At 33.0% G+C, this 72089-nt stretch overlaps 4 protein-coding genes and 4 non-coding genes across 8 annotated transcripts in view; 3 read left to right on the forward strand and 5 right to left on the reverse strand.

Moving 5' to 3' along the window:
* The first annotated feature begins 2743 nt into the window (after window positions 1–2743).
* LOC107644520 (NAD(P)-binding Rossmann-fold superfamily protein) lies at window positions 2744–9613 on the forward strand. The gene is made up of 5 exons (XM_088488812.1): window positions 2744–3212; window positions 5881–6053; window positions 7522–7722; window positions 8133–8286; window positions 9055–9613. The coding sequence occupies exons 1-5, from the start codon at window positions 2951–2953 to the stop codon at window positions 9366–9368; spliced, it is 1104 nt and encodes a 367-aa protein (XP_088344938.1). The 5' UTR covers window positions 2744–2950; the 3' UTR covers window positions 9369–9613.
* A 4696-nt stretch (window positions 9614–14309) lies between these two features.
* Window positions 14310–14393, reverse strand: LOC148566242 (small nucleolar RNA SNORD25). The gene has a single exon (XR_015884982.1). It is a non-coding gene; the product is annotated as a small nucleolar RNA SNORD25 (small nucleolar RNA).
* A 344-nt stretch (window positions 14394–14737) lies between these two features.
* LOC148566243 (small nucleolar RNA SNORD24) lies at window positions 14738–14826 on the reverse strand. Its single transcript, XR_015885367.1, has one exon. It is a non-coding gene; the product is annotated as a small nucleolar RNA SNORD24 (small nucleolar RNA).
* Window positions 14827–14889: 63 nt separating this feature from the next.
* On the reverse strand, window positions 14890–14966 carry LOC148566244 (small nucleolar RNA R12). The gene has a single exon (XR_015883820.1). It is a non-coding gene; the product is annotated as a small nucleolar RNA R12 (small nucleolar RNA).
* Window positions 14967–15227: 261 nt separating this feature from the next.
* Window positions 15228–15329, reverse strand: LOC148566245 (small nucleolar RNA snoR1). The gene has a single exon (XR_015885271.1). It is a non-coding gene; the product is annotated as a small nucleolar RNA snoR1 (small nucleolar RNA).
* Window positions 15330–17758: 2429 nt separating this feature from the next.
* On the forward strand, window positions 17759–25828 carry LOC107642157 (uncharacterized). Its single transcript, XM_016345461.3, has 2 exons — window positions 17759–17865; window positions 24896–25828. The coding sequence occupies exon 2, from the start codon at window positions 24942–24944 to the stop codon at window positions 25527–25529; it is 588 nt and encodes a 195-aa protein (XP_016200947.1). The 5' UTR covers window positions 17759–17865; window positions 24896–24941; the 3' UTR covers window positions 25530–25828.
* A 7813-nt stretch (window positions 25829–33641) lies between these two features.
* On the reverse strand, window positions 33642–34630 carry LOC148566246 (uncharacterized). The gene is made up of 2 exons (XM_088487468.1): window positions 34288–34630; window positions 33642–34183 (listed from the first exon to the last, which is right to left on the reverse strand). Exons 1-2 carry the CDS (start codon window positions 34628–34630, stop codon window positions 33642–33644), a joined length of 885 nt encoding a protein of 294 aa, XP_088343594.1.
* Window positions 34631–70292: 35662 nt separating this feature from the next.
* The window catches only part of LOC107644521 (Adenine nucleotide alpha hydrolases-like superfamily protein), a 1812-nt gene continuing 15 nt past the window's right edge, over window positions 70293–72089 (forward strand). Inside the window, exons 1-4 of the mRNA XM_016348392.3 lie at window positions 70293–70633; window positions 71254–71375; window positions 71475–71593; window positions 71730–72089. The exon at window positions 71730–72089 is cut by the window's right edge and continues 15 nt beyond it. Of these exons, the coding sequence (XP_016203878.1) occupies window positions 70459–70633; window positions 71254–71375; window positions 71475–71593; window positions 71730–71838 (525 nt within the window). The 5' untranslated portion in view covers window positions 70293–70458 and the 3' untranslated portion in view covers window positions 71839–72089. The remainder of the gene's footprint in view (window positions 70634–71253; window positions 71376–71474; window positions 71594–71729) is intronic.

The raw sequence follows: 72089 nt of genomic DNA on the forward strand, positions 1-72089 counted from the left end.
AGGTTAGCACCACTTATCCCGCTTAACTTACAGATATTGGTGGATCTTGCTTAATTTTTTTCGTCAAAATCCCAATCCAATTCTTATTTAAAAAAAAAAATTATCGACCTAGTTTAATAATATTTGTTTGATAAAATTATAAAGACTTTATAGTTTATACTAAGATTTATAAAATTATAAAGTTTTTTAATATTAAATAAATTTAGGAGTTATTTAAAAAAAAGTAAAAAAAGAAAAAAGAAAAACAGTATTGTGTGGTCCAATCCAACAGTCTGCCGTTCCACGGGTTAAGATGGGCTAGCCATTTGCCAACCCTAAAATAAATCACCAAAATTTAGTAAAAATTATCACTGTTCATCTAATTTTATTATTCGTTAAAAAATTATATATATTCCACTTAATGTAAACCAAAATTTATCAGTTTATTTAATCAGTTGTCTGAAATTTTCCCTTTAAATAAGACAAATAGATTTATAAAAATAGGTTAAAATAGCACTCAATTCTAAAATGAATCGCTGTAATGCGAGAATAATTAAGAGAAATGCTAGGGGTCAGTAATTTTTGTGATTTTTAGCCATCAAATAGTCATCAATGATCATTTTAATGGTGTAAGATTGATATGAGATTTCATCTAATAGCTCACTTTTATTTGTTGGTTATATGCTAGCCAAAATTTAACAAAGTTGCTGTCCCTAGACTTTTTCAATAATTAATTAGTTGACATTAAAGAAAACACATGAAATTATGTGAGGAATATGAACTATCATTTTGGGATACCCTTCATTGGTTATATTTTAATTGTGTTTACATTGATATGAATATATGATCATGCAAGCTTTGGCTATTGTAGAGTGAGAAAGAAATCTATTGAATGATTACAAAGAAAAAGAAGTTGCCGGTGTAATAAAGAAAAGGGAAGGCGATCACATGGCGGATATAAAGGCAAAATTTAATACAAAAAAAGAAGGAGAAAAAGATCATGTGTACATATTGCTATATATATATATATTGTGTTTTTTATGTGTATTTTGCCTTTCCTTTTATTAGCCATTGAAATAAATCTGGATTTAGTTAAAGAATGATCTAATAAGGAAGTTGGTTAATAAGAATTATATATAAAAAAAAAAACCTAAAATAGTCCTGACAATTATTTCGAAAGACAACGAGATCCTTAACAAAAAAAATTTCAATCCAACTCCTAACAATTACCTCGAAAGAACAACGAGATCCGTGCCAAAAAAAATTAGTGTTTTTTTTTTGGTACAAAAGCTAATTAGTCCAAAAAAAAAAATATCAGGAGCCGAATTGAGTATTTTTTTTTTTTTGGAGCCTCGTTCTTTTGAAATAATTGTCAAGAATCGAATGAGATATTCACTCTTAACAAAAACTGGTTGTTGCAATGCATTAAATTCTTTTATTTGATTTAATTTATATTTTCTATTCAAATATTCCACTTTTAATGCTTTTAAAAAGTATTTCTAATATACTTGTTACCTAGATCACATCAACATTTCTTATAAAATGCATTAAATTCCGTCTCACTCAAATTCACACTTTTGTTGCAGTGATTATTATGGATAGTTGTGTGGTTATCATAAAGCCATAAAATGATATGTGTTCTGGCCGAAATCTTATGCTCTCTATGGTAGCCCAATAAATAATAAATAATATCAGAACTCATGATTAATCAATCTGGTAGTTTTAAAGGGTATTTAAGACGAAGAATCAAAAGTCTTTTTGGCAAAGGTGATTCGGGCAGCATATCCTGTTGTGTTTTACGACGATGTGATGGACGAATACTTGTGGTGGAAGAACTAAAAAGAGAAGGAGTTGATATTTGATGTGAAAACTCACACTTAAGGGAGAGATTGTTAATGTTGCAACTTGCAAGTGTGAGGTGTATGAAATTAGTCTCACATTGAAAAAAGAAAGGAAGAATGACGAGTTTATAAGATAAGAGACCCATTAATTTACTATTTTAAGAGTTTTTGAGTTGGATGTGGTGTTTTTTTATCTTATATTTAAATTAGTTGCCAACGAACTATAACTCAAACGACATAATTTTTCCGAGTTTTCTTATCTTTAGTTAAAAAAAAAAATTAAAATTAGCTATTTTTACTGGCGTATATAACAATCTAGAATTGATTGTTTGTGTAAAATTTTTTTATATTGATAATAAATTAAAATTAATAGCTTTATTTTTTTATATGAGATAGGAACCAACAAAAAAGTATTGGCATAGTACTTAGAGATGCACTACAAGAAACAATGTTTAGATGCAATTGAATAAAGAAATATGACTTTATTCGAAAGGGGATTAATCTAATAATCCACTCAAAATACTAATATAGGGAGGCTCACGTTAAAAAGAAATAAAAAAAAAAAAAGAGAAATGAGATTCCACAAGAAAAATATATTTTTGCTACTTTTAGGATTTGAACTTAAAAGAGTTTTTAGTTGAGTTATATAAAACATACTATTTCAACTAATTTTATTTTTATTATTTTTATATACATTTAATAAATAATAAATTAAATAAATTAATCAGTTTTGTCGTTTCCCTTTGTAGTTTATGAGATCTGGCATCCTATAACACAAACACGCCAAGCTGGACTTTTGATTTTTGACTGTGAAAACATAAATAAATATATTTTTAATTTATGAATTATTGTGAAATAAATAATGGATCTTTTACTACTCGAACACATGACATAAGACATACTTGACTAGTTAGCCTCCACACTTTGACTCTTTCTTTCTTCTCTTATATATATTCTCATCTCTCATTACAACCATTTTGCCTTCTCACAAACACATACCTAATAACCCTACTCTCTCTTCAAGTCTCTCTATATTTGGTTAAGAGTTCATAATTTAGGTTTTATTTCCATCATCATATAATCTCCCTAGCCATATTTATTTATTATTATTTTATTCAAATTTTATTATAATGGGTGTGGTGCGGTCGTGGGAGAGTAGGCAGGCGGAGCTAGAGTCCTTCTGTCGAAGACTGGTGGCCGATACGACCACCATTCATCGGCGAAAGGACCTAGAGCCGCAGCCGAAAAACAACCTCTTTGGAGATTATGATGAAGAAGAAGAGAGGAATACCCTAGTTTGTGTGACAAGTGGTGTTTCTTATTTGGGACTTGCTTTGGTCAACAAGCTTTTGCAAAAAGGTTACTCAGTGAGAATCACTATTGAAAATCCAGGTATTTTTTCTTTCTTTCTTCTTTAATTTCTCTTACCTACTATTGTTTTCTTCTCTTTGGGTTAGTTGGTTCAAATAATCCTGGTTTTAATGAGTGTTTGTTGTTAGCTTTGTCATTTATATAAAAAAAAAATTTCACTCTTAAGTTGTTTAATTAATCTATGCCTTAATTAATATTATTTTGAAAAAATTATATGAACAACTCAACGTGTATAATATATAAATATTTTTTATCTGTGTATTATTGTTATTGGTCGTCATGTGGTTGGTTGACTATGTTATTGTAAGATATAATTTTTTATTTCTAAAAAAAGGTGTATACTTTTTAGAAACTTGTTTTTGCTTCTGTTTTCAGTTTGAATAATTATTATGTCTCTTTTCTTCGGTGAATTATCGGGAAAAAATGTATGTAATGCTTTTTTTTTCAAATAATAATTTATGCAAAATTAAATATATAACGTAATATTTGTTACCTCAAAGTAGTTAAAATTTTTATATGTATAATATTAGGATACTAATAATAATATTGTAGTAGGTACCAACTATATATGAGTATTTGAGACCTTGAATATTCATAAAGTTGTTGAACATTATAATTAGCTGGGTAGGTAGGAGAGAAACGTGGAACTTATTCAGCTATACAACGATTTCAAGGAACTAAGAATTTAGTTGAATCATAAGATATAATTTAAGAAAGAGAATGATGATTAAATTAAATTTATAATAGAAACAATGAAATAAAAACTTTAGCTTATTAAAGGAAAAAAAAAAAAGGAGAATATTTTGAGTGTACGGCAAAACATGTGAGCTTTTAGAGCCGTCCATGTGAGCTTTTATTTAAGTTTGTTTGTTTTCATGATTGAAGCCAACTTGATGGCCATGCTTATTTTATGATCAATTTATTTATAATATTATATATACGATAGAAAAAATTTTAAATATTGTTGTTATAGTGATTTCAATAGTTAATTTTAATTAATATATTATATATTTTTATAAAAATTTAATTTTAATATATTGTCAATATAAAATAATTTTACACATGCATTCAGTTACATAATGTTATATTAATAAAAATAACTATATTTTATATTGACTGCGTGAATAATCATTTAAAAGAACGAATATGATTGTATGATTATAAAAAAAAATAATATTAAAATTAAAATTTTTTTATAATTAAAATCAACAAGTAAAACTATTAAAATGTCGATATTTTTAAAATACTTAAAATTCTTGAGGCAAATGTATATTAAATTTATCAAATTTTATCTGCTAGAATAATACAATTACCTGGAAAGTGCCATATATATCATTCATATTATTGATGATATAAAACTATTTTAATTGTACTATGAAAATTGTCTAGTGTACAATTTTGAATGTGGACTCCGTCTCCTCCACGGCATATATTTTATTTATTGATTGATGCAAGGAAACTTTATTAGAATTTTATTTTGCTTGTATTATGTTTGGTTTATTTGAAACATATAATATAATAATATATATTTATGCTATTAGTTTTTTATCACCGGCTTAATTAAGTATTCTTCTTTTTTGTTTCATTTAATTAAAGGGGGATTAATTTAATTAATTTAGGTATTTTATGACCATCTCTCTAATCTATATGCTCATCAATTATTGCTCACTAGAACCAAAGGCTCACATCTGGCCACAAGCCCACCGCTACTCTTTAATTTCTTTCTTTTGAATTAGAGTAAAGTATCGATTTTGTCCTTAACGTTTAGGGTAAATTTTATTTGTGTTCCTAACATTTAAATCGTCTTAGTTGTATTTTTAATGTTTGTAAAAGTAATTTAATATTATTCTGCCGTCAGTTACACATCATGAACGCTTTAGTTTGAGTTTTAAAAATCTCTTCTTGAAGTTAGAATACAAATATCTGGGATAGAATTGATGGTCCACTCCAAAAAATAGCTCATCAAAAGTTGAAACTAATTCCTACAATATTTACATAATTCACTTTTCTAGGGACATAATTGAATCTAAACACAAATAGTGGGTATAATATTAAAATCGAACACATCAAAGTGAGACCTAATTGAGAATGAATACATTCAAGTGAGAATAATTGAAAAATATAATCTGATTTGTTAGTATAATTGATAGTAGAATAACATTGAATCACTTTTATAAACGTCAGGAACACAAATAGAACTTACCACAAACGTTGAGAACAAAAATGATACTTTACTCTTTAAAATTATTCAATATAGTTAAGGTTAAAGTTATTTTTTATTATTTGACAATATACAAAAAATAAAAAATGTGATAAAATTGAAAAAGTATTATTAAATAATAAAAAATATAACATTAATATTAGTTACACATTTTGTTAATATTATTACAATTTTATAACCGCTATAGTCAATAACTCAATACAAAATATTTAGTAACATAAAGAATTAACTAAAAATAATCAAAATTTATTTTATTTAATATTTATTAATTATTATTATAATTAATAAATACCAAATAAAATAAGTTTAGATTTTTTTTATCACCCTGATATTACCGAATTCAAAAATCACACGATCATATAATTCACCATTTCATATTTTGGGCCCTCATATTTTTCAAATATTATCATTATCATATTTTTTGAATAATAATCTGAAGGGAAGATTTGATTGAATTGTGGGATGCAGAGGACATAGAAAAAGTGAGGGAAATGAAGGAAAGTAGAGAAGGAAATGGAAAATTGGAAGTAGTAATGGGAAAGTTAAGTGATGTTGATAGCTTATTAAATGCATTTGAAGGTTGCCATGGCGTTTTTCACACCTCTGCTTTTACCGATCCTGCTGGTCTCTCTGGCTACACTGTCAGTCTTCTACTCTTCTCTCTTTTCTTTTCTATGATAATTTACCATTTTTATTGTATAATGTTTATACTTTCATAATTCTAACTTTAAAAAATAGAAATTAATTTAATAGTCATTAAAGATAAACTTAATTTAATAAAATTATTTAAAATATACAATGTGTTAAGTAATTTTATCGAATTAATTTAATTTTTAAAAGTTATAAAATTAATTTTTATTTTTTAATTTAATTTAAAAATATTTTACGTAAATATATAATCATATATTGTTTTTGAGGCCGTCAAAATGGGTCAAATCCATCGGGTCAGCCTGTTTACCCATTTAAATAGACGGGATTTGCTTCCAAAATTAAGCCCGTTTAAATTTTGGGCTAAACGGGCTAAGTCCGATTAACCCGAAAAAAATGATGGGTTAAACGGGCTAGCTCGCGAGCTAAACGGATGGCCCATTTAATTTTTGTTATATTTTTAAAAAAAAGTAGCATTTTTAGTCTATATTTTTTTCGATCCGACCCAAAAATTCGATCCATCAACTAAAAAAATATTATTTTTTAAAAGTTTTTGACCTAAAAATAATATTTTTTGTCAAAATATTCTTTAAAAATAAAATAAAAAAATAAATGGGCTGACCATAAACGGTCTGGGCTGAAAAATTATGGCCCGCGAATAAAGCGGGCTTAAACGGTCCAGCCCATTTAACCCACGGATTTAATGGGCCGGGCCTAAATGGGTCGAACTAGCCCGTTTGACATTTTTTAAATTAATTATTAAAAATTATTTAAATTTATAAATTTAATAAATAATTATGTAAAAATTTTTGTAGTATAAATATATCAAAATTATTTTTTTATAAATAAAATAATTAGTATTTATACTTTTTATTATTAGAATTAATAATTTACTCATTAATTATTTTTTCCTTTAACTAGTTAAACACACTATATATATTGAGAAAATGTTTTGTGCCACCTAAATAATTTCTTGTACTCCAGTAAAATAGCTAAAACTTTATTTTATTAATAAATAGATTGAATTCAAGTTAAATTAGTTAAAGCTGATTAAACTTGTTACTGTTTTCACCCTAATAAAACAACTAAGCAAGCTTAATTTTTAGAAATATATGTCATTCTCTAATAAATTCGACTTGTTTATTTACATCATCTAACTTTTGGCTACCCTTAGGGAATATTAATTTAATTTTTATTTTTTTTTTAAAAAATACATGTCTTTTGTTTATTACATTTACTTTTACTTTTTTATAAGGGTGTATTCCATAATTATTGATTCTTAATACCACCTTAACTAATAGCTTCAATATGAAACATTGCTAATTAATCAAATTAAAAGGCAATTAGTTTTTATGTATAAAGCAGAAGCTATCTTGTTCACATTTCTATCATCATAATCTTTGGTTTTTATAGGTTTTAACATGCAACTTCTAATCAATAGATTGTGTCTCATGTAAATAGAAATCTATGGCTGAGATTGAAGCGAGGGTGAGTGAGAATGTGATGGAAGCATGTGCAAGAACAACAACTATTAAAAGATGTGTCTTCACATCATCACTCTTAGCTTGTGTGTGGCAACAACAAAATCCAGAGTCACAAGATGCTCCAATTACTATTAACCATACCTCATGGACAAATGAATCACTATGCAAAGAAAAGAAGGTATACTACTAATTTTACTTGATTAATTATTATGACATTAATTAGGAATTCTTTTTAAATAAATAATTTAAATATTTAATTCACAGATATAGATAATTTATAATATATTTATTAATTTTCATTTCGTTACAATAAACGAAATATATGTATTTTTTAAATTTTATATATCTCGTTTGCAAACAAAATAAAGCCAAATAAAATTGTGTTTTATTTCGTTTACAGTGTAAACAAGATGAAATATAAACAATCTTAATTCGTTTACACTGTAAATAAAATATGTAAAAGAATATAAATTAACAAATATGTTATAAATTATTTATATCCGTAAATAAAATGTTTAAATTATTTATTTAAAAAATCTCTATTAATTAATGGATATTTATTTATTTATTTATTATTATATATGGCAGTTATGGTATGCATTGGGAAAAGTGAGAGCTGAGAAGGCTGCATGGAGAATAGCAAACGAAAGGGGTTTGAAGCTCACTACCATATGTCCAGCACTCATTACAGGCCCTGATTTTTGTCGTAGTAATCCAACATCTACTATTGCATATCTCAAAGGTACACACTTCAATTTCTAATCAAACTTTCTTGTCCAATTTATTATTATTGTTTTTTTGGTTACATTTGATATTGGTGTAAGCTAATTTACAAAAAGTTTAAAGCCTATCGAAGATAGAAAAATGGATAAATGATTATACTTTTAACATATTATTTCACATCCGATCTTCTTTTTGAGTTTGTATAAATATTTTTTAGAGAAATTCTAATAGACTAATAATTTTTAACATTTTTTATTATTATTTGACCAGTATAAAATACTAAATTATTTTTAACAAATAAATTTTATTAATTTATATATACAAAACTCAAATAAGTGCAAAAGGTCAAAAATAATAATATTTATTAGTCATATAATATTACTTTTTATTTATAGGTTTTTTCTTTCTTTTAGTTTGTATTAAACTGAATTTTTTTGTCAACAATGATCGAATTTTAGCCTTTTAGATCATAAAATTTTTTATATTATATATCATAAAACTACATGTCTCAAAAATTTAATCGAATAGAAAAAAAAATATATGAATAATTATATCTTTAGTAGATATTTTCTAATTTCAATAAATTGTTATGTTTAATATTACATCATATAAAATATAAGAGTATTGAGTATCATATAATAATTATTTAAATGACATATATATCATCTAATCTCAAAGATTGTTAACTATATTCTTCGGATACCTTAATTAGTAGTCACTCTAGAACATTCTATTCCTATAACGCCTAATAGAATCTAAGAATTTTAAAATATATACGAAAATGCAGGTGCCCAAGAAATGTATTGTCATGGTTTGATAGCAACAGTTGACGTAACAAAATTGGCTGAAGCTCATGCAATTGTTTTCAAGGCAATGAATAGCACTGCTTCTGGCAGATACATTTGTTTTGATAAATTAATTGATAACCAAACTGAGGCAGAAATTTTGGCCAAAGAAATTGGGATGCCCAAACATAAGATTTGTGGGGATTCATCATCTATCAATTGTTCCTCATTGCATAGATTTATGAAAATCTCAAATGACAAGTTAAACAGACTCATGTCAGGTCCAATTAGGTGTTACAATCAACATTATTGTTAGGAATGGAATCATGCTTACTATCTATGATATGCTATGTTTTAAATTTTAATCATAGCTTATGTTTATGGCTTAAGAGATTAGAAGAGGGGAAAAAATAGACGAGCCATATTTTTTAGTTTTTCTTTTTAGTAATTAATGCCTTAATACCTGTATTCATTTATAACTTTTTTATGTAATAATATGTAATCCTATTCAATTTTGTGCCAATAATAATTGTTAGCTAGCTAAGCATGAGGATATATATAGTTTCAAATAATTGAATTTAGCTATAATCTTAGAGATGTAATTTTGGAGAAGAATTTACTTGACCAACATTTTGTTTTGAGTGAATACCTTACCCAGCCCTGATAATAATATCGAAAGAACAACGAAGCCCCCAAGAAAAAAAAAACACCTAATCTGGTCCCTGATCTTTTTTTTTGGGACTGATTAGTCCCTGTGCCAAAAAAACAACATTGACTGTTTTTTGGCACAGGAGCCTCGTTGTCCTTTTGAGGTAATTGTCAGGAGTCGAGTTGATTTTTTTTTTGTCAAGGACCTCGTTGTCTTTCGAGATAATTGTCAGGGGCTGTTTTGAGTTTTTTCTTTTGTTTTTCGTTGACAAGAGGATAAAACAAAATCCAATGAGAAAGAAGAGTACATATGGAAAGTATCCATATTTTTTAAATTTAATTTTAATATATTGTTTGTATAAAAAATTGAGTAAAGGATAAATTCGTCTCAAACTTTTTTTTTCGCGGACATTTTCGTCTCCGAGAATTGAAAAATACTTTCATGTCCCTGACCCTCTGAAAAAGTGGTCATATTTACCCCTCCGTTAGAGTTGCTCCGTTTGGCCTGACGGAAAACGGTGAGTGGCTCCCGTGGTGCTGACCTGGCCGTTACGGGCTGCCACGTGGGATGGGCTTTTGAAAAGAGGACGTATTAGTCCTCAGGAACCAAAACGTCGTCGTTTCTCTCCCACCCCCAATCTATGAAATCCTTGAACCCTAATCAAGAGGATTATGTGCATGGATCATTCCCTTTCCACAATTCCGCAAACCGACTCGGATACCCAAAACCCTCAGCAACCTTAAGCAAAACCATCACCTTATCATCACAAGGTCCAGGAGTATCTCAACAAAAATTATTTATCCCATCAAGAGTAACCTGCACACTCTTACCGAACACTGGCACAGGACCCTGCAACTCATTGTTGTCCAAAGATACGTTCTTCAAGCTTGGAAGCGCCATCAATGAGGCTATCGCATTTGGACAAATCAGGGATCCCACCGGTGAACTGGTTCTTGTGGAGCCACAACTGAGACAACTGTGTCATGTTGGAGTGAACCTCAATTGTCCCGGATAAACCATTTTGTTGGTTGTTAAGCCACAGGTTGATAATCGAGGAGGAGGCAAGGGACTTGGGCAAGGCTTCGGTGAGGTTGTTGTAGGAGAGGCGAAGGTTCTGGAGACTGGGGAAGGAGTCAAAAATGTCCGGAAGGTCGCCGATGATTCCGGCGGAACCGAAATCGAGGTCGCTGAGGGTTGATGATTGAGTTAAGTCGGTGGAGAAGGGGCAGGGGGATAGGGAAGGGTTGTTGAAGAGGCTGAGTTTCTGGAGGCTGGTGAGGCCGGAGAATACGGCAGAGGGGACGGAGGTGAAGTTGTTGCGGCCGAAGTAGGCAGTTTGGAGGTTAGAGAGGTCGGACAGAGAAGAGAGTAGGCCGGAGAGGGAGTTTTCTTGAAGATATAGGTCAGTGAGCTGAGAGTAGGGATGGCAAAAATTTCCAGCGGGGCGGGTATCCGCAGGGATTTACCCGCTGGGGAGCAGATATGGGGACAGTTTTGTACCTGCAGGGACGAGAGACGGGGACCCGTTTATTATACGGGGCGGAGGCAGGGATAAATATATATATATATGAGTTTCAGAATTTCAAAACCCTAATGACCTAATCCCTCACTTCCGCCGTTCTCTCTCACTGTTCTCTTTTCTCCCCTCTCTGAAATTCAAACCCTCTCCTCTCACCAGTCACCACCGCCGTCGCGACCTCCTATCTCCTCACCACCGCCTTCCGCAACCTCCTCTCCTCACCGCTCAGCACACCTCTTCTCAGTCGAAGAGAAAGTCGTCCTCGCTGCCTGACACTCAACCAAAGACAGCGTCGTCGTTGCTGCCTCACCTAGCCGAAGAGAAGTCGTCGTCGCTGCCCCCACCCAACCGAAGAGAAGTCATCGCCGTCGCCAGATCCAGCCGAGGCAGAAGTGTCGCCGTCTCCGCCGCGTCAGAGCCTCTTTGCCGGTAAATCAGCCTCTGATTTATTGATTCCTTGGACTTTCTGTGATTTACGCTTCTTTTATTTATGTGATTTTTGGAATTTTATGTGATTTTTGAGATTTTATTTCTCTGAGTTATATGATTCTTGTGATTTTCTTATTTCTATTATTCTATTTATGTGATTTCTAATTTTTGTCATTCTTGGGATTTTCTGTGATTTCTGCTAATTTATTTCTGTGATTTCTGATATTCTATTTAACTAATTTAGGCGATTTTTGTGATTTCTGCTATTCTATTTCTGTATTTTATGTGATTTTCTGATTTATGTGATTCTATTTATGTGATTTGTAAATATGATTTCTGAGAATTTATTTCATGATTCTTGAGATTTTTTGTGATTGTTACGATTTTATTTCTGTGATTCTTGGGATTTTCTGTGATTGCTGGAATTTTATTTTTGTGATTCTTGGAATTTTATGTGATTCTTGGGATATTATTGTTGATTTATTATATGATTTTAACTTTTCTTTTCTTTTTGATGTAGGAGGTAAACAAATTGGAATCTACTATGCATGATGAAAGACTTCTCTTAAGATGTGATAAATATGTTTAGTATTTGGATATGTTTAGTTATGTTATTAATGTTTAGTTGTTTGAATGGGGATTTTCTGTGGTTTCTGTAATTTATTTAAGTCTTTTGAAGACTGAAAATTATATTTGTAATAACAATTAAGGTTTTTTTATTTTTTCAATTTTTTTTATTTTATTTAAAAAATCCGCGGATATCCACGGATACTCAAATCCCCGGTGGATACGGGGTCCCCGTTACCTGTGACGGAGATGAGGCAAGGACGGAAACAGGTAATGGAGGCGGGGAGTGGGGGGCATGTCCCTGCCCCCATGGGAACCCGTTGCCATCCCTAGCTGAGAGAGGGAGTTTAGATCGGAGGGGAGAGTTCCGGTGAGGGACTTAGAGGAGAGTGTTATTTTGGTGACGTGGTTGGAGAAGTCGCAGGTAATGCCGATCCATTAGCAGTAAGGGGGTATCAGGGCTCAAGGATTTCATAGATTGGGGGTGGGGGAGAAACGGCAACGTTTTGGTTCCTGGGGACTAATACGACCTCTTTTCAAAAGCCCATCCCACGTGACAGCACGTAACGGCCAGCGCCACAGGAGGCAAGTCACCATTTTCCGTCAGGCCAAACGGAACAATTCTAACGAAGAAGTAAATATGTCCACTTTTTAAGAAGGTCAGAGACATAAAAATATTTTCCAATCCTCAAGGACGAAAATGTCCGCAAAAAAAAAGGGTCAGAGACGAATTTATCCTTTATTCTAAAAAATTTTACACATTCTTTATATAGTTAATTATTCACTTCAAATATGTTAAATAATAAATTAAATTTTTTATTTAATAATGTAACAATACATTATTAGTTATTTGTATAAAATCTTTTTGTATTAAAAATTTAAACTAATAGAAAAACCCAAATAAATTATTAATTCTCCAACACGCTCTTTCAAATATAATTTTTTTGGTTTCTCACATGTAAGGATGTTCGCGGTGCAATTTGGATTGGTTTTGAGTTAAAAACTCATCCGATCCGAACACTAATTTTGTTTGCGGTACAGTTTGGATTGTATGATTTTTAAAAAAAAAATTCGATCCGATTCGATCTAATTTCAAACGATTTGAATTGGATTGAATTTACGGTTTTGTAAATTAAAAAAATTAAATACATATAACAAGTCTTAACATCAAATTTTAAATAATCAATAACATATCAAGTCTCAAGAATATTTTTAAAAACCAACGATAACATAACAATAAAAATAAAATTATAGGTTAGTTAAAATAAATAAATAAATAAATAATATTTTGAACATAAAATATTTATTAAATAATAATAATACTGAATAATATAAAAATATATAACAAATTGAACATGTTATAAGTATAATTATAAATATAATAATAAAATAATAATATTATAGTACATTGTGCAGTTTGAATTGGATCGATTATGAAAAATAGATCCTAAATCCGTTTCGATCCAACAGTTTGTAAAAAATAGAATCTAATCAAATCCGAATTAATGCGATTTTAATCGATTTTCGGTTTAAATTGAATTAGATGAACAATTTAATTTAAATCGGTTTGAATTTAAACAACCCTACTCTCGTGACCTCTCAACTCAACTTCCTGCATATCCTAGGCAGAATTCAAAGTCAGGACATTTACATAATCAACCATATCCTAGGCAGAATTCAAAGTCAGGACATTTACATAATCAACCAGGCGGATAGGCGTATTCAAAAATATCCTTTTTCATATATATATATATATATATATCACAATTACAATTACCATGTAATTACCATTAATAAGGCACCCGTAATTGCATTACTGCATTCACTTCTTTCCTTATTTCATTTTTCTTAGTTCATATGTTCCCATCGTGGGGAATTGACCTCCAATTCCACTCAAACAAAATAAACTGTATGATTGAGCAAGTTTGGTTTTAAAACAGTAATTTTTGGACGGTCACTGCCACAACAAAATTCTCTCGCCGCACCTCTCAATAATAATAATAATTTATCCAAAATAAGTAATAAAAAAGACATTTTTATTTTCTCAAACTACTTACTTGATACTAAGGAAAATGCACATATAAGTATAAGAGTATAACTCAGTCCCTTAGATGTTCATTAATGTTTGCGATCATTTCCGCAAATCATTACAGGTCTGTAGACTCATCACCGTTATACTCTGAATACAATTGGCTCTATCCCAATTAGTAAAACACAACATACACTACAACGTATAATAGCCTTTGAAAATCCTAATACTACTACTACTATTATATTATTTATTTTATTGGATTTAATTTGCAATATTTACATATCTAGTTGATCCAGAGTACCCAAAAACAACATGACAAGATAATTGGGGGAAATAAGTACTGAAAGCAACACAATCAATATTGCTTCAAGGGAACGAGTTCAATGGGAATTGAAAAGTTCCACATTGACCAGATGATGAAGCTTCTCAATCTAAAACTATAATTCTCAAAAAAAAAAATCATGTATGCAAAATTCAATAATTTGAGGCGGCCTCAGAGATCTTGGTGGTTAATAATTCATCAAATAGGGTGTTTTTCCCCTATCAAGAGTAGCAAATATTTTCTAACATCACAGGCACCCTCACATACAACAACAAAAAAATTGAAAAAAAAAAATTAAATTGAAGAATATGATAATTGATGTTGTCAGAAGTAGCTGGTTGTGATCTCATGTATAAAATCAATGGGAATCCGTCTGATTTTTATCATCACCCAACATCAAAAACCCTAGATCCACATAATCAAAACAAAATAAATAAATAAAATGTATCAACCTTGTCACCGAAGACCCTAAGCAATGAAGGATATTCGGAGCTAAAGGCAGATTACAAGCACATATCAATCTAAATAAATGCGTGTATAACATAAAGTTTTTAATATAGCCTAACGATAGATTCCATGGCCTAGCATATACGTGACCAAAGAATTGCAAATTAGGCTCAATCAAATCAAATAACGGGAATGAATCGAAAAAAGGAGGACTCAGAGTGTTGCTATCTGTGCTCAAAGAAAAAAGAGTCTTTCGACTCAAATTTCTCATACAAGAGGTGTCAGAAATTCCAAGCAATGCTCATCTTCGTCCCCTCTTTTAAGAATCACGGTTGCGTTGTCTTATATAAAAGAAGAGAGAAAGAGTGAAAGAAGGGATTGAGGCTATGGCTGCGATGCCAATAAACTCGGATTAGGGTTTTGGTGGTGGAACGAGTCAAGGGAATGTTTATAAGGGCTTTTTTATTTCTATTTTGGGCTTCCTATTTCTATGGGCTTTTTGGGATCTTGAACACCGTTAAGTAATATTTTTGTGGAGGATTGGGCTAGCTAAGGGTATTTCAACCTTGAGTACTGTCTGTCTGTCTTTTGGGTGTTACTTTTCCTGGACTTAGACCCCTCTACGATAACTAAAAACAAAAAAAAAAAATCAGCCTTTCAATTATCTCTTGAAAAAAGGATTCAATTCTTGACCAAAAAAAAAAAAAAAGATTCAATTCTAATAACTATGGTTTCAATTATCTACTTTCACTATATGTATATCTAATTCAAAAACGTTATTCACACATTAAAATTAATTATTAAAATAAGTCATTCTACTATAACTAAAAAAAAGCAAAAAGACATTATTTTATCCGTTTCAACCTTTTAATCATCTCTAGACCAAAAAAAAAAAAAAAACACACCTTTCAATTATCTACCATATAACTGGGTCATATGGTTTATCGATTTTTTTGTCGAACCAACCAATCGGTTTCAGTTCTAATAATCCTTTGACCAAAAAAAAAAAAAAAGTTCTAATAATCCTGGTTTCAATTATCTACTTTAATTCATTATATATATCTAATTTTAAAATATTATTTATATATTTAAATTATTTATTAAAATTAATCATCAATATATTTGTATATAAATATATGTATTATTTAATTTATTTTTAATATATATTTATATTTTAATAAATATTTCATACTAATGACTAATTTTAGTGGTTAATTTTAGTGTACTGTATATCTAACATAATTGATCTATATTTTATATACAATGAGGATATAAAAAAGAGTTGGTGCACAACTTTTTTGTTTAAAGTATATTTTTCATTATATATAATTTATAAATATTTTTTTGTTATTTTTAATATTTGACTTCAAAACCTTTTTAGTTAAGTTATAATAAATAATTTATCTTCTTAACTAATTTTATTTTTATTATTTTTACACACATTTAATAAATAAAAAATAAATCAACAAGTACATAAGTACATTATTAGTATATATAACGGAGATATTCTACTTTGTGTCCAATTATTATTATTATTATTATTATTATTATTATTATTATTATTATTATTATTATTATTATTATTTACTTCTTTCTTTCTTTTTCTTTTTAATAACTTCTAGGTCAAGTGGTTAGAATAACATGAATTAAGGAGCAGGTTTGGCTTCAGTTTTAAAAGGGACGACTTTGTTTTTCATGTACTCATATATACCTTATCAATTAAAGTGTAACATTTGGTATCATCATGAACATTCAAATAGTAAGATTGTAGTATAAATGTATAATTAAATTACAACTTTAAGATTGCATCCAGTTCTAAAAATAAGATAAGACAAAACACTTAAAATAAGATATAAAGAATAAAGATATAAAAATTAGTGTTTTTATAATTTATTTAATAATAAACTAGAATAAATTATTAAAGTCTAATTTATTTTTATTTTTTTATTTAAAAATTTAAAAAAATATAATAATAAAAATATAATTATAAAAAATTAATAAAAAAATAAAAAAATAAAAAGTAAATTAAATTTTTTGTTAATATTTTTGTATCTTTTTTATTAAGATAGATATAAAATATATTAATTTACAGTCTTTTAACACATATTTTAGTACATGTCTCATTTGTCAAACACAATTTTATATGTTTGTATTCTTATTTTAATATCTCGGTGCCTTTAAACAATCCTAAGAGATGAAGGCTTTACATATTAACTTTGAAACCGCCCAAATCCTTCTACTTTTAAGTTTCTTTACCCTCATCCACATTATTTTTTCTCCTAAGATTCGTCAATATCAATATCAATTGAGATGCCCCTTTTACCAGCAAACAAGAAATAAAGGGTGCACGTGCAGGCTGGGTGTCACGTGCCTGAACACATTGGTCAGGTTGAAGTGAAAGAAATCAAAACAACTGATATCATATACATATACATATGTTATTGGAACTCTACTACTCTGATCTTCTTCACTCTCTCACTCCATCAGAGACAGAATTTCTACACTCTCAGAATTTCTACTTTCATCGTTAATATAAAATTGGGTTTGCCTTTTTAATTCTTAAAGTTTTACAGACTACGATGAAATTAATTAATTAATTAATTAATTACGAATCAGTCAGATAGAGCGTGAGTGAGAGAAAGAGATTCTTGTTCCTTACATAATAAAACTATATCTTATTTAGTTTGCTTCCTTATTATATATATATCAGATCAAGAAAACAATTTTCACTAAGATAGATCGTAATCATCATAATCATATCAGAGCCACTTCTCTGAAGTTGAAGCAACTCAGAATTTATACACTTCTAGTTCTTATTATCAGAGGATACAACTCATAATTGATTTAGGTAATAAACTCTCTTAAACTCTTATTCTTCATTTGTCTTTTCATTGAATTATTAGCAGTTTATATAAATTAAATGCATGCAACTCAGGTTCATGATAGTTTCAGTAATGTATGCTTTGAATGTGGATCTTATTGGATATATAGCATTGCCTTAGCTTGTTTTTTATTATTTGAGTTCGTTAGTTATGTTTAAATCTCAATTTTCCTCACTCTTATGCTTTAACTATGTTTAACATGCATCAACCAACTAATAACATTCATTTTTGTCATCTATATATACATCAAGTTGAATCAAAACATATACTCTTTTATGATTTTAGGTGAGGTTTGAAACATCCATATATAAAATAGAAAATAATAAATATAAATAATGACACGTTTTATCAAAGCATATGCTACTTGTTATGCATTGATCAACTTAGAACTAAATTACTACAATGTAATTACTTGAATTAATTATAATAGTACTACAAGTATATATATGTTACTTATAATCTATGTATAAAAAAATGTCATGCTACAAAATAAGTCTTTATATAGGTCATCTCAGGACATATTGTCTTTTAAAAAAATATTTATTTTTTCATCTTTTTAAACAAGATTTTTTTTATCAATAAAAATTATTTTATATTTGAATAGGCTTTTTAAAAATAATTTTTAAATATTAAAAACGTATTTTGTTTTTACTTTTTTTAAAAACAATGTATTATTAACTTTTAACAAAAAGATATTGTTAGCTTTTAGAACAAATAAATAATTTAATTTTTTAAATAATTTTTTTTTAAAAGACATATTCAAATAGATTTTAAATTAAATAAAAATACTTTATTAAAAAATATTTTTTAACTAAAAAAACTAATCCAAATTAACACATAATATGTTGCAAAATAATCTACATTTTAGGCAAAAGGGACTTTAATGTCAATTTCCTCATTTAGACATTTAGTGACTATATATATATAGAAAAGCACTACTACTCCTATTATTGATTTTATTAGATTTTATTTTTTTCATTTACTCTAATGATTTACTATAGTTAGGTTATTAGCATTTTAAACGTCAAAGATAAATAAAGCTGTTTCGAAGAATGGGACATCTATAAAATTTGTTTATGTGACATAATTGGATATTAAAAAATATTGTATACCTATAAAAAATTAATCGTTAAATTATTATATATAAATATATATTTTATTTTTAATTCTTTTTAATATATATTTTTAAAAAGTTTTTAAATATTTCTGAAACATCAATGTTTCAATCATTTTAACCATTAATTTTAATTAATATATATTATATATTTTTTATATTTTTTGAATCACAACTAATTAAAATTATTAGAACACTAAGAATTTTTTTTATATTTTATATAAATAATTAAATTAATGATTATTAATTTTTTTATTTACTACTGTATGCAAATAGCACCTAGAGAAAGTTTCATTACCTAGTTCATTATTAGTATAGCTGCTACAATACCCTGCCATAATAGTATATCACTGTTATATAGTCCTATAGGTTGTAGAGTAGCCCTAATAGCATGTCATTTTGTGTGAGTTTACATTGACGGAAACATAGGCATAGTTATAAAATATTTGAAAATATAATTAGTTAACGGTAAAAATAGTTTTTTATGAAGATTCCACTTTTTTATACGTTAATTTAGTTTTCAAAAAATCGAATATCGTCTCAAACCAGGTTTTAAAAAATATATAATTGCGAATTAAATTGATTCTTACAACAGTTAAATAATATAGTACGAAAATAATAATTTTATAACATATCATTATTTAATTAATAGAAAGTTCAATTTAATTTATTATTATATTTTTTTAGGACACTAGTATAAGATATTATTATGTTTGGTAACAAAAAAAATCAGCCAAAAACACCCATAACTTACCTTATTTAGTATTTATTAATTGTTGCGATAATTAATTAATGTTAAATAAGACAAATTCTTACTGTTTTTTTTGTCTACCTAACATTACCCATCATTTAAATACCACTTTCACTGTTAACCCAAATAAAGGTCAAGAAGTTAAACTACTACAGATATTTAATTAACCGCCAATGTAAAAGAATGTATTGTAATGTGCGACAAATCTTTTTGGGTTAAAAAAAAATTTTAATTATTCTGTTAGGTTTTATAGTTGTATTATATTTTTAATTAAATTTTTATATTATTTTTAATTTTGTATTTAGATTATTTTATGTTAAAAATATTAAAATTAATATAATATTTTTTTAAAAATATATATGATCAAAGATTTATTTAAATTTTTAATTATGAATATCTTTAATTTATAAAAAAATATTTAATTATAAAATTAAAAACAGTATAAAAATTTAATTAATATATATATATATATATATAACTTAATTACAATTTTGATGGAATTATAAAAATTCTAAAATAATTAAAAAATATTCATAATCCCATCTAAAGATCTTGGACTTGACTGTAGTAAAATTAACTTATTAACTTATAGCTGTATAGTATAGTCAATACTTAACTTTAGAAATTGAAGAAGAATTAATAGTTATTAATTTGGCAGCCTTGGCAGCCTTGGTTGCCAGATCTGTTTTCTCTTTCAACATCCTCTTCATTTTATTTTAATCGGGCACACATGATCTCTTGGAGTACTACCTTATTACAATATTATATATATCTTTTTTTTTAATGCACTAAACTTTATAAACAATATATTTTTTTTTCTCCAAAAGTAAAACTTATAAACATATCATTGGGAAATTCAAAGAGGAGTCTTAAAATACCTACATTCCATTTTATTATCTCTCTTCTTCTTTTTTTTTTCCCCTTTGTTTCAAAAAAAGAATGCACGTGAAGAGCATCTTTTTTTCCGATTACAATGTTATGTCATGTTTGGTAACACTAGTATTAAATTATAAAATTTCACTGTTCCCCTTTTTTTTTATATGAAAAAAATCAATACATTATCTTTCTTTACTATTTTACCCGTAATATATTAATCCCTTGTAGCATTCCATTTATATAGAACATGACCTGTTCTTACTCTTAAGATTCCTACATCAAATTGAAGTGAAAAAATATTGAGTGATGTTTCAAGAGTTTGGTAATTGATGTGGTATTCTACCTTTCTCTCTGTCATTCCTATTCACATTAAATTTCAATTTTTTACATTGAAAAATCATTTTATTTGTATTTGTTTATGCATATATTTCAATTCATGCTTTTGATAATGTTTGGCTTTGGTCATCTATGTATATATTATATAATAATAATTCACATCCATCACATTTTCTTTCTCTGGATTTTCTCATAATTATTTTATGATCTCTAATAAAAATATATCTTTTTCCAACTAAATTACATTTTTTTTTCATATTGTCATACACAGTTACCGTTATAATACAACTAATTATATTCATGAGGATAAAACTTCATTGATGATACAAAAAAAGGATTTATATATTTATCAATGAAAATCAAAATTAAACTCTTGAAAAATTAAATTAAATTATTAAATCATATATATTCCAATATAATTTTTGTTATCTCAAATCATGAGTTGAACTTTAGACCAAGCTATATAATTTACTTAATATCTACATACTATATATAATTAAAACAAAAATAACAAAGTAAAATGTTTTTAAGAGAATAAAATAAGTATAAGAAAGTAGCTATAAAATAACCAATTTAGATTGGTCGAATAGTTAGCTCACTTGTCCGTTTAAATAAATATCAATGGTTTAAATTTCACTTTAATTTATACGTGTAGTAACTTATTGACCAATAAAAAATCTTTAAATAAAATTTTAATCTACGATAAATTAGTCATTGACCTGTCGAAATAGAGAATAATGGAAAAAAGCAAAAAGAAAAATAAAAGAAAGGGTAGCTAAAAGGTATCTAACCGTCATAAATGACATATAGGAGAAGAAGAGGCTGCAATGTGCACATAGAGATGGCAGTAGAATAGTATAGTTGCGAATTGCAATGCAAACCATAAAAGGCATAGCAAGGGATCAAGTTACCATTATATTTTGCCAATAATAAAATATATTGGGTTGAAGTTGAAGAAGTTAATGAAAGCCTCTATTTTCATAAATTTGGCACCCTACATACCCTTCTCTATTTATTCTCTGTTATTCATTTTCACTCGCACGTAGTAATAATTCCAAGTTCTGCATATAGCTTTTTATTTTAGGTAAAAACATGTTAATGCCACTCTATATAAATGTACCACTCACCACTTGGTTTTTAGGGACTACCTTACCTTACACCTATACTACTAGAAAAAATTATATTTAGTGATTATTTTTTTTTTTTAGCAACAATAAAAATAATTACTAATATATTAAATATTAGTAATTTTATGCTTTATCGCTAAATAATTTTAGTTGTAATTATATAATTATCAATAAATTTTTTTAATAATTACAAAAATATATATAGTAATAATAATAAATATATAATTATCGCAAAAATCTATATTAACAAGATATAGAATAATCAATATATTATTGCTACTAAAAATTGTTCACTAAAAATAATTTTTGTTAGTGTTAACTCTCTACTATATTGCATACTTAACTTCATTTCATGACCAATATTGCCATCATTAGCAATCTATTAATCTACTTTTTTATAAATTAAATTAGAATAATGAAAAAAATAATTAAAAATAAAATAAAATCATGTTTTTATAGTTTTAGTTTAGATAAAATATTATTTTAACCCCTAACATTTGGACTAGAACTCAATTTTATTGCTGACGTTTAAAATGTTATACTTTTTATCTCAAACATATTAATTTGATTTATTTTAGCTTTTTTGTCAAAATTAACACTTTTTTTTTCAAAAATACCTTTTTTGTTTATTATTATCTTATGATTTCTCTTATTCTTCTGTTATTTTCACTCTCAAATTATTAGAACAACTATACTATGATTAGTATAATTACAATTTTTGGAAGAAAAAAATTTGAATTTTGACTAGAAGATTAGAATAAGACAAAATAAAACATTTAAGATAAAAATAGAACGTTGAAATAATGTTAGAGACGAAATTAAAATTTAATGAAAACAACAGAGATTAAAATAATAATTTACCTTTTTATGTTTGATTTACATTTTTTAAAAAACACAGCTAAAAATGAAAAAAAAAAAAAAGCTTTCCCCAAGTCAAACAGACACTGAATTTTGATCTAATTCGTTTTGAAAAGTTATTGAAGGCACTTAACTGAAGTTTTTACGAATATTGAATACTGAATAAATGAATAGCAATAACTCAGCTTCAGGAATGGTCATTGGTCAAATGGGGAGTCCTCCAAGAGAGAAAGTGTTGAGTGCCACACATTCATTCTTTCAAAACACAAACAAGTACACAAACTCACCTTTTCTCTATAAATATTTGTATTGTTATAAAAAAATATTTAATATAAATTTTAAAAAAATTATGAAGATTTTTACTTTTTAAGAATACATGTTAATATTAAATATTAAATATATTCTAAAACATAGTACAAATATTTTTCTCCCTGAATTTCTGAATTCAATAACAAAAGTCAAAGTGCTAGCTTGCTTTTTTTTTTTTTTTTTTTTTTTTTACTCCTCACCACTCTTTGCTATTGGACCTAAACTTGAATGCATTTCAACCTATGAGTAAAGCGCGTGAATGTAAAAATTTCTCTGTTATTTTTTTTTACCAAGTTTTTACCCCTTTAATTTTGATCTCACTTTTGTTACTTTTACCACATTCACCATTGCACCCTTTTGATGTTACTTAAATGCATGAACATCGCATCATATATCAATATATGACATATATAGAAAGACATGAATGCATTGATTATTTTGAATACAATTTGAGTTAAGGTGTCAATTTCTTGGGGAAAAAATAATTAAAATAAATAAATTTTATTATCAGTGTTATATATATAATAAGTTTGGTTTTATCTAAATCTTTAGCATACATTAAAAGTTTACTAAATTCAATAAAACTAATTTTAGTAACAAGAATGAAGGATGGTGAACAACGCACTAAGCAGAACATAATAAAGAAATGGACTGAAAATTTTATGAGTAATTTATATCTTAAAAAATTTTCATATTGGAGAGGACTTCACTCAACCACCAATGTAACTGAAATAATTGGAATTCTGTCAATTTATTATGAGACAACTATTTCTAGAACGATTTCCTTATTTGCAACAATTATAGTAAATAGTACTTAATTTTGAGAAAAAAAAATATTTCTTTAATAATACCAAAATTTATGTAGTATTAACATCCATTTTACCTTCATAGATAATTAGTGTATTTTTTTACCGTCCAAATTAAATTTCATTTATATTTTTAAAGTTATTGTATAATCTTTAGATAATTAAATATTATATAAAAATAATAATAATGTTTTTATTTGTATATGAGGTAATCTTCTTTTCTTAATTTCATCAACATTTTTTTTTGAAATTTAATGTTCTATGCATTTTAGTCTCATAGTATTTATGATGAGTTAACATTTTAATCAAGATTTTTTTGCTGTTTTCGGTCAATAGAACTATAATAATAATAATAATAATAATAATAATAATAATAATAATAATAATAATAATAATAATAATAATAATAATAATAATAATATATTTTCTAACTTTTTAATATAAGGACCGGATAAACTTTAATAAATTGACAATTATTTTTATACATGACTATTATAATTGTATATATACATATAAAATGCTACAAAACCATACAATATGAAAGTCATATAAATTGTTATTATTTATTACTAGAGGTAGTATATATTTTAAAGAAGAAAAAAAATGGAGTGAGGAAGAGTAAGAGGGGGGTAAAAGGGGAGAAAGAGAGAGAGAAGAAAGATCCTATTGAATTCATAAATAAAGGGGGGTGAGTAAGTAACATTGGAAAGGAAGTAACAGTGAAGAGAAGAAGAAGAAGAATGATAGAATGAGCGTTATTGAAATTTTATGATTTAATAATTTAATTAATTCATATTAATAGTGTATATATATGTAAAGGTTTTTGCAGGTGCCATTCATTCATAAATATTAAGACTCCATTCACATGGAATACAACAAGAAAAATCACCATCTTCCTCCTCCTCCTCTTCCACCTGTTTCCGAGACGGAAGAAGGAGGAGGAGGAGGAGAGAGCACAATGGAGTGCTCGGCGAAGCTGTGCAAGTCGTGCACGGCTGGCCTCATAGCCGACTGTGTCGCGCTATGCTGCTGTCCGTGCGCGGTCTTGCACTGCTTCGCCTTAGCATTTGTAAAGGCTCCATGGGTTGTCGGAAGAAGGTGCTTCCGCTTAGGCAAGAAATCATGGTCGTCGTCGTCGTCTTCCTCCTCCTCATCTAACAACAAGAAGAAGAAAACACTGATCAAACACAACAAGAGAAGATGCAAATGTTCTTCTTCTACTATTACAACAACTAGTAGTAGTAGTACTACTACTACTAATGATTTTGATGCTGTCGCTGTCGTGCAATCAACATCATCGGAAACCAATGATGTTGTTGTTGGGAGGGACGATGAACTGGAGAGTGTCACTGTCAATGCTGGATTTGAGGCTGACGAGGTTTGGTTAGAGCTTTATCAAATTGCTCATTTGGATTTTGGAAGGATTTCTTTCTCAGACCAACATAATGAGTGAATTATTATTATTATTATTATGATTATTATTGTTATTGTTATTGCAATTAAGTTGTTAATTATTCGTTTTTCAATTGCATGGTCATTTGGGATGACCCAAAGGACCATTTTGCCCCAATTCATTGTTGTATATAATGGGACCTTCTTTGGAGCAATGCAATACTGACAATATCATTGTTTTTAGTAGTTTTTTTTAGTACCCTCATGAGTCTTTTTGAGACACTTGTTTTGTGTCTCCAATTAACATTCACTTGCCCCTCTTGGTGTCCCTGGTTTTGTATTTTTTTATCAAGAGATTAATTACCCGTGCAATTTTATTGAGGTTATTTTACATTCCAACAAATGGAATTCTTGGAATTTGAATCTGTGTCCTTAATGTTTACATATCACCAAATTGTTATGTTATGTTTACCATTGCATTGTTGGTGCTGTTTATTTATTCAAGTTGGGTAGGATGTGCCCACTTCCATTCCCTTTTTGTCTTAACAAAATGAAAATTGAAATGTTTATATCAACAAATGGTTATGTGCGTCAGCAGGTGTCTAATTGAGAGCAAACATTACAGTAATGTTGTTGCATTATTGGGGCCTTGAGGGACTCTGTGGGAAAAGAGGTATAGTAATGTTAGTACTACTATTGTATTTTTAAGACTCCATATCAATATCATATGTTACAGTTTGTATTGTTGCATTCAAAAAGGACTTTTTTTTTTTTTTTCAAATTGAATAGCCGAGTCCATTAATCAATTTGGGTTGATCTAATAATTCGAATTTCGACTTGTATATGCAGTAACCAATTAGGATGTGTGAGATTTGGAGTGAAGAAAGCACATAGTCAAAGTAATTAATTTTTTTTTTTTTTTGAGCTAACGAAAGTAATTGATTTGCATAGAAACAAAGTTTGGTACTTTTGGTCCATGACAAGACAACCCAAAACTCATGGTTCTGTTATTGGGCCCATTAGAAATTGTCCATTCTTCACTGTGGGTTCTGCAATAATGTTAAATTTTGAACTTTTTTAGGGTAGCAAGTGATGGGATGTTTTTTGTAACTGATATACTTTGTCAGTAAAATTTTAACTTTTTACTGCAATTCAAATTTGACTGCTTCCAATACAGAATAAGTACAATTAATACTATTGCTGAATTACTAAATAAGGAAAAAAAATGCTAAAAGGCCATTAGTCATTAATATTTAAAAGTATGAGATAAAATATATTATTAGATTATTAGTCTAAAAAAATTGAATTGATAATTAAATAATGATTAAAATAATAAATTATGATGATTCTCTATCATTTTTGTTAATCAATTTCTTATAGTATGGATATTATTTTTACTTTATCAAATTGTAATGGGCTTTTGCTAAAGATACTAGATTATCCATATAACGTTTTTTTCCCAACAAATCTATTGTAATCAGGTTTTTAAAACACCATAAAAGACCAACAACAACAGAAAAGAAAAAAAAAAAACGGCATTCCAAGAAGTAAACATTTTTCATAGACAGTCAAACACTCTTTTAAAGAGTGCAGAAATTAATTTAACAACAATTAAAATAAGGAAAATAATGATGTAGTACCCACAATTCTGATGGAGCTATACAGCATCAATGATCCTCACTTTGTGTAATCTCGCAAAATCACATAAATAGGGGTTTATTTAAGTAAGAATCTCTTTTGAATTTATATATTTTTACTTTTTACGGAATTATAATACTAAATGAATATATAAGAGGGAATAAATTTATTATTAAATTTTTCACTCAATTTTATATATTCAAAATTCTATAGTCATGATTGATCGATATATTCCCACTATATTTAATATATTTTTTTATTGATTCTTTTTATAAATAAAATCTCTAGTTCATTACATTTCAATTTTTAAATTATAGCATAGAATGGATTTTTTTTTTAAAATTGATTAATATGAAACAATCGACTAAAAATTCTGTATCAAATTATTCTATATCTTCAAGTTTTTTTGCCAAACTCTACCTCTTCAAATGTATATATATACTTGGTATTTATTTTTATTGTATATCGATTACATTTTTAGTTCATTCTTTTTTTAAATAAAAGACAAATTGATTGCATTATGATTTTTCAATTATATATATATTTTTAAATAAATTCATGAAAAATCGACACCTCACTTTCATTAGTTAGAAAGAAAATTTTAATTTTAGTAGATTAAGTAAATAGATATATTTGATTAATTAATTCAAACAATGAAATATATATATTTTATTCGTAAATTATATTAATTAAAGTTGATAAATAATAAAAGAAAGATATAAATTAAATTTATTAAGATGATTGATAATTAATAAAATTTTAGTCGTTAAATATCAATTTTATATAATTTAAAAGAATACACTTTTCTATAAATATAAAATAAAACATCTATAACCTAAGATATGCTAACTTCTTAATCTTTCTATATGTTAGACGATAATTGACTTGATTGGCAAAATTTCTCTTATAGATACACTTGTATGTAACTAGTGAATAATTACAAGTTTTTCTCCGTCTGAAAGTTTAGAAAAAACTTTTAGCCTTTTAGATATTCAATCATAAAATAATTTATATAAATTTATATACAATTGAAATCAAAGATTAAAATGACTGGAATACCTCAAAACTCTTTCATAGTTGCATAAGTTTAATTGGAGAGTGCTGTAAAACACGTCTTTCAATCACGGGGCTGCAAACATTTTCAAGTCCAATTGTTCAGAGCCTATACTAATGGAAATTTCAAATGATCCAAATTTCTTTCTTGTATCCACGTAATCACATATTTCTATAACATTTTCGACTTCTCTGGAAAGAAGGCATAGTCATTATTTATTTTTTGGTTTTTTTTTCTGATATCTTTCCGTTGGAGAGACCAAAAATTAATCTATCGTAATATTAAATTTTATTTAAGAATTTGTCACTAATTAATAAATTTAGGGTCTAATTTAGATAAATAGTTTAATTAAGTTCTTTTTAAAAAAATAATTTAAATAATAAATACTTATATTAAAAATAATTTATAAATAAATTATTTTGTATTTAATTTTTAATTTTAAAAATATTAATTTTAAAAGAAATATAATAAAAAAATTATTATAAAAAAATTATTTTTTAAATTTTTCTATAAATATTTAAATGATTTTTTAAAAAATTATAATTAAATTTTAAAAATTATACTAAATATTAATATTATTATTTTTTATAAATAAAAAATTAAAAAAAATAACTTTTAAAATTTTTCGAGCGAGTCCTTAGAGCATCTCCAATGGTGAGTTCTTCTTTGTCTTTTTTCTGACATATAGGAACTCTAACCATTGGAGGAGAGAAGGAGTGAGTTTTCCCGCACAAGGATCAAAGTAAGGGAGTCCCTCTAAGCAGGGACTCAAATTAACCAATAATAACTTGCCATTTGGTAAGTTATTATAAAAAAATAATAATAATAAAAATTATATTAAATAATTATATTTTTATTTAATTAATAATTTATATTAATTATTTAAATAATAATTAATTAAATAATTAATTAGATTAAATAATTAAGTTTTTATTTAATTAATAATTTATATTAATTAGTTATATTATAATTAATATTGAATATTATTTATATTATTATATTAAATTATAATTAATTAAATTTACTTACATTAAAAAATAAATTTAATTTTTATACCTTATAAAATAATTTTTAGTTGAGTTGGTTATTTTTATTTTTAAAATTTAAAATGCTAATGATATTATTAAAATTAGCAGTTGTAAACACAAAACTATAAATTAGTATAATCTCGAATTATATATTGTGTATTATTATTATATATGAATTTATTTAATATTAATATCTTTTAATAATGAATTATTTTTAAATTTATAAATTTAAATAATATTATTTATAAAAATTAATTATATTAATTTTAAGTATTTTAATTAATTAATTAAGTGGGACCACAATAGGGACTAAAGTTAGTTCCTCCTAATGGAGAAGAGAGAGATGCTTTGAGTTCCTATTTATTGTTTATGACGCAAAAACTGATGTGGAGTTACTTTTTATGACAGGTGGGCCATAAATAGGAACTGGGATGAGTTCCCTACTGGAAATGGTCTTAGAGCACCTCCAATGGTGAGTTCCTCTTTGACTTTTTTCTGACATATAGGAACTCTAACCATTGGAGGAGAGAAGGATTGAGTTCCTGCACAAGGATCAAGGTAAGGGAGTCCCTCTAAGCAGGGACTCAAATTAACCAATAACAACTTGCCATTTGGCAAGTTATTATAAAAAAAATAATATAAAATCTGAAATAATTAAATAATTAAATAATAATTAAATTAGTAATAATTATAATAAAAATTATATTTTTATTTAATTAATAATTTATATTAATTATTTAAATAATTTATATTAATTATTTAAATAATAATTAATTAAATAATTAATTAGATTAAATAATTAAGTTTTTATTTAATTAATTATTTATATTATAATTAATATTAAATATTATTTATATTATTATATTAAATTATAATTAATTAAATTTACTTACATTAAAAAATAAATTTAATTTTTATACCTTATAAAATAATTTTTAGTTGAGTTGGTTATTTTTATTTTTAAAATTTAAAATGCTAATGATATTATTAAAATTAGCAGTTGTAAACACAAAATTATAAATTAGTATAATCTCGAATTATATATTGTGTATTATTATTATATATGAATTTATTTAATATTAATATCTTTTAATAATGAATTATTTTTAAATTTATAAATTTAAATAATATTATTGAAAAAAATTAATTATATTAATTTTAAATATTTTAATTAATTAATTAAGTGGGACCACAATAAGGACTAAAGTTAGTTCCTCCTAATGGAGAAGAGAGAGATGCTTTGAGTTCTTATTTATTGTTTATGACGCAAAAACTGATGTGGAGTTACTTTTTATGACAGGTGGATCATAAACAGGAACTGGAATGAGTTCCCTACTGGAGATGGTCTAAATACATAAATAGCAAAATACGGCAATTAAAGATGAAGAAACGTATAGTATAAGTTATAGTTAATTACGACAAAAACCACCCCTATCATGAAAGCAAAATACAAAATACAAAGCGGCAACACTGCCAAGAAATACAATAAGATTTAGTTTAAAAGTTAAAACCAAGGTTTGGAAATTGAATCAATTATCGAACCATTTTGACTAATAATTTATTAGTTTATTAATTTAATTAATTTAACTAAAATTTAAACAACAAAAAATTATTTTATAGTAAAATATTAAATAAATTATAAACAAATACCCTACAATATAAAAATAGTCAAGAACAGATTTTAGAGAAAAGAGAGGAAGTTGTAATTTTGGCTCCCTTAAAATTTTTAAAATCTTGTTATAATAAATGTGATGTATAAAGTGAAGCTCATAGTGCAATAATATTATAGGGACTTATTATATTAATGTAACAGGGCTCAAATCTGTGGCTCGTTTTTTTTAATAGATTTTCATGATGTGTTATACGCTATTATAAGTTATTGGATTGTATCGATATGGAGTTAATTTTTTTTTAACAATAATACACAAATTGAAAGGTAGGTATTGTGAAGGAGAGAAAACCTAGCCTCCGATTTGTATTTAAATTTGATTGATGAACAAATCGAATATGGTCACAAGATTTGAGGGAGCTCGTCGGTTCAAGCTCTTTTTACGTTTTGTAATCGACAATTTAACCCGACCAGTATGATTTTGTTGGCGGCTTCAGCCTGTTTATTAGCCTGAAAATGCTCTACTGATGTGAACTGGTATTTTATTTTTAGGTCGGCCACCAGGTTCTTAAAAGTTGAGTCAGTGAATTGAGTTTTATTATCCGTGATGATCGAGTGTGGAACTCTAAACCTTGTGACAATGTTCTTATACAAGAATTTTTGACTTCTTTAGACGGTAATGGTTGCTAAGGGTCCTGCCTCAATCCATTTGGTGAAGTAATCAATCCCTACTATAAGGTATTTGACTTGTCCTGGAGTTTGCAAAAATAGTTCGAGCAGATCAAGACACCATTTTGCGAATGGTCATGGTGAGGTGACGCTGATAAGTTTTTCAGATGGTGCCACGTGGAACTTGGCGTGTTTTTGACAAGGTGGGCACTTTTTAACAAACTCGGGCGCTTCCCTTTGTAAGATCGGCCAGAAGAAGCCAACTCGAATCACCTTTTTGGCTAGTGACCGAGCTCCTAAGTGATTTTCGCATATACCATTGTGCACATCCTCTAAGACTTCCTTTGTGTTGGAGGTCGGGATGCATTTTAAGAGGGGTGTTGAGATCCCTCTTTTGTATAAAATATTGTGGACCAACGTGTAATTTTGAGCCTCTATTACAAGCCTTCTAGCTTCTTTTTTATCCTTGGGGAGGACATTAAATTTGAGGTAGTTGACTATAGGGGTCATCCATCCTAAATTTTGATTGGATATGGTTGATACCTCTGGATTATTTTTCTCTTTTGATATTGATGGTGTTTGCAGAGCCTCCTGAATAAGACTTCTATTATTACCTCCTGACTTTGTGCTGATTAGCTTGGAGAGGGCATCATCTCGGACATTGGATTCTTGGGCTATATGTCGGACTTATCCTTCTAGAAAGTGTGTCAGTTGTCCTTGGGCTTCATCCAAGTACTTCTTCATAGTTGGGTCTTTGACTTGATAGGTGCCATTAATTTGCGAAGTTATTACTTGCGAATCACTGAACACTATCAATTTCTCAGCCTGACAGCCTCCACTTCTTTAGCCAGATTCAAGCCATCAAGTAAGGCCTCATATTTTGCTTGGTTGTTGGAAGTAGGGAACTCGAACCTTAAGGAGAGTTCTATCCGAGTTCCTTGGTCGCTTTCTAAAATGACACCTTCCCCATTTCCGGCTTTATTTGATGACCCATCTACGTATAGGCTCTATGTAGCTGGATCTCCTAGGCTTTCGGTGTACTCAACGACGAAATCAGCCATGTATTGTGACTTAATTGCTGTCGAGCTTCGTACCTTAGATCGAACTCAGACAACTCTACAGCCCATTGCAACATCCTTCCTACCAAGTTTGTCTTTTGTAAAATGTGTTTTATCGGCTGATTAGTGCGGACTTTGATGGTATGAGCTTGAAAGTAAGGTTGGAGTTTTTGAGAGGTGAGGATAAGGGCATAAGCAAACTTTTCTATCTTTTGATAGTTCAATTCTGCCCCTTATAGGGATTTGCTGACAAAATAGATAGGTTGATGTCCCTTTTCATCTTCTCGGATCAGGACTGAAGCTATAGCTCAGCTTCCTACTGCCAAGTATAATACGAGCTCTTCCCCTTCAATAGGTCGGGTAAGTATTAGGGGTTGTCCCAAAAACACTTTGAAGTCCTGAAAGGCTTGCTCGCATTCTGGGGTTCACTCAAATTGCTTCCCTTTTCTTAGGATTGAATATAAGGGAAGTGATTTCAGAGCTGATCCAGAAAGGAATCTGGATAGGGCTGCTAGCCTTCCGTTTAATTGTTGTACCTCTTTGACACAAGTCGGGCTCTTCATGTTGAGTATAGCCTGACATTTGCCTGGATTTACCTCTATACCTCTTTGGGTTAACATAAACCCTAAAAACTTTCCAGTTTCCAATGCGAAGGTGTATTTTGAGGGGTTCAGCCTCATCTCATGTTTTCTTATTGTGGAGAATACCTTGGAGAAGTCAAACAGTAATGTCGAGTTCTCCTTGGTCTTGACGAGCATATCGTCTACGTACACCTCCGTGAGTTTTCCCAAGTGAGAGGAAAATACTTTGTTCATTAATCATTGGTATGTAGTTCCAGCATTCTTTAAACCGAAAGGCATTACTATATAGCAGTGGTTAGCCTTTGGAATTATGAACGAGGTCTTTTTCTAATATGGCTTGTACATCAGGATTTGGTTATATCCTAAGTAGGTGTCCATGAAAGATAGGTATCGATATCCTGAAGCTGAGTCGACTAGAGCGTCAATGCTCAGGAGAGGATAGGAATTTTTGGGACAAACTTTGTTGAGGTCGGTGTAATCGACGAACATTCTCCACTTTGCATTTTATTTTTTTTTTTTTACCAAAACGACGTTAGCTAGCCACAATGGTATTTTACTTCCCTTATAAACCCTGCTTCCAATAAGGCTTGCACTTGCTCCTCCACGACTTGTGTCATTTCTGGTCCGAGCTTCCGACGCTTTTGCTGAATAGATCGGGAGCCCGAATATACTGCGAGTTTATGAGACATCAGGTCGGGATCAATGCCAAGCATGTCGGAGGCTTTCCAAGCGAAAAGATAAAAAATCTTCCTTAGAAGGCCAATTACTTGTTCCTTTAGGTTTTCCTCCATATTAGACCCTATGTTTGTGGTTTTTTCAGCATGGTCTCCGATTTGTACCTCCTCTGTCTTGCCTCTAGATTGGGGGTGCAGCTCTTCTCGAGTTTGGATTCCACCCAGTTCAATCGTGTTGACCTTTTTGCCCCCAGGACTGCCTTTTGAATTAAGGCTTTCATTGTAGCACTTCCGTGATAGCTTCTGGTCCCCCTTAATGGTGGCAGTTCCTTCTGTCGTGGAAAACTTCATACAAAGATGTGGTGTTGAGACGACAGCTGCGAGTCGGTTTAGGATTGTCCGTCCTATTAAGGCATTGTATGCCAAATTTACATCAACTACAATGTAATCAATGCTCCGTGTCCTCGACGTTGTACTCTTTCCAAAAGTGATGTACAAAGAGATGCACCCAAGAGGTTGGATTGGCGTATCCCCCAATCCAATAGGTTATCCGGGTAGGCCTTTAAATCCTTTTCTTCTAACCCAAGCTTGTCAAAAGCTGGTTTAAATAGGATGTCTGCCAAGCTGCCTTGATCTATCAGGATCCTATAGAGGTGGGTGTTTGGAAGGATCATTGTTATCATCACGGGGTCATCGTATCCAGGTGTTATCCCTTGGGCGTCTTCTTTAGTGAACGAGATAGTAGGCAAGTCGGGTGTTCTGGTCTCCTCCTCGACTTGATATACTTCTTTGAGATTTCGTTTCCGTGATGATTTTGACATTTCTTCTCCCACAAACCCTGCATTGATCATGTGTATGTTTCATTCTGGGGTCTAAGGTGGACGCTCCTATCGTTCTTCCTCTTCATCCCTCCTTCTCTTTCTCGAATCGCCCGATCTGTCTGTCAGGTATCTGTCTAGTCAGCCCTCTTTGACCAGCTTTTCTATGACATTCTTCAAGTTGTAGCATTTGTTGGTGGAATGTCTATAGAGCTTATAGTATTCACAGTATTCAATCCGACTTTCTACCTTCTTGTGTTTGATTTTGGCCTTCCTTCTTTTTGGGTTCTTTTTCTTTTTTCCGAGATGGATAGGGCTGGCTGGATTGGGGAAAAGGTTCCCTTAGTCGAAAATTCTCTTCAATGTTGATATATTTTTCTACCATTTCTTGGACTTCATTAAGAGAAGATGGGTGCCGTTAGATATCGACTGGAAAAATGGCCCTTCCCTAAGGCCATTGACCAATCCTATGATCACGGCTTCAGTAGAGAGATTCTAAATCTCTAAGAATGCCTTGTTGAACCTCTCCATGTAGTCTCGGAGGATTTTTCCGACCTCTTGCTTGATTCCTAGTAGGCTCAGGGCGTGCTTCATTTTATCCTTTTGGATGGAGAATCTGGTTAGAAACTTCCTTACCAAGTCGTCAAAGCTAGTTACTGACCTGGGGGGAAAGTGGTCAAACCACTTCATTGCTGCTTTGGTCAGGGTCGTTGGGAAGATTTTGCAATGGGTAGCATCAGAGGTATCATCCAGGTACATCTTGCTTTTGAAGTTGCTAAGATGGTGCCTTGGGTCGGTCGTCCCATCATAGAAATTCATGTCGGGTGTTTTGAATTTTCTGGAACCTTTAGCCCACATGATCTCTTCTACGAATGGGTCTTCTCCACCTAAGGGGCTTTCATCCCGACCTGTTCGGTTACTCTGGTTGCGCAGATCGGCTTCTAAATTGAGGAGCTTTTCTTCTAGCTCCCTTTGCCGTCTTACTTCCCTACGCAGTTCTCGTTCTGCTTCCTGCTGTCGCTCAGCTTCGTGCTCGAGATGTTCTAACCGCTCTCATTGACCATGGACTAGGCCTAGTATATCCGTTGTTTGAGGAGGCTCCTTGTCTTCAGGATGGTGAATTTCTGAATGAATCCATCTTGGTCGGGTATTTTCTGATGGCCCTTCTCTATGGGGTTCCCGTGTTTGGTGTGGTGGAGGTAGTATAAGGGCATTGTCCTCTGGTTGGGACTCAATTTCAGATTCAGATGCCGTATGACTATCTTCATACTGGTTGTCTGCCATTGTTATAGGATGAATTTCAGGTCCCCGGCAACGGCGCCAATGTTCCGAGAGTTACCTGAAACGTTGATTTGGGTCTGAACGTGAGGTCCAGATCCCTTTGTATGGCAGCGTCCGACTTGTTGATGGTGAGATGCCGCCTGTCTGAGTTCCTCATGAGGAGTGGGAGGTGGTACCTGCAAGAGACTCTGATACTTAAATTAGCAAGGGCTATAGGCAGGCTTTTAGTAGATTAGAACGTATCTTATACCCGAGGGGTGTTAGTGTATTTATAGTAGAGTAGGTAACCACCTTTATTGGAGTAGTTCCATCTTTATTGATGGATAATCATTCCCTTTATCTTGGAAGTTTGTTAGGATCTATCTTTTAGGGAAGATAGAGATAGTTGGAGAGATTCGGAGAGGTAGTTGCTTACTTAGATAAGCATAAGCTGCCCCTTTCCATCGTGTTCGACCTCTTTAAAGAGGTCGGATATACGGTAGAGGCCACCCTCTTAGGTGGGCCTTTCATCCTTATTGGGCCTGACTTTTGTATTTTGGGCCAGGGTATGAACAGGAGGGTAGGTTTTATAGTTTAAAAAAGAAAATTGAAAACCCAAATCGGTGAGTCAGAATTGAGAATTTAGAAAAATCTAGCCTCCAGTTTTTGTCATACTAAATCGAACCCTCCAATTTATTAACAGCCGTCTTCCACTCTCCTGAATAATACTCAAAATCCCAATAATGGTGGATAACACATCAATTTTTTCAATATCAAAATTAAAAAATCATCTGTAGGCTGTACTCATGCATTTGTATTATTTATTTATTTTTATTTAGTTTAGAGTATCTTTTCTTTTTTTAATTTTTACACCTATTATCATATAAAAGAGTAAAGTATCGTTTTTGTCCTCAACGTTTGGGGTAAGTGCTAAAGTTATCCCTAACGTTTCAAAATTGACTCAATGTTGTCCTGCCGTTAGGGATTCGTTAACAGAATTGACAGCGGGACAAAATTAAGACGATTTTGAAATGTTAGGGACTTAAATAGGATGAAAACGTTAGGGACAAAAATGATACATAAAAATAAATTTTAATTTAATTTTATCTTTCAATAATATTAATTTTTTACTGTACATAGTATTCAATTATTTTTCAATTACATCTAAATAAATTACTCTTAATCACATTACTTTCATTTTAAATAAATTTATTTTTTTATAATTTTAAAGAATTTTGATACATTAGAGACAAAAGGTATCATTTATATTTTATTGTATATATATATATATATATATATATATATATATATTATTTTTTTCTTTTCTACAAGTTTATATACTAGTCATTCTACAAACATTTCATGATAACTAAAAATTTTTAAGAGTAAAATTATAAAAAAATAATTTATTTAAAATAAAAGTAATATGATTAAGTGTAATTTACTTAGATGTGACTAAAAAATAATTGAATACTATGTATAGTAAAAAATTGATATTATTGAAGAATAAAATTAAAATTTATTTCTATGTATCATTTTTGTCCCCAACATTTTTGTCCTATTTAAGTCCCTAACGTTTCAAACTCGTCTCAATTTTGTCCCGTCGTCAATTATGTTAACGGATCCCTAACGACAAGACAACATTAAGTCAATTTCGAAACGTTAGGGACTTAAATAGGACGATTGAAACGATAGGGACAACTTTGGGACTTACCCCAAACGTTGGAGATAAAAACGATACTTTACTCTCATATAAAAAATACATTAATATTTATAATAACATTATTTTTTATTTTATTTGGTTGTTTATTTTTTGTTTAATTATTCTGCCGATCCCTATAGTTTTACTAAATTTTCAATTAGGTTTCTATACTTTTTTTCTTTCCAATTTAGTCCCTATATCATATTAAATTTTGTACCTAAGTCCGTACGGTGAAAAAAATGTTAACAGAATATTAGGTTAAATAAAGAAATACACCACCTATACAACAAAAACCATATAAATCTTATTTCCTAAATTACAAAAAAACCCTTTACTCAAAGGTGTCACGACTTTCCTCCCTCCTCAACCCATCAATCCCACTCTTGGCATCATCCCATTTCTTTTTCTCTTCTAATAACCCACACTTCTCAACTTGCAATTCAATGTTTCTCTTCATAAGATCCTCAACAACACTTCTTTAATCAGTCCATTTCTTCTTCTCTTCCAAGAGCTTAGACTTTTCAAACTCCAACTGCATATTCCTATCCCTAAGAGGCACACTCACACCTTTCTCTTTTTCCAATTCGTTTTTCATTTCCAAACAATGCATGCACTTTCCAGCACCGCTTGAATCAAAATCAACATTCTCTTCTTTCGTTATCCTTCTCTTGAAGAATCGCTGTGATGAGGCGCGATTCTCTTTCGAGCATGGCGCATTTGACTCGGTCAAAATCGCGAGCAGTGGCTCGCAACTCAGACACGAGGCTGGAAATGGTGGTGTCATTTTGGTTGGTGTGAGCAGTCAAAACTCCTACCGAAGTGATTTTAGGGGTTTGGGATTGGAGGGACATGTGAAAATCCAGAAAAGTACTGAGAGAGAGAGGAATTGTGTTTAGAATTAGAAAGGAGGTAACGGTGGTGGGGTTGGAGGAGAAGAAAGCGATCATGGAGAATTGTTTCTAATTGTATTTGATTAAAGCAAAAATTTTGGTTCTGAATTTGTGTTTATTTTGGTTCTGAATTTGTTCTCCGTCACCGCCACTGCCACGGAGAGAGAAAGAGACCCAGAACGATAGAAGGGAGAGAAAGATATAACGAGACAGACTACGAAAGGAAGATCACGTTGCGAGGAGAAAGAGAAGGGTGGAGGCCACGAAATTATGTGTTGATTATGGCAAGAATTCTGTTATGAAAAAAGGGAGCTTGTTGGTAGAGGGAGGATAGTGACGGAAGAGGAAGGTGAATAGATGGTGGACAAGGTGGAGGTAGTGATGGAGGGCGGTGAGGGTGGAAGAAAGAAGGGAATGGGAGAGGTTGGGGGTGAGTGTTCGATGGAATGCCACTGAGAGGGTTGAAGACATGGGTAAATTAGTAAATTTACATTTTATAAACATTATTTTTAACGTTAACTATTAATAAGAGCTTAATTACAAAATCTAATATGGTATAGAGATTCAATTGAAAAGAAAAAAATATAAGAACTTAATTAAAAATTTAATAAAATTATAGAGATCAACAGAATAATTAAATTTTTTTTTACTATTTTTTTCTTAATTTTTATATCTATTATTATATAAAAATAATTTATTTATAAGAACATCAATATCTAATTGAATATATATATATATATATATATATATATATATATATATATATATATATATATATATATATATGACAGTACATAAACTATATATATATATATTATATATGACAGTACATAAAAGTAAATCTATTAAAATGAGTATATTTTATATATTTATTCACGAATATATTTTAAATTTATATAATAAAATTATTAGAGAAATTAATTATATTATTTATTCCATATTTTTTACGATATAAAATATAAAAATATAACTTTCTATCACTTTAATATTTAATAAAATAAATCAATTAACAAAAATTTCCAAAAATAGATAATTTTTATATTTTATTAGATCTAAAATAAAAAAAATTATAAAGATTGAGAATGAGATCTTTTTTTTATTTAACAAGCACTTATTAATATTTTTAATTAATAATTATGATTATATATTATCAAATATATGGTATTATATATATTTCATTACATATGATTTTAATTTTTGGCACTTCCTCTACTAAATTCTTTGATCCGTCTTGAATATAGTTTAATATAAATCTTAAAATCTTTTCTAAATTTATAGCATTACATAAAATATCATCAATCAAAGTTTTATTATAATCTTATCAAAGTATAAAATCAAAAGTTAAATAACAACAAAAAATATCTAAAAATAAAATGTCAACATAAAAAATTATCTTCAATCATCAAAATCTGCAAAAATTCAATCTAAGTATAATTAAATCACAAAACAATGAATCATTAAGAGTTTAAGAGAGTCATAAACTCACAATTTAAGCATAATTAAATCACAAAATAGTAAAAAACAAAACAGCACATCAACAGAGCAGCATATCACTATCCAAAAAAAATCACAAAACAGTAAAGAGAAGACAATTCATCACAAGAAGACAGCAATACATTACAACCCAGAAAAGTCAAAAAACAAAAAACATAAAACAGTAGTAGAGAACTAATCAATAATCATTAATCAGATAATCATTCAATAAAAACACAATTTTCAATAATCATTCAGTGATTTCTGAACAAAGCATAAAAAATAATAAAAAATGAAGACAAGTGAGCTCTGAGCCACTAACCTTCGATCGTAGAGGAGGACGGATAGCGACAAGACAACAGCCGCCGAACTCGAGGAAGAAGCGGCACGCCTGCGACTGGTGATTGCGAACAGATCGAAAACTTGGAGAATTCCCCTGATTGTGAAACACAAAGACTCGAGGAGACAAGTCCCTGATTGCGACAGACGACGGCAAACATGACTCGTCCTTGCGGTAGTGGTGGCGGCTAGGGTTTTACCCTTGGTTGAGGGTGGGCTTATTCTACACTCGGAGGAATAAGAAAGGAGATGGAGAAGGGTTACACACACTTTTGGGTATTGGCTTTTTTGAAATTTTCCCTCGTAAGCGTTAAACAGCGTCGTTTCTTTCAAACTAGACGGTTTCGGTTCCGAGTTGACCGACCGGTTCAGTAATTTGTATCTGGTTTTTTATTGTCAGTTTCAGGTGCTGGACCAAATCATTAATGTCTCCGATTTATAGTCAGATCGATCGGATTGGCCGGTCCAGTTCTACCCGATTTTCAGAACCATAGTTAAAACTTTCTAAAATGAGAAACTTGTAAAGGTTTTTTTTTGAACAAGGGAGCTCAACACAATACAGTGGAGCGACAATAAAACCAACAAACAACCAGATCATGTAAAGACAAAAACCAGAAAACTATCCCATAGTGTCATCTCCGGCATTGCCATCAACAACAAAAGGGATCCATACTACTCCACTCTCTATATCTGATTAAAGATTTCTGGAACACCTCCTCTGCACCCCCTTCCTTGTTGGTGAAGATCCACTCGTTCCTTTCTAGCCAAATGTTCCAAATAACCGAAAAAAAGCATATGAGCCACTTGTTACGCTCTCCCTTCCTGTTAGCAATACATGTCCGGCTCTAAAAGTGTTCTTTTAGTGAACTCGGAATAGACCACAATCTCCCAAAGTCAGATAGCCATTGACACCATACCTGCCAAGTAAACTTACAGCCCAGAAACAAGTGGTGAATATGTTCAATGTCTTTTTTACACAAAATGCATATGTTATCACCATGACTAATAATGCTTAGTCTATACAGTATTTCTTTAGTATTTACTCTTCCTATCAAAGTAAATCAAATAAATAACTCCACTCGTGGCGGAACCAAACCTTTCCAAATGGTTCTGGTGAAACTGTAACTGGTTATTTCCTCCGGGAGGATTTCTGACTAGATCACCTGCACAAAAGAGTTAGTTGAAAATATACCTTCCTTGTCGAACTTTCAAACAACTCTATCTTGCTTATCATATGCTAGCTTAATAGGCCTTAAAGTCTCATACAATTGATCCACTAATTTCATCTCCCATTGGTATAGCTCTCACCTGCACTGGAAGTTCCAGATCCACTCTAACCCATCCCAAAACCCACAATCCCCAATGACAGATCTTTTTTGGTTTAAAATAGAGAAAAGCCTCGAAAAACTCATCTTTAACGAACCACTTTGTAGCCAAACATCTTCCCAGAATCGAGTTCTCCTTCCGTCACCCACCTCCATAGATAACCCCGCAATCATCTTATATCTCACATTACTATCCCTAACATGCAGCTGGAAGATATCCTTCCATGGACCCCCTCTAGTAGGTAATGTTTGAGTTGATAACATCACATTGGGGCTCAAGTCATAGCAAGAGCACACAACCTTCTTTCATAATGGACACTCATCTTTTGTAAACCGCCACCACCACTTGAAAAAAAGTGCAGTGTTTCTAATCACAGCACCTACCCCCAACCCACCCTCCCCTTTAAGGGTCTAAACCACCTCCCACTTAACTAGCGCCAAACCATTTCTACCTTCCTCCTTGCTCCACAGGAATCTCCTTTGCAACGATATCAACTTTTTTGTCACTACCTTCGATATCTTATACAGGCTCAAGTAGTATACTGGCAAGCTATTTAACGCAGATTTAATAAGGATAAGCTTATCCGCTTTATTGAGCACTTTTGCCTTCCACAAGTTGATCTTCTCCTCAACCTTGTCAATTATCGGTTTCCAAGTCCTGACCAGTCTTGGGTTCGCTCCTAAAAAAATGGCAAGATATCTTACTGGAAGGTTGGCCTCCTTGCATCCTAATAAGTTACATATGTTGTAAGTCCACTAATGTTCGCAATTGATTGTGATTAAACTTGACTTATTAAAGTTAATAGTTAACCTTGACATCATCTCAAAGCACCTTAGCAACCTGGCATAGTTCTGATGGTCTCCTCAGAACAATATAGTGTCATCTGCAAAGTGTAGGTGTGATAACTCTATATTGTCGTTTCCAATTAGCAGTGACAAAATATGTTTGTTCCTAACTGCCTCCCTTACCATCTTATGCAGAACATCGACAACCAGAACAAACAAAAATAGAGATGGTTGATCACCTTGTCTCAAGCCCCTCTCCATCTTAAAAGGTTTAGATGGTGAGTCATTTATCAAGATTGACATAGATGCTGAACTAACACACTCCTTCACCAATTCCCTCCATCTCCAACCAAAGCCCATCTTCTGTAGCACAATATCCACAAAACTCCATTTTACCAGGTCATAAGTCTTCTGAAAGTCTAATTTAATGATTGCCACTTTCTTCTTTCTCGTCTTTAACCAGTGCACTGTTTCGCATGCAATAAGAGCCCCATCATGTATTTTTTGACCCTTTACAAATGTGCTCTGAGTCTCCCCAACTAGACCTGGCATGACTGATCTCATCCTCCTAACCATCACTTTAGAAATTACTTTGTATACGCAACCTACCATGCTGATCGGTCGAAGGTCCTTGATCTCCTTGGCTCTGGTGAACTTAGGTGCAAGGGCCACCCAAGTAATATTGGAATCAGAAGGCAATCATGATGATTGAAAGAAGTCCAGAACTGCTGTCATGAACTCTGCACCAATCTCATCCCATCACTTCCTAATGAAATTCATGTTATACCTATCACTTTCTGGAGCCTTGGATGATTTACAATCCCAAACAGCTTCTCTAATCTCCTCTGTAACATCCTACCACACAGAGTCTTATGTTTAAGTCATAAAGTTGAGGTGATAAGGTATTACAATCTCTAATATATATATATATATATATATATATATAGTTGAAAAAGTTTTATATCTAGGAGCCGTTGAAGGAAAAATTTATAACAAAAGTCGTACCACTCACGTAAACGGAAACTTGCGTACGAAGAAGCGTAAGATATATGTGTATGAATAATAGAAAGGGAGTGTCAAAGATATAATTAACAAAGCTTCCGACTCGGTTCGCGAAGATAAACCGGCCAGAACATACAAATATATATACATATATATAAGAGAATCCCAAAATGACCCAAAGCAGAAAAATGATAGCCTGTTTCTCCGAGTCAACCTCTAAGAGGGACAAACATAAAATACAAGGTGGAAAATCTATATACATACATAAATATAAATAAGATACGACCCCGAATCCCAAGAGTTCTTTGCTTCATCAGCGTCTCCAGAATACAGAGTGGTGCTTCTCAACCTGCATTTGAAAAACAATAATATTGTATGGATGAGAACTGGAAATTCTTAGTATGGTTAATGTTCATACCCTGGGTCGAGCTATCCGAACCGGGGTGTTTAGCAACAAGGCGACCAACCTCTTCAGGTCAGACTATCCGACCTCTTCTCACAGAGCTCGGCCAAGTTGTCAAGAAAGCCCAAATAAAGGACCCGAATAGAGGAACATGACCCAAATCCGAAGGCAGCCCAAGCCTATAGAGATAAGGGCGGTTCCCTTGAATATAAGATGACCTCACTCAAAGATAAGATAAGATAAGATAAGATAACTAACTTATCTTATCTAAGAAGGTCACTCCACACCATTATAAATACACTGGAGCACCCAGGTATAACTCATACTCTGATTCTACTAAAAACCTGCTTAATACCCTTGCTAACTTAAGCATCGGAGTCCCTTGCAGGTACCCCCCACCCTCCGGTGACGAAAGATCAGCAGTGCAGCCAGTCCATCAAGCCGGACACATCAGCACCGTCCAGTACAGAAGATCTCGTCCGAGATCGACCTCCAGTTTCAGGTAATCCTTGAAACATTGGCGCTGTTGCTGGGGAACCTGGAAGTCATCCCATCACCATGGCGGACGACCAGGACAACGACCACGATTCAGATCTAGAGGACAGAACACCGCACAAAAACGCGGACACTACACCAAAAGATACTCCTCAACTTAACAACGAGAAGAATTCTCCAAACGCGGGAGCCATGGAGGCACTTCAAGACCGTCTAAGACAACTTGAAAAAGAAGCCTTACATCAATGAGAGGTTGAAAAAAACCTACAAAGGGAAATAAGGCGACGCCGGGAATTGAAGGACAAACTCCTAAAACTCGAAGCCGATCTCAAGGCAAAAGCTAATCAATCCTCTCATGAGGACAGCTCTCGCAAGGATCAAGATCCATTCACCAGGGAGATCATGAAGACCAAAATCCCAAAAGACTTTAAACTCCTGGATATGACTTTGTACGATGGCACTACAGATCCCGGCCACCATCTCAGCAATTTCAGAAGTAGAATGTACCTCACCGACACCTCAAATGCAGTTCGCTGCAAAGCCTTTCCAACTACTTTAACAAAGACAGCAATTAGATGGTTCGACAATCTACCTCCTAGGTCCATCTCAATCTTCGATGACCTAGCCAAGAAGTTTCTGGCCAGATTCTCCATCTAAAAAGATAAGGCTAAACATGCCCCAAGTCTATTAGGAATCAAGCAAGGAGATCGGGAAAGTCTTCGCAACTACATGGAAAGATTCAACAAAACATGCTTGGATATACAAAGCCTACCAACAGAGGCCGCCATTATGGGCCTCATCAATGGCCTGTGAGAGGGACATTTCAGCCAATCTATATCGAAAACACACCCCACATCTTTGAACGAAGTGCAAGAACGAGCAGAGAAGTACATCAACATGGAGGAAAACTCTCGACTAGGAGAGACCTCAAAATCCGGATTCACCTATCCCTCCCAGGATAAGGATAAAGAGTCCAAAAAGAAGGAAGATTGACATGGGAAAAAATTAAAAAATACCACAATTACACCCCTCTTCGGGTGTCCCTTGTGGATGTCTACAGAAAAGTCTGCCACACTGAAAAAATACCCCAGCTCGACCACTCAAAGGAAAAAAAGGAAGAGGAAATCAGACCGAATATTGTGAATACCATCGAATCCGCGGGCATTCCACCAACAAATGTTTTGACTTAAAGAATGTCATAGAAAAAATAGTAAGAGAAGGGAAATTAGATCGGTACCTGGCCACCCGGGACGATGAGCAAAGAAAAAGAAGAAGGGACGAAGATGTCGGACGAACCGAGCGATCACCTCGTACACCAGAAAGACACGTCCACATGATACACGGCGGATTTGTGGGGGGGAGGAACCTCCAAATCATCTCGCAAAAGATATCTCAAAGAAGTATATCACGTTGAGGGGAAAGAGGAAGCACCCGACATTCCCGCAATTACTTTCACCAAAGAAGACGCATCCGGTATCATCTTAGGACATGACGATCCCATGGTCATCACTATTATATTGGCAAACACAAATCTCCACCGCACACTGATAGACCAAGGGAGCTCCGCCGACATCTTGTTCAAAACTGCCTTCGACAAGCTCGGCTTGGAAGACAAAGAGCTTAGAGCATATCCGAACAGTCTGTTCGGACTGGGAGACACCCCAGTTCAACCACTTGGATACATCTCACTACACACAACCTTTGGAAAAGGAAACCAATCAAGAACACTCAAGATAGACTACATCGTGGTCGACGTGAGTTCAGCCTACAACGCCTTAATAGGTCGGACAACATTGAATCAGCTTGGCGTAATAGTCTCAACTCCATATCTGTGCATGAAATTCCCAACTGCAGAAGGGATAGCTACAGTAAAAGCATACCAGAAGATGGCGTCTAAACCTCAGAGGCAGAGGAGAAGAATTCCACACAATCGAACTCGGTGGAGTTCAGAGGCAGGAAGAACTCCACCCACAACCCGAAGGTGAAGTAGAGAAAGTCCAGATTGGAGACATCCCGAATAAAACAACCAATATTGGTACGAGCCTAAAAGGAGACATAAAAGAATCACTCGTACAGTTCTTACAAGATAACGTCGACTTTTTTGCATGGAAGGCTGTAGACATGCCAGGCATAGACCCGAAATTAATGTGCCACAAGTTGGCAGTCTACCCAGGATCTCGGCCAGTACAACAAAGACGAAGAAAACTCGGACCAGAATGATCCCAAGCTGTGGAAGAGCAGGTACAAGCTTTACTGGAGGCAGGATTCATAAGAGAAGTCAAGTACCCACTATGGCTAGCTAACGTCGTCTTGGTGAAAAAATCAAATGGAAAGTGGCGAATGTGCACCGACTACACTGATCTCAACAAAGCCTGCCCAAAAGATCCTTATCCACTCCCAAGTATCGACGCTCTGGTAGATGCCTCCTCCGGATATAAATACATCTCGTTTATGGACGCATATTCGGGATACAATCAAATCCCAATGTATCCACCCGAACAAAAAAAAACTTCATTCTTAACCCCAAAAGCAAACTACTGCTACATCGTCATGCCTTTTGGTCTTAAAAATGCGGGAGCTACTTATCAGAGATTAATGAATACGGTCTTTACGGATCACATCGAAAAAATCATGGAAGTCTATGTGGATGACATGTTAATAAAGACACAAAGTGAAGAGACGCTATTGTCTGACCTAACCCAAGTATTCGACACTATAACAAGGCATGGGATGCGACTTAATCCTGCAAAATGCACCTTCGTAGTAGAAGCTGGCAAATTCTTGGGTTTTATGCTCACACAAAGAGGAATCGATGCAAACCCGGATAATTGCCGGGCCATACGTGACATGAAGAGCCCGACTTGTGTTAAAGAGGTACAACAACTCAACGGGAGGTTGGCAGCTTTATCCAGATTCCTAGCCGGATCGGTAATAAGATCTCTCCCCTTCTACGCCACTCTAAGGAAGGGAAAAAAGTTTGAATGGACAACGGAGTGCGAGCAAGCCTTCCAAGATTTCAAAAGATTCTTGGGACAACCACCTATCCTAACTCGGCCACGGGAAGGGGAACCACTCATATTATACCTCGCGGTAGGAAGTCGTGCAGTAGCCTCAGCACTAGTTTGAGAAGACGACAGTGGGCAACAACCCGTATACTTCATCTGTAAAGCGTTACAAGGATCTGAGCTGAACTACCAAAAAATAGAAAAATTTGCCTACGGTCTCATACTAACATCTCGATGACTTCGTCCATACTTCCAGGCTCACACCATTAGGGTTCGGACCAACCAGCCCATAAAAGGGATTTTGCAGAAAATAGACCTAGCAGGTAGAATCTTGCAATGGGCTGTCGAGTTGTCCGAATTCGACCTTCAATATGAAGCTCGGACAGCCATCAAATCACAATACCTGGCCGACTTTATTGTGAAATTTACAGACACCCCGAAAATTCTCACAGAATGAAATCTCTACGTGGATGGCTCCTCGAATAAAACTGGAAGCGGCGCAGGTGTGTTAATTGAAAGCAACCAAGGAACTCAAATCGAACTTTCCCTCAAATCCGGGTTCCCTGCCTTAAACAACCAAGCTGAATATGAGGCACTACTAGCTGGTTTGAAGCTGGCTAAAGAGGTCGGAGCACAAAAACTTGTCATTTCCAGCGACTCACAGGTGGTCACTTCACAAATAACAGGGAGCTACCAAGCCAAGGATCCCACCATGAAAAAGTACTTGGATAAAATTAATGAACAGCTCGGACAACTCGGGGAATATGAGATACGCCACATACCCCGCAAACAGAATGCCCGAGTTGACGCACTCTCAAAGCTAGCCAGCACCAAACCAGGGGGGCAACAATAGAAGCCTCATCCAGGAAATGCTGCAGAACCCGTCAATCTCGGAAGAAGAAAAAGTCCTAGCCATAAAGGATCTGGATCAAAGATGGATGACTCCCATAATTAACTACCTCAAAACAGAAACACTTCCTACAGATGAAAAGGAGGCAAAGAGGTTAAAACGGGAGGCACAATACTACACTATCATAAACAATACTCTATACAAAAGAGGGATTTCAATACCATTGTTAAAATGTGTTTCGACTTCCAACACAAAAGAAATTTTAGAAGAAGTACACAGTGGCATCTGTGGCAATCATCTCAGAGCGCAAGCACTTGCCAAAAAAGTACTCCGGGCAGGGTTCTATTGGCCAACTCTATAAAAAGAAGCCACGAAGTTCGTAAAAACATGTCCACCATGTCAGAAACATGCCAACTTCCACATCGTCCCGCCAGAGAAACTCATCAGCGTGACCTCACCTTGGCCATTTGCAAAATGGGGACTCGACCTTCTCGGACCCTTCCCTCAGGGATTGGGACAAGTTAAATTCCTCATAGTAGGAGTAAACATTTTCACAAAGTGGATCGAGGCAGAACCTCTAGCTAACGCCACTGCCCAAAGAAGTCAAAAATTCCTATATAGGAACATTGTCACAAGGTTCGGGGTTCCATACTCCATCACCACAGACAATGGCACCCAATTCACAGATGCAGGCTTCAGAAAGTTAGTGGCCGACTTGAACATAAAACACTAGTTCACTTCCGTAGAACATCCCCAAGCCAATGGACAAGCCGAAGCTGCCAACAAAGTCATATTGGCTGGGCTAAAACGGAGATTACAGGACGTAAAGGGAGCCTGGGCTGAGAAACTCCCACAAGTCCTATGGGCATATCAAACAACGCCGCATTCCACCACAAAGGAATCACCCTTTCGATTAGCATACAGAATGGAGGCAATGATCCCAATGAAGATTGAAGAAGGGTCGCCTAGAGTGATCCACTATAATGAAGAGGCCAACTCCCAACTTCAAAGGGAAAAACTCGACCTACTCCCAGAAGTCCAAGAAAGAGCTCGGATCAGGGAAGAGGCATTAAAACGTCGAATGTCTTCGAGATACAATCAAAGGGTAGTGTCGCGAGGATTTGCTGAGAACGACCTCGTTTTAATCCAAAATGATATCGGAACAACTCGACCTGGAGAAGGAAAGCTGGCAGCAAACTGGAAAGGACCCTACCGAGTCATAGAAGTACTTGGAAAGGGCTACTACAGACTGTCCGAACTCGAGGGGCGAGAGCTTCCTAGCTCATGGCACACCTGCAACCTAAGAAGGTACTATAGTTAGGGACGATAAAGGATCTTAGGATAAAGCGCACTCTTTTTCCTGAAAAGGTTTTTTAATGTGGCGCAAAGCCAAGACTTATAAATTGCCCGACTTAGAGGGATAAAGCTCCCACATGTATATATTTGTATTTTCTTTTGAATAAAATCTGTTCAGATCTTCTACAAATTCTCAAGCCGCATTAATCTGAAACATTCATCGTCCAATTATAAAGCTACAGATAGGTAGAAAGTGAAAATCAAATTCACTACACGGTAAAGACCAACAGAGATGAAAACCAAATTCATTAAAAGATCGACCAAATGAGGATTAAACCCAATTTCTACAAATTGGCAAAGATGAAAACAGAATAATGCAAGAAGTTATAGAAAGTGATCCATAGAAAGGACTTGACGAGGTCTTAATAAAATGGATTGCTAAAAAAATAACTTAAAGACTGGCCGACATAAAGAAGTCGGACCAGTTGCAATAACCCAAGTTATAAGTAAATCCCTGGAAAGAGATCTGGCCAACCCTATAAAAGAGGATTACTATAACTTAGAAGGGCCCGACATGATAAAGTCGGCCCAAAATGTAAAGTTATAAAAGTAATCCCTGAAAGAGACATGAACAAGGTCCAAGAAAGAGGATTACAAAAATAACTTAAAAGGGCCCGACATGATGAAGTCGGCCCAAAATGTAAAGTTATAAAAGTAATCCCTGAAAGAGACTTGAACAAGGTCCAAAAAAGAGGATTACAAAAATAACTTAGAAGGGCCCGACATGATGAAATCGGCCCAAAATGTAAAGTTATAAAAGTAATCCCTGAAAGAGACCTGAACAAGGTCCAAGAAAGAGGATTACAAAAATAACTTAGAAGGGCCCAACATGCTAAAGTCGGTCCAAAACATAAAGGTTATAAAAGTAATCCCTGAAAGAGACCTGAACAAGGTCCAAAAAGAGGGTTACTAACAAACAACTTGGACAAAACCGACATGACGAAATCGGCCTCTCGAAAACCTTAGCGTTATACAAAGTAATTTCGAATAAAGACCCGAACAAGGTCCAAACAAAGCAAATTACTAGAAATAACATCAGGTAAAGGCTCAAAAGAATCAAGCCAATCCAAAGAGATCAGACAACGAAAGTTCCAACACTCCCAAAACCTAGAAAGGTACCAAGACGAGTGCAGACAGACATGTTACGAAAAACACAAGTTATAATAATAACAAGCTCAAGAGGCTACCAAAACTAGCCCCAAGAGCTTGGAAATTACTTTTTTTTTTCAAAATAAAGTTGCTAAACAAGCAACTGGGAATGTAGCAAAAGTCAGAACTATCATTTACAAAATATAAAGAGTTCAAACAACCCACAAGCCGGGCTATCCACACAAATATCCAAAAAATTCACTAAGGATCCAAAAGGCTTCTTAGCAGCATCAACACGGGGCGAAGGAGGATGAGTCTGAAGAGGCACTGCATCCACAGTCCCATCATCCCGATTCAAGATTTGACAGTCAGGTTCTGACTCGGGATGATCGGCCTCAGCTGAAGGGACTGAAGAAGTCGGCACCACAGAGGCTTTGGCAGCAGGCACAGAGGGAGGTTCAACATCATCGTCATCAGGGTCGTCAGGGACAATCTTACCATCCTTTACAACATTGTCCAGACTGAAAAGAGTAAGGTTGACCTCGGGTGCAAGAACTCGAACCTACTCTTTCAGGTTCTCATAAGTAGCGTTTACGCTGCCTACAAGGTGACCCTGGAGCTCGGCATAATCAACCTGGGCCGACTCCAACTCCTCCCTGAGACGCATCACTTCACTGTAGGTCGTGACATAGCTATCCTTGTGCTTTAATGCTGTATCTTCAGCCAACCTCACAGACGCTGCCAAGGCAATAGAACTAGCCTTTTGGCCCTCTAACTCTTTCTCAAGCTTGGTCACTTTCACTTGGAGCTCCTCCTTCAAACCCTTCATACAGTCGAACTCTTGTTTAGCCTCCTCCATAAAGGCTTTGGTAGCATGAAGAGGGAGGTCTTGGGCAGTTCGGTATAGGGCAGCTCCCATATGTGCCATCTTGACGCTACTCCGAGTAATAAAGTCCAAATAGCGAAAGAGAGAGACATCGTCAGTAGGAATGGTACCGTCAAGGTTGAAAGGCTCAGTTGTCTTTTGTTTTTTGTTTGGAGGAGCACCAGAGGCAGCAGTAGAAGACTGTGGAGGATCCACTAAGTGGACTCGAGGAGTCGGGATCATTCTCCTCGGTCCAGGAGAGCTCGACACAAACGGTTTCGACGTTGTCTGAGAAGACCCTTCCCCATCTGTCTTGATCGAGATGTTCTGAGGTGCAGTAGCCTTTCTTGCCTTCTTGAAAGCTTTCATCGCATCATTATTCTTGGCCATTTCTGTAAAATGAAAACCAGTAGTTTTACAGACCAGGAAAGAAGAAGAAAGCAAAGTAAAAACAAGAAGCAATATATATCAAGTAATACCCAATGCAGTTCGGACAAGGGAGGGGTCCCCCAAAGATATTTTAGTATCCGGATGAGGAGGTTCCCCCCAAAGGTCCTCCAAAACTGTTACAAAGGCCTGCTCAATCTCGTCGAGCATTTCCCACGTATATCGGGATACTACTACATTCTGCTGCCAATGCAGAGGGAAAGATGGCTCATCATTCGCTTCCAGAAAAAAAGGGACGAGCTCTCTCAACAGCTCGAACCTTGAAAAAATAATTCTTGAAGTCCCTAAAGGACTCGTCATACATAGTAAAAACTTTATGTCCTTGTGCAGATCTAAAAGAAACCCACGAGGCTTTCTTTTTTGAAGAAATCTCGGGCTTAGTTAAAACAAACAAATAAAGGAAAAGAGTTTGAGAAGGGGTAACATCCAACTCTCGACAAAGAAGCTGAAAAATCTTAATAAAGCCCCAGGAGTTTGGATGAAGCTGGGATGGAGCTACATTACACGACCACAGCAAATCAGTCTCAAAGGAAGTGAAGGGAAAAGTGATGTCCAACTGGCTGAAAAAATAGTCGTAAGCATAAAAGAAAGGGCGCTCCCCTGAGTCAGGGCAGGGAAGCAAACCCTCTCCTCAGAGTCAGGTGCTATCAATTCATAATTCCTCTCTTGATCTCTACTCTTACAGAGGCGGTGATGTTTCCTAAGCTCCGTACATAATTCAGCATTTACCACAGAAACACACATCAAAACAAGGGAGTCCAACCAATCGGACATCCCCTCAGGGACCTTAGAGGACGTCTCTACAATATTTTTGCGAGAAGACATGGCCAACTAGTCCTACAAACAAGAAAAGAAGATTGGATTACTAAAAAACATCTCGGACGAAATCAAAAAAACTCGGCCAACATAATCCAGCGCAGTACAAACAACAAAAGGAAACCCCAGGACCCACACCAAGAAGATCCAGGGGCATCCTTTGGAGGCAGTTAGCAGGACAGGGACTCAGGAAAACCTACAAGCCTACATCTAGATACGTCCTAACAAGAAAACAATAAACCCCCTTTTTCAACTAAAGCGACACTTTGAGAAGAAAGCTACGAGCCACAAATCAAGTAAAGTCATCAAAATAAACTACCTTCCAGACTCACCATTCCAGTTTCGATCAACGAACGAAGCTACTAAGCAACAAAATATCATCAAAGACGCAACCTTTTCTTCAGAGAAATAAAACCCTCCCCTGAACAAACAAAGTAAATCAAAACAAGCACCGATCATCTTTTACAAAGTTCAGTAGCAAGGAAAGCTATCAATAGGGCAAAAATCAAGGGCAATCTTTGCAGAAGTAAGCAAATGCAGTTTTCGAGTATCAAAAAATAACCAAAAGCAACAGCAAAACATGCAAATCCCTAAAAAGTCTCCACAGAAAGTACTAGGAGTATGCACAAAGACGAAAAGGAAGCCAGAAAATACATTACAGTGACAAACAAACACAAGACTACAAAAAAGGTTCAACCTTTTCAACATACATTCAGAATCAAAGCTTTACCAGAAAAATGATGAGAACAATGAAAAGAAGAACTAACCTGAACAAAGGAAGAAAACTTCGATGAAGATTGAAGACGAAGAGACAGAATCGCCTTTCAAGCAAAGAAAACACCAAGAAATCACCAAATGACGTCGCGGAAAGAAGCGCAAAAATGCAAGTCTCAAGCAAAAACTGAAAGCGAGAAAGAAGAGGAGAAGTTACAGCAAAAAAGAGAAACTATTCTTGCGTAAAGTTCAAAAGAGCCAAAAGAAACGAGGCAATTAAAATCAATTAATGAGGGTATTAAACCCTCGCACATTCCCAAAAAACTAGAACGCTAAAGTGCGCATTTCTAAGCAAGAGGAAAAAACGTTCCGCATTAAAAAACAAAGACTCTACAAAGAAGGAAATCGACAAATGCTCGAGTTCGGCTTCACCAGAGAAGGATCGAAGTCCCAAAACTAGGACTCGACCTCAAAAAGAAAGACCGAGCTCGAGCAGGGGCACTGTTCATACCCTGGGTCGAGCTATCCGACCCGGGATGTTCAGCAACAAGGCGACCGACCTCTTCAGGTCAGACTATCCGACCTCTTCTCACAGAGCTCGGCCAAGTTGTCAAGAAAGCCCAAATAAAGGCCCTGAATAGAGGAACACGACCCAAATCTGAAGGCAGCCCAAGCCTATAGAGATAAGGGCGGTTCCCTTGAAGATAAGATGACCTCACTCAAAGATAAGATAAGATAAGATAAGATAACTAACTTATCTTATCTAAGAAGGTCACTCCACACCATTATAAATACACTGGAGCACCCAGGTATAACTCATACTTTGATTCTACTAAAAACCTGCTTAATACCCTTGCTAACTTAAGCATCGGAGTCCCTTGCAGGTACCCCCCACCCTCCAATGACGAAGGATCAGCAGTGCAATCAGTCCATCAAGTCAGACATGTCAGCACTGTCCAGTACAGAAGATCTCGTCCGAGATCGACCTCTAGTTTCAGGTAACCCTTGAAACAGTTAAGGTATCCACATATATAATAAATAAGGTCCCGAGAAAGCCAGAGGCAATCCTAGAACGCTAACACTCAGATTATAACACCTAAAGGGATAAAATGAACCATAAATTTGATAAAACTCTATAAGGTAGCTACCAAGGAGGGCGAGTCTGAATGGGCACAGCATCCACAGTCCCATCATCCCGATTTAAGATTTGACAGTCAGGATCTGACACAGAATGATCGGCCTCAGCTGAAGGAGTTGAAGAGGTTGGCACCACAGAGGCTTTGGCAGCAAGAACAGAGGAAGGTTCAACATCATCATCGTCAGGATCGTCAGGGACAATCTTGCCATCCTTTACAACATTATCCAGGCTGAAGAGAGTAAGGTCAACCTCGGGAGCGAGAACTTGAACTTGCTCCTTCAGGTTCTCATAAGCAGCATTTACACTGCCGACAAGGTGACCCTGGAGCTCGGCATAATCAACCCGGGCAGACTCTAGCTCCTCCCTGAGACGCATCACCTCCCTGTAGGCCGTAACATAGCTATCCTTGTACCTCAAAGTGGTATCTTCAGCCAACCTCACAGAAGCCGCCAAGGCAACAGAACTAACCTTTTCGGTCTCCAACTCCTTCTCCAGCTTGGTTACTTTCACTTGGAGCTCCTCCTTCAGACCCTTCATACGGTCGAACTCTTGCTTGGCCCCCTCCATAAAAGCTTTGGTAGCATGAAGAGGGAGGTCTTGGGCAGTCCGGTACAGGGCAGCTCCCATAAATGCCATCTTGACGCTACTCTGAGTAATAAAATTCAAGTGGCGAAGGAAAGAGACATCATCGGTAGGAATGGTACCGTAAGGACCAATCTGCTGATCGACAAACTCAACAGTGTCAAAGTCAGGGGCATCAAGGTTAAAAGGCTCAGTTGTTTTTTGTTTTTTGTTTGGAAGAGCACCAGAAGTAGCAACAGAAACTTGAGGAGGATCAGCCAAACGAACCCGGGGAGTAGGAATTACCTTCCTCAACCCCGGCGAGCTCGGTACGGCCGGCTTCGACTGAACCTACGATGATCCCTCACCGGCCGCCTTAGCCGAGACATTTTGAGCTGCAGTAGCCTTTCTTGCCCTCTTAAAGGCCTTCATGGATTCATTATTTTTAATCATCTCTGCAAACAAAACATAACAGCAGAAAACCAAGTTATGAATCAGAAAGAGCTTGCAAGAAATAAACTCAACAAACAAGGAAAACCAAAAATAATATCACTACCCAGCTCAGCTCGAAGGAGAGAGGGGTTGGTTAAAAATTTTTTTGTGTCAAGATGGGCAGGCTGCCCCCAATTTTCTTCTAGCACAGTCATGAAAGCTTGCTCAGCCTCATCTAACATTTCCCACGTATACCTAGATACCCTTACATCCTTTTGCCATTCCAAGGGAAATGCGGGTTCATCATTCTCATCCAGAAAAAGGGCCGAGCTCCTTCAACAGCTCGGACCCTAAAAAAGTAATTCTTGAAGTCACGGAAAGATTCATAAAACATGGAGAAAACCTTTTTTCCCTGGGAAGCTCAGAAAGAAACCCAAGCGGCTTTCTTCTTAACTACCCCAGGCTTTGTCAAAACAAAGAGATAAAAAAAGAGGGATTGTGAAGCAGGGATACCGAATTCATGACACAACAATTGAAAGATTTTTATAAAACCCCAGGAATTGGGGTGAAGTTGGGACGAAGCTACATTACAGGACCATAACAGGTTGGTCTCAAAATCAGTGAAAGGAAGAGTGATATTCATTTGGCCAAAAAAGAAGTCGTAGGCGTAGAAAAAGGGGCGCTCTCCAGCAATTCGGGTAGAAAAACAGACCCTCTCCTACTACTACTACTACAAGTTCATAGTTCTTTTTCTCACTACCACTACTACAAACCCTATGAAATTGCCTAAGTTGCTGACAAAACTCGGAATCAACCAAAGAAACACATAAAAGAACCATCGAATCCATCCAATCAGCCATGCCCTCAGGGACTTGGGAAGATGTCTCAACAATGTTCTTGCAAGAAGACATGAGGTCAACTAGTCCTACAGCAAGAAAGAAGAAAGAAAAGATTACTAACCCAAACATCTCACAGAATATGACTCAAGCATACAAACAGATAAAAGAAAAACCCCAAGACAAGGTTCAGGGGCATCCTTTGGAGGCAGTGACAGAGTAAGGACTTAGAAAAAATCTACAAGGCTAATATCTTGACAAAACCCTCGACGAAAGAAAAAACTTCACTTCCAGACAAACAACAACATGAAGAGAAAGACAAAGCAAATATAAGAAAGAACGTTATCTGCTACAAAGTCTATCAATAAAGAAAGCTACAAAAGGCGCAGTCAACCTTCAAAAGATTATCAAACAGTTCATCGACCCAAAATTCCAAAATATGAAGGCGACAGTCAGAAACAATAAAACAAACAAAACCTCAATCATCAGAAGAAAATGTCAAAAATATGCATCACAACAACAAATTAAAGCATGACGACGAAAAAAGGATCAAACTTTCCAGCATGCATTTCAAACAAAAATCAAAACCTTATAAAAAAACCGAAGGCAAAGCAACGAAAGAAGCAGAAAGTAGAAACCAAACCTGGAGAAAGGAGGAAAGCTCTGAAGAAAGCCGAAAGCCGAAGCAAGGAAGTTGAGGAAATCGTCTCTCAAGCGAAGCACCAACAAAGTTCCAAGACAAAGCGTCGCATAGAGAAAAGAGGGGAAGTTACAGAAAATAGAAAATTGTTTCTTGAAATTCAAAATAAAAGAGCCAAGAGAAATGGAGCATTAAAAATGCATTAATGAGGGCATTAAACCCTCGCACGTTCCCAAGGGTAGGATGCTAATACAAAAGCGCGCCCTTTCAGAAGAAACGTTCCGCATTCAAAATAAGAACTCTACAAAGATAAAATCGACAAAATGCTCGAGTTCGGCTTCGCCAGAGAAGGATCGAAGTCCTGAAACTAAGACTCAACCTCCGAAAGAAAGACCGAGCTCGAGTAGGGGTACTGTTCATACCTGGGTCGAGATATCCAACCCGGGATGATTAGCGACAAAGCGACCGACCTCTTCAGGTCAGACTATCCGACCTGTTTCCAAAGAGCTCGGCCAAATCGACAGGTAAAGCCCAAAAAGGGCCCAACTCAAGGAATACGACCCAAATCCAAAGGCATCCCAAGCCTACAGAGAGAAGGGTGGTTCCCTTGAAGATAAGCTGACCTCACTCAAAGATAAGATAAGATAAGAATAACTAACTTATCTTATCTAAGAAGGTCACTCCACGCTATTATAAATACACTAGAGCACCCAGGTATAACTCATACTCTGATTCTACTAAAAACCTGCTTAATACCCTTGCTAACTTAAGCATCGGAGTCCCTTGCAGGTACCCCCCACCCTCCGGTGATGAAGGATCAGCAGCATAGCCAGTCCACAAGTCGGATACAACAGCTCCGGCTGTCACTCACCAGCCGGACACGTCATCTCTGACCAGTACAGAAGATCTCGTCCGAGATCGACCTACAGTTTCAGGTAACCCCCGGAACAGTGCCCAAGTCACAGTATAACTTTACCATGTGGTTTACTTTCCCTTACACCTAATATAACATTCTATACATTTTACCACTTACTAACAAGTCATTGCTAACTAACCCTTATTACTGATTCAACCAGTCTCGGCCTATGGCCCAATTCAAACCAACTCGACTTCCGGCCCAAATAAACTCAACCCAATCTCCAGCCCATTTCAAAACAAATCATCATTACTATTTGTCCACCACCATAGTACTCAAAACAGAAAGACAATCACAAACACAAGCAAATACAAGACAAACACATTTAAGGAGCAGTTACAGCAAGTATCACAATTATCAGTTAAACAGAATTTATCAGATAGGCAAACCAAAACAATTATGCATACTTAAACAAAGCAAAAAAATGCAACATGATGCATGCCTGTCCTACTGGCCGTAAGCTCACGTGTTGGTTAAATCGCTAGAACCCGACACATCTGGTAGCTAACCCATACATTTGTCTCTAGGTTGCGCATCTCCAGGAGGATCATAAACGAAGGAGAGTGCCTTTCCACATCGAAGGAGTGTGCCTTTCCACCTTCTCCTGGAGGATATACGAAGGAGAGTGCCTTTCCACATTGAAGGAGAGTGCCTTTCCACATCGAAGGAGCGTGCCTTTCCACCTTGTAGCCAGAGAAGAATGTGGGGGAAACAATACGAAGGAGAGTGCCTTTCCACCTTCCCCATATCCCCATCACGACAAGAGAGGGAACTTCCGTCCTCAACTTGCCATCCGAATATATTTTCAAGTTAACAAGCAAGCGGGATCGCACCCAAACCTTGCCCTCTCGACCATTCCGGCCACACACACATCTCGACCATTCTGGCCATACACACATATCGACCATTCTGGCCACACACAGTCATCCCTAATCTCATCATTAACATCTCAATTCAGTTACTCTAGACCATCCTTCACTTTTTGCACTAAACTTCCGATGGGCATAACTCTTTCATTTTAAAACATTTTTCATCAATACCTACATCATCATACACTTCAAATATCATCTTTCCACCATCATCAACTATATTCATGTCACAAAACCAATGAATTTATAATTCCTCAACAAATCAAAGATACATTGTCAACTAAACTACCAACCAAATCCAACATTCTCAATCCAACTTATCCTATGTCGTCTAGCCTAAGTTTTCACAAGACATTACATATTAAATACGAGAAACCACCCGGAACACTTCAAGCATTCCCGCACCGCAAGCTAATCAATCACAATCCTTTACCGAGGAACCTAGCTTCCAAAATCGGTCTCAAGCTCCCATATCCTCAAATTAATTCCACTTCTCAACTAATTTCCAATCTAACAACATAATTACCTTTAGAATTACCTTAGGGTTCACAAATTCAGTAAGGTGACAAGGGTTAGGGTTTTCTTACCTTACCCATGGCTCAAATGAACAACACCCAACAATTCATGCAAGCTAATTCGGTCCTAAAACATCAAAATTGACAAAATCTCAACACCCAATACATAATATTTTTAAAATTGGGGAAGGAGAAAATCGAAGCTGAGAAGTGATTTCCTTACCTAATTGAGTCCTGGGGTTTGTAGAGAATTCTGAGATGAATGCGTGGCCGCTGACGAGCCGTCAATCGGAGCTCCGAATTGAAAGTTACGAAAGATAACGCATGGCCGCTGACGGCTCGTCAATCGAAGCTCCGGATTGAAAGTTACAAAAGATTGAAGTTGAAAGTGGAATGTGAGTTAGGGTTCCATCACTCTCCTCTCTTCTTATCGTGGATCCCTTTACACAAATTGAAAATGAAAGGGTCGTGGCTGAAGGGGGGGTAGTAAGGGGTTAAATGGGTTGGGTATTAGGTCCGGTTCAATCGGTTTGGTCCGTCCAGTTTAATTTTGGGCCAAATTCTTTAAAATTAGTGTCAAAATTCTTATTTTAATTAGTTCTATTACATTAAACTATAAAATTTTATTTTTTAATTACTTTGATAAACAATTAATTTATTGATTAGTTATTTACTAATTACTCGAGATTTATATCCTCCATTGTCGGTGTTCTCTCCAGAGCTATTGAATCTTTTTCATCAATTCAATTTACCAGTTCGTCCCTAAAACCCACAACTGGTGATCTCTCTTGGTGATATAGTTCTTTATAAAAATTTCTGATAGCAATCTTAATCCTAACTTGATTTTTTTATCAACCTTTCATTAATTACCAGAGCATCAAGTCTATTGTTCCATCTTTTTGTCGATGCCAAGTTATAGAAGTATCTAGTGTTTTTATCCATATCCTTAAAATGATAGATAAATTAATAAAAATATTATTTATACATTAAAATTAAATATTTAAATTAATTATTATATATTTAAATATAAATATATATAATTTAATTTATTTTAAATATATATTTTATATTTTAATATATATTTTATTTTAATAACTAATTTTAATATATATCTAACATAATAGATAAAGTAAAGAAGTAAATTAGTTTTAAATCAATAACTTCCATCGTAGATATAATTGATCAAAATAATCGTTGAGTAATTACTAATTACTCTCTCAATTTATTATTTTTACCTGTCTTTTCACCTCAAACATAATCCAAGCAGGCAATGTTGTTAGCTAAAAAGTAACAACCTTTTTAGCTAGCCATAAAAAGATTTAAATACTAATACTTTCAATTATAAAAATTAGTAATTAATTTAATATATATAAAAATTATATTATTTTAATAAAATTATTTAAAATATTTAACAAAATTGCAAATTTTGGCAATAGTTAAATATTTTATAATTAAAAATGATGATGTATACTTGTAATAGCTTATATATTTTGAAATAAATTATTAAATTAAAAATATATTTAAATTATTTAAAAATATGACAAAAATATATACTTAAGAACTAAGATGTTTTACGTTAGAAAATAGTGATGTAACAAATGAAATTTCTTATATAATAAGTAGGACAAAAAAACTCAAATAAGTCATGATGAGAAAAATTTTACATAAATCTGCCAAACTAAAATTTGTTTCATGAATCAATCAATGTACGTTTATATAGTTCGAATTAGCTTAATTCGAACTCCATTTACATATAATTCGAATCACCTTGATTCGAATTATACACACGCACACACACTAATTCGAATCAACCTGATTCGAATTACACACAGTAATTCGAATCAGGGTGATTCGAACTACACCCACGCACGCGTTTCCAATTAATTCGAATTTGACTGATTCGAATTATTCATGGTATAATTCGAATTATGCTGTTAAAAAATTAATAATTTAACAATTAAAAAAATATATATATTTTATTTCATACATTAAAAAAAAGCTAACAAAATATTTAATTACGAGACTTCTTTAAAATATTAATGAGCTATCAATTCGAATTCCATACAATACTCTTTTGTCCATTTTTAATAGCTCATGAATATTTTTTAATAAATTTTTTTAATAAATTTATTTAAATTATACTACAAAAAATATATTATCCTATGCAAACTAATTTAAAAAAATGGCTTAAAAAATATTAGGAGTACTATAAAAATTTGTAATGTTCTAATGACTTAGGTAAATACATGCATGTACTCAAATTTTAAATAAAATACTCTACATAGTCAATAATAATTTAGAAATGAAAGAAAATATTTTATTCCATACAAAACAATTAAAAATATATTTTATTCTATACAAAATAATTTTAAAAAAATTGCTTAAAATATGTTATGAGTACTATAAAAGTTTGTAATATTCTAGTAATTTAGGGAAATACATGATAAAAATATTTTTTTCTTTAATTTCTAAATTATTATTGACTATGTAGAGTATTTCTTCAATGTCCTAAGTCATTAGGATATTACAAATTTTTATAGTACTCCTAACATCTTTTAAGCCATTTTTTAAATTATTTTGCATAGAATAAAATATTTTTTATGGTATAATTTAAATAAATTTATTAAAAAATATTCATGATAATTTTTTAATAAAATTATTTATATTATATGGTGAGATATTATATGATTCGAATTACGCATGGGAAAGTTCGAATCACTCAGATTCAAATTATATGGTGAGCAATTCGAATTCTATACAATACTATTCTGCCCATTCTTGATAGCTCATGAATATTTTTTAATAAATTTATTTAAATTATACCAAAAAAAATATTTTATTCTATGCAAAATAATTTAAAAAATGGCTTAAAAGATTTTAGGAGTACTATAAAAATTTGTAATGTCCTAATGACTTAGGACATTAAAGAAATACTCTACATAGTCAATAATAATTTAGAAATTAAAGAAAAAATATTTTTATCATGTATTTACCTAAATCACTAGAATATTACAAACTTTTATAGTACTCTGTACTCATAACATCTTTTAAGCCATTTTTTAAAAATTATTTTGTATAGAATAAAATATATTTTTTAATTATTTTGTATGGAATAAAATATTTTCTTTCATTTCTAAATTATTATTGACTATGTAGAGTATTTTATTTAAAATTTGAGTACATGCATGTATTTACCTAAGTCATTAGAACATTACAAATTTTTTTAAACTATTTTTTTAAAATTGTTTTGCATAGGATAAAATATTTTTTGTAGTATAATTTAAAAAATTTTATTAAAAAATATTCATGAGCTATTAAAAATGGACAAAATAGTATTGTATGGAATTCGAATTGATAGCTCATTAATATTTTAAAGAAGTCTCGTAATTAAATATTTTGTTAGCTTTTTTTAATGTATGAAATAAAATATATATATTTTTAAATTTTAAATTATTAATTTTTTTAATAAATTTTTTTTAATAAATTATTAATTTTTTAACAGCATAATTCGAATTATACAATGAATAATTCGAATCAGTCAAATTCGAATTACTTGGAAACGCGTGCGTGGGTGTAGTTCGAATCAGGTTGATTCGAATTAGTGTGTGTGCGTGTGTGTATAATTCGAATCAAGGTGATTCGAATTGTATGTAAATGGAGTTCGAATTGAGCTGGTTCAAACTACATATAAACATACATTGATTGATTCATGAACCAGATTTTGATTTGACGTATTGTGTAAAATTTTTTTCACCATGACTTAATTAAGTGATTTACCCTATACTAAACGTGTAATTTGATTGTGTATGAATAATTGTGAGATAGTCCAAAACATAACCAAAAAAAAAGTTCTTCTTATAGCCATTAAGCCAAAAGGATGAAACCGAAAAAGAAAATACTCTAAAAAATTGAATTTCTCTTTTTGTGATAACTAAATTAGTGAAAATGAATTAGTTAAATTTAAAGTGTAGAGAATGTGATCTAATTAGAAAAGAATCAAACTAAATATCTCTTCATTAATTTTATATGTCATAAATAGTGTTTTATTTAAACATCTTTTGACATAAACATTCGAAACAGTATCAAAACTGTTACCTTAATTTATAAAAATTAATTTTCTTTTTATACCTACTTTTAGTTAAAGAAACTTAACATAACAAAAGAATACTCAAAAACACCTTTTGCAAATTACCTATTTAGTATCTAGTCTTGGTAGAAGATGTTAGGTACCAGACAAATGACACAACAAAATATAGAGATGAAAAATTAGAAATTTGTATAAAATATAGAAACAATTGAATAACTTTCTTTGAGAATTATAACTTCTCTCTATCACAAGGAGATTATAATAACATTCTCTCTTGACAAAAGGAAAACACACTTCTCTCTACATATATAGGAGAAAACTACTCAAAGAAATATTATGTTATTCTATCTGGATGACTTGATTGAAATGAATTAAAGAAAAACTCAATTTATAGGTGAGTCTATTCAATATGAACCACCCGTCAATTAGAGGTATATAATTCTTCTCTTTTTCAACCATTAAAATCCTAAGGTTATAAACTAGGATTGTTTATTACCTTTCCTTTTATTTAGTTATTATTTATTTATTTATTTATTTTCTAAAATTAGCTTTACTAATTTTCACAATCTCCCACTTAAAGCTAATTTTGATAAATTTTCAAAATTCATGTTGCTCATGTATTCCATAGGCCGTATGAGGATCTACATCATTCAAACTTTTCTGTGTGGATTGGTTTTGTCATGGCATCTACTAGGTTGTCTTTAGTGTGAATCTTCTGCATATCAACACTTCCTTCTTCTACTACTTCTCGAACAAAGTGATATTGTACTCCAATGTGTTTTGTTCTTGAATGAAAGGCAGGATTCCTTGCAATGTGTAAGGCACTCTGACTGTCACAATACACAGAAATCTTCTGTTGTTTGTACCCGAGTTCTTCTATCAACCTTTGGATCCAAATAGCTTCCTTGCATGCTTGTGTAGCTGCCATATATTCAGCTTCTGTAGTAGATAAAGCTACAATAGTCTGTAATTTAGATAGCCAGCTTACAGCTCCTCCTGCAAGTATAAACACATAGCCTGTAGTAGATTTTCGTTTATCAAAATCACCTACAAAGTCTGAGTCGACATGTCCATTGATAATGAATTTTGATCCTCCAAAACATAATACAACATTCGAGGTCCCTTTGATGTATCTCAAGATCCTCTTAACAACATTCCAATGCTCTTTACCCGGATCTGCCATAAATCGACTTACCACCGCAATTGCTTGAGCAATATCTGGCCTTGTACATATTATGGCATACATAAGGCTTCCCACTGCTGATGCATACGGTACTCGAGACATTTCCATCCTCTCTGCTTCACTACTAGGGCACATACTTGAGGATAATTTAAAATTCATAGGAAGTGGGGTTGAAATTGGCTTACATTCTTGCATGTTGAAGCGTTGCAAGATCTTCTTCAAATAATTCTTTTGCGATAGCCAAATCTTCCTATCCTTTTTATCTCGGTGAATTTGCATCCTTAAAATCTTGTTTGCTGGTCCCAAGTCTTTCATATCAAACTCCCTAGTCAACTGTGCCTTGAATTCTTGGATTTGATCTTTGTTGGGACCTACCACCAACATGTCATCCACATACAACAGTAGAATGATGAAATCATTATCACCAGACATCTTGTAATAAGTACAATAATCTGAACTAAGTCTGTTGTATTCAAGGCTAATAATGAAAGAATCAAATCTCTTGTACCAACACCTTGGTGCCTACTTTAGACCATACAGAGATTTAGTTAACTTGCAAACTAAGTTTTCTTTTCCTTTTTCTTCAAAACCTTCTGGTTGGAGCATATATATCTCTTCTTTACATTTAATTGCTCTAGATGTAAATCAAATGCAGCACACATAGCCAAAACTACTCTAATAGTAGTTAGTCTCACCACTGGAGAAAATATTTCATTGAAGTCAATACCTTCTTTTTTAGCATATCCCTTGACAACCAATCTTGCATGATATCGTTCCACCTGATCATTACTATCTCGTTTGATCTTGTAAACCCATTTGCTACCAATGGCTTTCCGACCTGCTGGAAGTTCAACAAGTTTCCAAGTATGGTTTCTATGTAATGCCTCAATTTTTTCTTGCATTGCTGTCATCCACATAGAAGCGTCTGGAATGCGCATAGCCACCATAAAATTTGTTGGCTCTCTATCTTCTGTCAAAAAAAAATATGCATCATGGTTTGTCAAAACATAATTTGAGTGCCATGATGGTGTTCTTCTTTGTCGAGTGGATTGACGAACTTCTATGTCATTGGCCTCTGCTTCTTGTTCTTCGTGCTGTGGTTCTGCTTCAGAAAGATCACCTTCTCTGCATTTTTCATCTATTTGAACAGTGTTATCTCTTTAACAGTGTTGTCATTTTCTTGTTCTTTTTGCAATTCATCTTCTGCAAATATCACATCTCTACTGACAACTACCTTGCGGGCAGTGGGATCCCACAGGCGACGCCCCTTAACTCCGTCAGCATAACCCAAGAATATACATTTCTAGACTTTGGGTCCAGCTTTGTTCTTTTCTGGGAATTGTACATCACGTACACAGGACAACCAAATATATGTAAATAAGAATAATTAGGTGGCTTACCTTGCCACATCTCCATTGGTGTCTTTAACCCAATTGCAGTTGATGGTGACCGATTTATCACATAACAGGCGGTTTTAACAGCTTCTTCCCAAAAGACTTGGCTAAACCTGCAGTTTGCAACATAGCTCGTGCTCTTTCTAGGAGAGTCCTATTCATTCGCTCTGCTACACCATTTTGCTGAGGCGTATATGCAACTGTGAATTGTCGTTGAATACCTGCTTGCTTGCAAAATATTAGAAAATCACCATTGACATATTCTCCTCCATTATCTATGCTTAAACACTTGATCTTCTTTCCAGATTCGAGTTCTAACTTTGCTTTGAACTCTTTGAACATTGCAAACACGTCTGACTTCTTCTTGATTGGGTACACCCATAGCCTCCTAGAGTAATCATCAATAAATGATACAAGATATTTTGCTCCTCCTAGGGACATCTCCGGCGATTCCCACACATCAGAATGAATCAACTCCAATATGTGCTTGCTCCGAGTAGTTGATCTACCAAACGTCAATCTATGTTGTTTGCTTGTAACACAATGCTTACAAAATGGTAAGTTTACCGATTTGAGCCCAGGAATGAGATTACGTTCTACAAGAATCTTCAAGCCTCGTTCTGACATGTGGCCTAGTTTGCAATGCCATATCATCGTCATTTCTTCTTGGCTTGTTGAAGCAACTGATGCATCTGCCTCTTGCAAAGTATCTCCCATAAGCATGTATAGATTTGCTGTAATCTTTTCTACTTTTATTACCACAAGAGCTCCTTTAACAACTTTCAAGATCCCACTTTCAATATGGGTCTTGCAACCAAGTTCATCCAGTTGCCCAATCGACAACAAATTTTTCTTCAAGCCTTTCACGTGTCTTACCCCTTGAAGTGAACGAATAGAACCGTCAAACATTTTTATTTTGACAGTACCCATTCCAACAATTTCTAAGGCATGATCGTTTCCCATAAACACCGATCCTTTCGAGACAGGTTCATATGTACAAAACCAATCACGATGAGGAGTCATGTGCCATGTTGCTCCTGAATCAACAATCCAAATATCAGTGAGCTATTTGCTGCCTTTAGAACCAATTGTTGCTTTGTCATACAGGATTTCTCCATCATCAGAGGTGCTCGCAACACATCCTTGAGAACTTGATCCTTCTGGAACCTTCTCTATACTCTTCTTATTCCAACAATCTTTCTTAAAGTGCCCTCTCTTACCACAATTGTAGCATTTGACCTGCTTCTTACTTTGTGACTTTGGTCTACTTTGAATCCCGCTGGAACCACGCTCCATTGATCTTCCTCTTGTCATCAACAAAGCCTCTGCTTGTTTTGAGCTCTCTAATCTATCTTCCTTATTCTTGCACCTAGATTCTTCTTCAAGAACCGCAGCAGCCATGTCATCAAAAGAAAGATAATCAGTCAAAACATTATTAGTTAAGTTAATGATAAGCTGATCATATAAATCTGGTAGACTTTGAAGTAAGAGCTCTGCACATTCGTTTTCCATTATGGTATATTCTAACGATGAGAGTTTGAAAAATAGCGTATTTAGATTATTGATGTGATCCGTTGCCGATGTGGATTCACTCATTCGAAGAGTATAAAGTCTTCTCTTCAAGAATATCTTGTTGTGAAGTGACTTGACTTCATATAATTTGGTGAGAGCATCCCAAATTTCCTTTGCTGTCTTTTTCTCTGCTACACTTGATAAAACTGAATCAGCTAGTGCCAAGTGTAAGTTTGCAACATCATTGTTGTCCATCTCCTTCCATTTTTCATCTGTAATTCCAGTGGGTCTACCTTCAATTGCTGTCACGCAATTGTCTTTTCTCATAATGGCTTTTATCTTCAATTTTCATATGGAAAAATTACTCCCACTGAATTTTGGAATTTCATACTTTGCTGCCATTTTTTTAGACAGTAACTCGCAGCGGAAAAAAAAATATTAATCAGTAACCTTTGGCTCTGATACCAATGTTAGGTACCAGACAAATGACACAGCAAAATATAGAGATGAAAAATTAGAAATTTGTATAAAATATGGAAATAATTGAATAACAATTGAATAACTTTATTTGAGAATTACAACTTCTCTCTATCACAAGGAGATTACAATAACACTCTCTCTTGACAAAAGGAGAACACACTTCTCTCTACATATATAGGAGAAAACTATTTAAATAAATATTATGTTATTCTATCTGGATGACTTGATTGAAATGAATTAAAGAAAAACTCAATTTATACGTGAGTCTATTCGATATGAACCACCCGTCAATTAGAGATATATAATTCTTCTCTTTTTCAACTATTAAAATCCTAAGGTTATAAACTAGGATTGTTTATTACCTTTCATTTTATTTAGTTATTATTTATTTATTTATTTTCTAAAATTAGCTTTACTAATTTTAAGAGGACCTTTAGACAATGTACTCTTCATCTAAAATAACTTGTGACTATAAAAAGAATTTCAACTCACTTTTTTTTTTAAGTTTTGTTTGAGAGGTCATCTCTTTCTTTTGTTCTCTTTTAATTTTTCTCATTATTTTTCATTTTGTTTGTCAAATTCAAACAAAAGAATTTATAAAATTAACATTCTACTACACCATGTAAGACAATTTGCCACGGTTAAAACTATAGTTAAACTTTGATAAAACCATGACTAACATATGTTAACCACGAAAAAAGAACCGTGGACATTAAAAATGTGGCATTCTCATCTTGGTATAATTTTGAGGCTATTAGCCATGATTTTATGAACTGTGGAGATCTTTACATAGCCACGGTTTATATATATATTATTATTCTCACTTGTGATTGTGGCTATATGATATTAAACAAAACCAAAGAAGTTATTTTGCCATAATTCATCTATGGCTAATTTGAGAGACTGAGATGAAAATTTTGTATCGTGTTTAGTATAAAATGTATTAGATTGAGTTATATATTAGTATTATATTTAACTTAAGACAAATATAGAGATTGAAGGAGGTATATTTAAAATTTAAAAAATTAAGTGAGAATATATTTTTTTAAAAAAAGTTATTAAAGTTTCCATCTCTATTTTTAAAAATTTTAATTTTATGTATCTTCACTTTTTGAAAATACTAAAATTTAAAATTTTGTGTCACAAAATTAAAATTTTAATTTCAATCTCTGACCATTAAATATAATACTCAATTTCAGTTCTCCGATCTCAATTTCAATTTTAATCTTTGAAACTAAATACTACTACCTTTATGATATTAGTAAAGATCTTAATATTTTCTCTAAGCCTATTTTACATTTTTAATTTTTGTATTTTTTATTTACTAATAATAAAAATGTTTTTTTTCATAAATTTCTCCATTTTTAATCTTTATTTAATTTATTTTCACAAACTACATCCGAATCATCAGTTCCACTTGGCTATTTTCCTTCAATAATTGTGACATAAAATTATCTTTACCTAATAGTCACTGGTTTTGTATACTACTATGAAGTAGCGACACTTCGTTGAGTTGTCGTGTTCGCGTGTCGGATATATTTTGGACACGACACTTACCAATACTCGTCTGACATGTGTGTCTGTTGTATCTAATCGTGTCTTAATAAAAAATAAAAAATTCTTTTTTGAACATGTTTGGACACACTTAAATACCATCTCGTGTCAATATGTCCAATCTTATTCTTAACATATATTCTTGAAATAAATTTAGATATAGTATATATTATTATTTATTAGAACAAAAAAATATTTTAAATACTTAATATAATTAATATAAGACATTAAAAATAATAAAAAAAATTATTTATATTTTAATATCGATAAAATATCAAAATATCATTAAAAATACTTTATATTTTATATGTATGCGTATTTTGTGTCTTATAAGATTTTAAAATTTAGGTGTCAGTGTCTCGTGTCGTATCGTGTTCCGTGTCCGTGTCAGTGTCCGTGCATCATAGGTTATGCTATTCAGGAAGTTGTCGTTTTACAATCAATTCAACAACAAATTAACAAATATTTTTAAATTATATTTTATTTTTTAAATTATTATTAATTAATAATTATTTAAATTTTATTTTTAAAAATATAAAATTAATAATTATTAATTACAATTATTTAAAATTCACTGAACTTTTCGTTCTACAATTCTCTCTGGACGTCTCAGGAACGCGACAAACGAAACACATGAAATGAACGAAATAAAAAAGGACATTTTCCGGGTACGGCCCGCCAATTTTCAGGTAAAACGACAACGCTTCATTCAAGCGGTCCACCGCGCAATTTAGCTGACACGAAACCCACTTGTCACTATCGTGCGCCGCAGTGCGAACCACGCCCAAATAATTCGAGACCGAGATAAACACTTCTCTTTCTCTTTTTCTTGGTTTTCTCGGGAAACAAAGAAGAAACAGGAAGGAAGGAGTTGGACTCGGTGGAAGTGACTCAGTGAGTGAGTGAGTGAGCGAGCGAGCGAGCGAGATGGGGGAAGTGACTCGGATAATGGTGGCGGTGAACCAGTCGAGTTTGAAAGGGTACCCGCACCCTTCGATAAGCAGCAAAGGAGCATTCGAATGGACTATCAAGAAGATCGTTCGCCATAACGTCGCTTCCTTCAACCTTCTCTTTCTTCACGTTCAGGTTCCCGATGAAGATGGTACTCTCTCTCTCTCTCTCTCTCTCTCTCTCTCTCTCTTGTGCTTTCTTCTTTTTTTGGTTGATTGATTGAGTGAAGGAAATGATAATCATGCTGTTGTTGATGCTGATTATTAGCGTTATTACTATTTGATTCATTCATTCATTTGTTTTTGGTTTCCCTAGAATTTTGGATACTTGATCACATTTTTTTATGGTCAAAAGTTTATGTTCTTAATTTGAATTTATTTTATCGTCTGAGCTGAAAGAAAGACATAGATATCTGTGATTTCTTCTGTTAAGCTCATAATTTACTTGGATTTTTTCTTCTCCGAGCAGTTGGATTATAAATTGTTGTGGTGATATATTATTATTCTTGTTATTTTTATTTGATTTATCATGTTTATTCTTAAAGCTACCAATAACAGAAGTTAGAAGAATTCATTTGAGAAAAGATTATGACTCATTTTCAACAGAGAGGTCTTCGGGTTTGATATGATAACTCCTATTCTTTATGCATTTTTGCCATGAAATTTGTCCTTCTTGTTTATGGAATAGGTGAATCTTTACCTAAACTATAAGAGCATTTGTTTAGAATTATACAAAGCAAAATTAAAAACGGAGCTCTCTTGTTTTTGCTAGGTTTTGATGACATGGATAGTATCTATGCCTCACCTGACGATTTTAAAAGGATGAAGCAGAGAGATAGGATTAGAGGGGCTCATCTGCTGGAATACTTTGTCAATAAGTGTCATGAAATTGGGGTAATAATAGTTCTTCTTCTACCTTAAATCATGTTAACAATTTTACCATGTAATTGATTTTGGTCAAAGGTAATTGCTAATGGTTTGCAATGCTTGCAGGTGGGTTGTCAAGCTTGGATAAAGCATGGTGATCCGAAGGAAGTCATCTGCCATGAGGTGAAACGCGTGCATCCCGATTTTCTGGTTGTTGGCAGCCGTGGTCTCGGCCCTTTCCAAAAGTATGGATATTGTCTCATACGATATGCTTGATTCTTGATCCTTTCTTGTTGGCTGTTGAATTGTTAAGAGTAGCACTTTTGCTTCAAGAGAAGTTTGCTTATTTTATTGATGAATTGTTGTGAACATGTTATCCAGGGTTTTTGTTGGCACTGTGAGTGAATTCTGTGTGAAACATGCTGAGTGCCCTGTAATTACTATCAAGCGCAAAGCAGATGAAACTCCTCAGGATCCGGTTGATGATTGATTAGTCTGTTAGGCACTAGACGTTATTGCCATTTGTCACATCTATGATATGTTATATCATATATTGGTTGAGTTGAAAGAACAAAAAGCTGGAATATATCGCCAAAGATTTGTCTGTGGATATGGAAAATGTTGTACTACTACTACTTTCCCCTTTTCACTTGTTGCATTCATCTCGAATCTGTATTTTCAACTATGTTAGATTTAATTTGACTGTAAAAGGGAACTTGCTTCATCAATATGATAAATGCT

This window comes from Arachis ipaensis, chromosome B5, assembly GCF_059453495.1.
Source record: "Arachis ipaensis isolate K30076 ecotype BB chromosome B5, ASM5945349v1, whole genome shotgun sequence".
Classification (NCBI taxonomy): Eukaryota; Viridiplantae; Streptophyta; class Magnoliopsida; order Fabales; family Fabaceae; genus Arachis; species Arachis ipaensis.

Coding starts and splice junctions, on each gene's coding strand:
- LOC107644520 (XM_088488812.1), top strand. CDS start 2,951: ATGGGTGTGGTGCGGTCGTGGGAGAGTAGGCAGGCGGAGCTAGAGTCC. Junction 3,213..5,880: donor AATCACTATTGAAAATCCAG/GTATTTTTTCTT, acceptor TGTGGGATGCAG/AGGACATAGAAAAAGTGAGG. Junction 8,287..9,054: donor TACTATTGCATATCTCAAAG/GTACACACTTCA, acceptor ACGAAAATGCAG/GTGCCCAAGAAATGTATTGT.
- LOC107642157 (XM_016345461.3), top strand. CDS start 24,942: ATGGAATACAACAAGAAAAATCACCATCTTCCTCCTCCTCCTCTTCCA.
- LOC148566246 (XM_088487468.1), bottom strand. CDS start 34,630: ATGATCAATGCAGGGTTTGTGGGAGAAGAAATGTCAAAATCATCACGG. Junction 34,184..34,287: donor ACGCCAATCCAACCTCTTGG/GTGCATCTCTTT, acceptor ATGCCTTAATAG/GACGGACAATCCTAAACCGA.